Source organism: Anoplopoma fimbria, chromosome 8, assembly GCF_027596085.1.
Source record: "Anoplopoma fimbria isolate UVic2021 breed Golden Eagle Sablefish chromosome 8, Afim_UVic_2022, whole genome shotgun sequence".
NCBI lineage: Eukaryota > Metazoa > Chordata > Actinopteri > Perciformes > Anoplopomatidae > Anoplopoma > Anoplopoma fimbria.
This window is the reverse complement of record NC_072456.1, coordinates 27,149,718-27,221,806: the sequence shown is the minus strand read 5'-3', so window position 1 is coordinate 27,221,806 and position 72,089 is coordinate 27,149,718. Positions and strand designations below refer to the sequence as shown.

The window sequence follows — 72,089 nt, the reverse complement described above, 5'->3', positions numbered from 1 at the left end:
CCTTTGAAATCTTTAATATCACTTAACTAACGATAAAACACAATCCAAATTAAGGTTTTGTATTCTTAGGTTTATTTAGTTCATAAGTAAAATGCTTATCCCTATTGAAGTCTTTCACAGTCTTTAATGAATGGGGACAAAGTGCTCTTTTTAAAACAACACAAGCCCACCTGTCTTTAACTATGACCACTAAGTGCAGACACTAGCAGCATTAATGCTAAGAAGAGGGGTTACAATAGACACGAACTGGAAGAAGAATGTGAAGCATGTTCTCTTAAGTTATTGCCTTTTAACTTTAAGAGCGTATGGAAGTTTAGCTAGCGACGACAGGAGCTGTGTTTGTGTATCTTACTCTGCCTCGGGGCCACACAGCGGGGGGGCACGGGACCACCTCGTGACATGAATGAGAGGTGACTGGATGACAGACGCTAACGGCGGGGCCTTGTGTAAACACGGCCATCGAAGACGGCGTCAGTCAACACCCCAGATTAGCGCTCGGGCTGTTAGTCCAGTCAGGAATCCTTCAGCTCTCCTTCAGCACTGATTGAAGCGCCGGCGGACTGAATTGACACGAAGACAGCCGAAGCGATGACTCTGAATTATGACAGATTATCAGACACGCTGGGTGATGTAAAAGCTGAAATAGCTCTGAGATAAAAGTTTAAGGAGGAAGCATTCAGAGACCAAGGTCAAACAGTTGGCCGGTACTTCACAGACTTTATTGCAAAGACGCTGGGACATTTCTTTCCTCCATTTTTTCCTCTCAGTAGACCACAAAATACCAAAAAAAGACAATATAAATCTGTGCAATATAAAAAGTTTGTACAATACTAAAAATATATAATATTTTAGTTATTGTTGATTTTTAACTGTTTTTACTTATTTATTATTCTTTACTGTTATTACTTATTTATAATACTTGTTTTGATCTTGTTTTTTTTTTTTTACTATGTCTCTTGTTTGCACTATCCTCTCTGCTGCTGTAATCCTGCAAAATTTCCCCGCTGTGGGATTAATAAAGGATTATCTCATTTTATTTTATCTTATTTGTTGGTCACAGTAAAATAACAGTGTGGATTATCAGATGTATGTCCAAACAAAACTAGTCTACGTCAGCTTCAGCAGGTCAGTAAAGCCGAACTAAAGCTGCAATCCATTGCAAAATCTAAAATTAATATTTCAGAGTTGGTATTCCAGAATTCAGATCTAAATGTATCCCAGTGCCCAGTTTTCAGACTTGGGATTCGGACTTGAAAGACCGTTACATTGCACTCTTCTCATCTTGGCATCTAGCGTCATCATTAGGTCAACATATTTCATTTGTCTAATACTTTAAATTGGGACCAAATACCTGTGAAACAAACTAAGCTTTTTTCCTTTTTTCCTTAGTGACAAATGGTACATTGAGACAGAAAGGTCTCGGCTATGGTTAAATATGCACTACTGCCATGATGTCAAAAACTATTGAATGTACAAACATAATCCTCTGACTTTTCATCTGTAGTTTTTCCAATATTTTGATTTTGGACAAAAAAGCAATATTATTGTAGTACAAAGCACACGTTTTTATATACTATACTATAATTTTTCCATGTTTTTATATTGTTTTATTCCTAAAATTGAAGTTAACGCTGTTAACTCGAGGGCTGGGAGGCAGGGCTAAAGAAAAACCCCAGTGAAGTTGCTTTTTGGGCCCAATAATGAGGAAATGTCCATGAAGATCCAGGTAATCCTATACTTGGAAGTCAAACTTTTTTTGTTGTATCAAGTTCTTCTTCATTCAGCCATGATTCAGTTCCTTTGTAGAGCACTCATGGTTGTCTTTAAACACTAAAAGGAGATGAAGCCTGCAGCTTGGAACCTATGCGTCATCTTATTACTGAATCAGATGAGTGAGAAAGACATCTCGTCATCGATAAATCCAACCTTTTTTAAAACCGCCATGCTTTTGTTTTTTTGGGTAATTCCCCTCTATGAGTGTAACGCTGTACTTAAGCCCTCATTCTAGTTCCATCCATCTGACTGCTGGATCGGACGGTTTTGAATGCTGTGCTTTAAAATCATGCTGGTGGTTGCAGATCTTTTTGGCGTTCATAACCTCTGTTGTTTGTTAGGACGTTGGGATTCAAAAACATTCACGTTCAGCCGGGTGGATGATGTCATTGCAGCAACCGCGACCACAAACCATAACTGTGTCCACACAAACTAAATGAGATGATATGAAGAGGGTTGGCGTAGGCAGACTATTTAGACTTTCATTGACAGATGGTTTGGGAGCATAAACTAACAGGTATGTCAGATGGACATAAATACAGTGTGGTGGAGGCTAAAAGAGCACATGTGATTTCTATTGTCGGACTGCACAGTTCTGTCTCGCAGATCCTTTTTTTCACTTATGGAGCTATACAGCTGGTGCTTCAGTGCAGTTTTGCAGAAAGTGAAATCACCCATTTCATGTATTTATAGGTATCACTCCTGCAGCTCCAGTGAAGGAAACTTCTCTCTGCAGAGGATTTTATTGGGTTACTTGATGATTTTGCCGAAGGAGCCAAATACCGATTTGAGATCTTTTTTAACAGCTTCATCTGAGACAGTTGTCTTATATTTCGTGTGATTAACACTCAACTGAAGGCTGTACGGTTTGGTATTTATTGCTGCTTTAAAAGATTTTTCTAGCCTGTATTAAAATAATAACATCACCATTGGAACACAAAGTTATTGGGCGCTGTAATCATTCCTCCTGTCCATACTGGCTGTAAAGAGATCCCTTAAATGTTCTGTTTCTGTGTGGCAACCTCCAGTTCAGCCAATGAGGACGTTTCTTTAAACTGCATTCTCTCTCCTGTCCATCAGGGGGCGACTCCTCTGGTTGTATAGAAGTCTATGAGAAAATGACTCTACTTCTCTCTTGATTTATTCCCTCAGTAAACATTGTAAACATGAGTTTATGGTCTCAATCTCTAGTTTCAAGTCTTCTTCAATACAGCATGATGTTCATTTAGTAAATGATGCTCCATTTAGAGTCAAACAGACCATAAAGCAGGGGATGCTTTAGGGCGGGGCTACACACTGATTGACAGGTCGACACCAGAGACGTATACGGCGTCTCTATGTCACTCCTCCTCAGTCCAAATATGGTCACTTCCTGTTCATTGGCTGCAAAAAAACCAAATGGCAACGGCTGTAATCCAAGATGGCTAAATCAAGGCTTCAAAGCTGCAGTCCACAGACCAATGGGTGAGCTCTAAATGAGTTTGTCACTGCTCAATCTCAAAAAAGAGAGACGAGGTGTATGGTAATAAAAGTAAAAACACCCTCCATCCTCATTCAGGGTTTCCGGCCAATCTGTTCCCACAAATGGGCATTTCAATTATTAAATCATTGTCATGATAGTGTGTGTCCAAAACACAGAGCTCACAATAGACAGACAGGCCAAAACTATTTTCTCCTCCATTTATTACACTGACCTCACAGCGCTTTTCTGAAAAATGTAGAGATTTTGAACTTGAAGCACTTGGAGCAGCTGGCTGTCAGATCACAGCGGTGTGTGAGGACACCTTTCGGAGCACAGACTCTTCTTCTTGTCCTAAAATGTTTTCATCCAGGCAAAGTTAACGCCTTTCTTTCATTTCATTATAGCAACGCTGCGCTTCTCTTTCTCAAAGGTCCACACATTCCTGTCTGCTGCGTCGGCCGGGGCGAGGGTTAAGTGCCTTGCCCCAGAGCACCTCATCAGCAGTCGTCGAGTGGGAAGGGAGAGAGTTACTCATTCGCCTTCCCTCAGCCAAAATGTTCCCCCCGTTAGCCAGAGTCGATTACGGTGCCAGCCTGAAACAGCCTCCTCAGTGCAGCGCTGCTGGCATGCGACCGCGCACATTCAAACACAAACACTGACATTCCTGAGCCTCTGGAGGCTCGCCGCTCCTCCGCCGCACGCTCAGCTGAGATATACGATCCAGTGCTTATTAAACAGGGCTTACTTGTAATTAAGCCTCCCAGATGGGTTTTGCTTGAGGTTCACTTTAAGCCTCTCTCTCTCTCTTTCTCTCTCTGTTTCTTTCTGCGTCTGTCGCCCTAAAAAAGTGACGAGAGAAGAGAAATAGGCTTCATAGTGTTCCACAGAAATATGTTTAAAAAGAAGGAGAAGTGGTCGTGAGAGCGTGTGCTCAAAAACAAACACCAAACGCATCAGTAATCATGTGCTCAACAGTGTAATTAAAGCACCGTCTGCACAATAAAGACTGAAAGGGAAAGCTACAACACTGAGGCTAGAAATAACTTCCCCCCTGCTGCGTCAAAGTGCAGACAGGATCTCTGAAGTCATTATGTAATCGAACAGAATGAGATCAAACGTTTCATTCCTTCTCATCGCGTCCTTCTTCTCTTTGACTCCGCACGTCATTCCTGTTTAACAGCAAACAGAGTCTTTGACAACGTGCAACACCAAGAGCCGAGCAGAGCAGCCTGGACGTGATGTAGCATGCGGAGGTGCACAGCTGTGCGGGGGGGATGGGGGGGGGGGCAGGAAGCCAGGTGTGCGTGCTCCCTCTGATGCACGTCGAAGGCCTCCCGAACACCTCGCCACGGACCTGCACCGCGCTAACGGCTTCTTTTACGGAAACATCTGGCGGGCGACAGGTCCTATTCTACTCTTTCTGGCCAATTAGTGTTCCACTGTGCGCTCACACACACACACACACACACACACACACACACACACACACACACACACACACACACACACACACACACACACACACACACACACTCTCTCAGTCTCTGTTCTCAACCTGCCGGATCTCGCCAGGTTGGACACACAGGGAACGCACAAAAAAACATGAAAAGAAACCAATTTAAAAAAGGGGCTAATCTACCGGTTTTTAAACATGAAGTTTATTTTTACAGTCTCCAGCTGGACGTGCTTCCAGTGTGTGGAAGCAATCAGGAAACACAGAGAGAGAGAGAGAGAGAGAGAGAGAGAGAGAGAGAGAGAGAGAAATTATGTTCACCGATTCAGAATGTCACTAAGCCTGGAGGATAAACTGCAGATTTGTATAAAGGCCTCCATTGAAGCCAGTACTGATCAGACTGCTTGGGCAATTGCCTCCAAATGGATGTGGCATTTTGTTTTTATTTGCTAAAGAGGAGGTCACTTTGCTGAAAAAAAAATAAGACCTATTTGGTTTGTGCCCGGGCAGCTTGCCGATCATTAGTCACATCAAAGGACGCTGGTCTGTCGGGCCACGAACGGAGAGAAACTGAAGAAAAGCTCTGCTGGTCCGTTTGCTTTCATTTATCAGGACTATGAGAGCCGTCTCAGTGCCATGTGACGGGCTTTATCTGGCTTGTTGTACGCTTTCATGATTTTTAATAATGTTGCAGCGCAGTAATGTTTTTATTGTGTTTCTTTAGCTGTAATTAAAGGACAGAAAGAGAGGGGTTTTTTTCAGACGTTTTACACAAGAGAGAAGCCAAACTCTCCGTGCTCTGTCTGCTGCGTACAGGGTTGTCTGGTAAAGGGTCCAATGGGCCGTTGGGTGAAGGTCGGACCAAGTCATAATGCACCAAATGTAATTCCAAATGTATCTTTGGTATCATTTTTACTTCTGTCGCTCAGTAGCGGAACGTTATTTTTTCATGATTCTCTACAGCAACTCGATTAAATGCTGTCGGATCGGTTCAAACGAAGTGGATCTGGGGAATTAAGCCTTGGGCTTTTTAAACATCATACTTTTTCATTATTAAAAATGATGGGAAAAGTGTCAAGTATTTTTGAGTCAAAAGGTTAACAGTCTAAGTGAAGTCACGAGTCAATGTTGTTGAAGTCGAGTTGTATTTATTTTATTTTGTCTAAAGTCTGACTCCAGTCCAAGTCATGTGACACCTCTGCATATCAGTACTTTTTTAACCGCTCCATTCAAGGAGGTTAATAAACAATACTGTGACAGTAGTATGCTCAGTGCTACATAATAATACAATAATTATTTTAACAGAGTAGAAGAAGAAGAAGCAGAGGTTGTTTCCTGGTTGATGCAACCATCTACGAAAGAAACAGAGAGATACATCTTCAGGAATTTGACAAAGATAATAAAAATATAGATCTTAGAAGTCGGCGACAGCAGAAAAAGCTCATCTGATGTGAGTTAGATGTTCGCAAAGTCAGAATTCCGAAAGTCCAGAAAAAGGACAACAAGGACGAAAAATAACTCAACAGTCTGTAGAAAATTACTAGAATATTGCCGTTTCCAGACAGCTTATATGTGAAAGGAAACACGACTACTGTGATGTTGCCTTTTTTGGGGTCAAGTGGACAGAATTAGTGTGATTTCACTGGAAAAAGGAAAATAACTTCTGTAAAAACAGGATTAATCTATCGTGTAACAGAGTAAAGAGAGTGGATTTAGTGTTAAGTAACTCACAAAATAAATGTTGATACGGCTTATGGAATCCTGCCCTTGGGTTTATGGCAGACAGTTGGGTTCTTAGAGGTTTCAATGATGGGACATTTCCTGTTTTATGTCATATTATCACAATGGAAATCATCTGTCTGCTAATAACCTAAAAAAAAGTGACTGCTTCCTTCCAAACATCTCCACCACCAGCACCACGTCCGAGGTGTTTGTCAGGCTTAAACCCTGTGTGACCGGGCCGATACCCTTCTCTTCGCCTCCTATGACTCTCCTCTGCCCTCGCCGTTTGACGTGCCGCTCCTCTGATGGATGTCGGCCATCTGGACGAGGTGGCCCTCTGCTTTCATCAGGCCCTCAGCAGGCAGGCAGATAGGCCGAAGGGAGAGCGGGAGGAGCATCCCGAGGCCTCGGCGCCGGAGATAAAACAACCGTCCCATGTCACCACGCCGGGAAGATAAAACAGGGCTCCTCTTCACAGGTCGTACATCAACATTATACCTTCTGACGCCAGGAAGCAGCAAAGCATGCTGGGTAGATGACACACCTAGGAAGATGGATCTGTCTAATCTGAGGAGTAAACACATAAATTATCCCGTAAGCTTGTTTCCCTGGAAGTTGGTTCCAATTTAGCAGCTTTTTATTTAGAATTTATTTCAGCAGGTTGCAGATATTTTAAACAATATATGTCAGAACATCTGTTAACCTTGGTTACATTCTTTAAGTGTGCGTGACATGTCACTATCCTGCTGGGACAGCTAACCTCATCGGTGATTCTTCAGGAGACCTCGACAAACTGAGCAGAGGAGACGCAGAGGAGAAGGAAGGTGAAGGCACATAACCTGACACATACCGGCCATTTATAACAAATGTATTGTAAATACAAATATGAGTGGAATTGAATAAGAAATGTAAGAAAATAGTCTAACATAGACTATGATTCAATAATAAGCCTCCCTAGAACTGTCTGGGTTTGTTGTTTTTAAATGTTTGAAGATAACTTTTCCTTTCTGACCATTCTCCCGTGCAAAAGGTTCTGATGTCACATTGGCATCATGTGACACGGGTCAGTTAAATATGTCAGGGCTGTTTTGGCTTCAGGCGGCAACCTCCATTTATGCCGAATGAAGCCGATGTGGAAGTGTCTTAAACCTGCATTCTCTCTCCTGTCCACCAGGGGGCGACTCCTCTGGTTGTATAGAAGTCTATGAGAAAATGACTCTACTTCTCTCTTGATTTATTCCCTCAGTAAACATTGTAAACATGAGTTTATGGTCTCAATCTCTAGTTTCAAGTCTTCTTCAATACAGCATGATGTTCATTTAGTAAATGATGCTCCATTTAGAGTCAAACAGACCATAAAGCAGGGGATGCTTTAGGGCGGGGCTACACACTGATTGACAGGTCGTCACCAGAGACGTATACGCCGTCTCTACGTCTTCTTACAGTCTGTGTTTGGCACAAACATTTGGAAGTGATGCAGCCACCCATGTTTGCATTGATATAATTTCATTATCAATACTTAGAAGAATCAATAGTATTTGAGGTCTCTTGTGAGTGTTTCACTGAGTTTGACGCAGTTTGATCCTTCGCCGAGCAGAGTCGTTTTCAGTGGGCGGCGTGACAAACACTTGAGATGAGAATCTCGCTGCATCACTGCGCTCTCAACCTTTCCAACCCCAACAACGAGATTGTTCTGTTATCTTCTGGAACAAGCTGGAGCCATCCATCATCTTTCCTGCCACGAAACTACAATGTGGTTCTCATCATCTCAAACATGTTTTTTTTATTTCTCCTCTGAGCTGCATGGTGTTGTGTTCAGATGCCCCGTTGGCTTACAGGAGGGGGGGGGGCCGTCTGTTTATTTGCAGAACTGGCACTCGACACTGTCTCAACAAGCTCCCAGTCAAGTGCACCGCAAGCTTTAATTACTAGAGTCTGAAATGAGGCTCCATTAAAATGAATGACCTTCATTAAAGCGGTATTAAGGGACAGATGCCTTCGCTGGTGGGGTGAACATGTAGCGAGTGGGGGTGGGAGGGGTGGGGGGAGCACTTGACCAGACGTACAAGTGCCTGAATAAACAGGTTTTTCTTTCCCTCTTTGAGCCGAAGCCCCACTGCGACCGCCATCCAGATTACAACCACCTGGCGTTGCGTCCCGCTGGCCCCAAACATTTTAATCGTGGATAAAATTCATTTATATGTTGCGATAATTGTGCCTAATTGTTTCTTTGAAGGGGGACTGAGGCCGGCGGCATCTGGCCGACACATGGCTGGATGCTTGAGAGAGTGACTTTGTGCCCCAGCAGGGGAAACCGCCGGCCTGATCGCCTCTCTAAGCATCCATTTAGCCCCGAACGAGCATGAATCCAAGCCGCTACTTTGCGGTAATGAAGCCGACCCGGTGACTGAGTTGGACGAGGGTAGCTAAAAGCACTCAGCTCTCCTCCACATGTGTGTGAACCTCACTGAAGGTGTGTCGTCGCCAAGGTTGGCTGGAACATGTTCTTCTCTTTAGGAAATTCAGCAGCTGGGCTTCCCATTGCTGGTTGTGCTGTACGTTCCATATGGCCCACAGACCTAGTGATGGTATGCACAAACACACATGCAGCACTTTGGTGTGTCAACGCAGCAATGGACACACAACCATGCATGGCTTCCACCAGAAATGAGCTCACACAGGCCAGACTCCCAGGAATCACCTCCACAATGGACGATTCGGCACCTTGTGATTTTACATCCATTGCCAACGTTCAGCGCCAGAGCAGGAAGTGGTGCGTTCGTAGCTACACCTACCAAAAATAATGAGCTGTAATTTAGAGACACTAAATCAAATCATACTTAATCCATGTTATCATAAAACTGAATGCAAAGCCCACAAACGCTGTCCGTGAGTGGTGGTTGATGGTTAAAAAAAAATTGATCTTTCACACAGGAGACCGATGTTCGTTCCCCGTGTGAAACGTGAAGTTTGTCAAGTAACTTGCGTTTGTCAGTAACGGCACTTCTGTCGTAATTTTAACCCAAATAACAATCTTTTTCTAAACCTAACTAAGTAGTTTTGTTGTCTAAACCTAACAAGAACCGTCAAGACGGAAGTTTATTTTGAAAAGACCGTATGTATGTAACGGACGGAAATTGACATTTGCTGCTGGCTTTGGTAGGAAAATGCATTAAAAAATGTAAGATATCACACGAACCATAGTATGAGGAAGCGTTTCATACCCAGTATAACACAAAATTCGTTGTGTGACTCTTAGTTTTAATTTGTTCATGTAAGACTCATTTTCAAAATGAATAGCTTATAGCTAGAAATGCTGATCATTAATAGTATCACTAAAGGGGGTTTGATTTTAGGAAAATTCTCTTTTTATAACAGTCTTAAACCATAATAAAGTGTTTTTGTTGGCTAACAACCATATTTTATTTACATCACCATGCTGGCCTAGCGTTCATCACACACACACACACACACACACACACACACACACACACACATATGGACATAGAAAAACATTTAACATAATCCGAGGTTTGCAGGACCAACGTTTAGCGTTCTTGGCTGGCGATTCATCGTGTACAGCCAGGCTCAGAAATGCACAGCTCCACTGTGATTAAAGGATGCATATGTATACGTGTGTGTGTGTGTGTGTGTGTGTGTGTGTCTCTCATGTCGACTACAAGGCCCACGTTGTCACTGAAACATGCACACACAAACCCGTGAGCAGTCATTCACCATGTAAACACAACCTTCCCCCCAGAAAAAGCGTCCGGAGATACAAACACAGGTCGCCATTGAAGAGATGATTATTTTTCTCTTTCTCTCCTTGAGCGATATTCTCATTCACGCTGAGAGCCTGTCAGTCAGCCCCCCCCCCCACACCCCCCACCTCATCATTGAGCGTCGTTGATGCTGACATGTCACATCTGGAAGCTCTTCCCTACATGTGCTGCATAGACATTTCTCTGCTCACTTTCCCTTTCCCAGGAGGCCTGAATGTGAAGCTCCTGTAATGATGTGAAAAAGGAGCCTGAGATCTCCACACAACAGCTCTGGGCGAACCAACGCTCCTCTGGACACACATTCCTCCCCCCGATGTTACGGGATCGGTTTCCTCAATAGGTGGGAGAATAAAGGGAGATCAAAATGGAAGCAATTTGCTGCGAGTCCCGGAGTCTTTAGCACCTCGTTTGTTTCGAGGGGCTCTTTGTGTAAGGTCAGAGGAGTGAAACCTATTTTGAGTTGACAGGGATGAGACGCTTTGTGGCATGTGTGATAGCATGGCATCCATAATCTCATGACACATGACACTTGTTGGCCTAGCAGCCGGCAATGGAGAAAAATGAAGCCTGTATTTTCTGTGGAAAATTAAACCCAGTTGCCAGAAACATTTTTGGCATTGCATGTTTCTGCAAACCACAGGATAAGTTAAATGTCATCACTTCTGAAATATAAATACATAAATATACATTTCGTTTCACCGTCGTATCGCTCTTGAAGAACCACAACGTAACGACACAACGTAACGACACAACGTAACGACACAACGTAACGACACAACGTAACGACACAACGTAACGACACAACGTAACGACACAACGTAACACACAACGTAACGACACAACGACACAACGTAACGACACAACGTAACGACACAACGTAACGACACAACGTGACACGACACAACGTAACGACACAACGTAACGACACAACGTAACGACACAACGTAACGACACAACGTAACGACACAACGTAACAACATAACACTACGTGACGACACAACGTAACGACACAACGTAACGACACAACGTGACGACACAACGTAACAACACAACACTACGTGACGACACAACGTAACGACACAACGTAACGACACAACGTAACGACACAACGTAACGACACAACATAACGACACAACATAAGGACACAACGAGACGACACGAGACGACACAACATGACGACACAAACACGACACAATAACACTACGACGACATAACACAACGTAACGACACAACAACGTAACAACGTACACAACATAACGACACAACGTAACAACGTAACGACACAACACTACGTAACGACAACAACACTACGTAACGACACTACGTAACGACATAACACTACGTAACGACACAACGTAACGACACAACGTAACGACACAACGTAACGACACAACGTAAAGAAAAAAACCCCGCAAAGAAACAACAAAGGAACTAAGCCAGTGTAAATAAAAAAAATATTTCTTCCATAACACTATGTAACAAGCGCATCAACGTTGCATAACAAGCATAAAGATAAAGTTTAATTTTGGTTTCACACGGGACACAAACCGGTGTCTCCTGAGTTAAAGTCCTGTGTTTGTTTCACCCATCCAGCATCCTTCCACCAGCCGTTTTCACCCTTTATACGCGTTATAGTGAAAAATAACAAAAACAAACATCCACATTCAACGTCATCGGGTTTTGCAGAAACCTACAATGCCCCCAAAAATTTCCTGGCAACCTGGTTGGGAAAATATATGCTAAGTGTGCTACTGAGCTCGGTTACAGGCGAGGGTGTTCCCTTGGCAGGAGGAGAGAATGAAATAAGCATTTATACGTCTGAAGGGTAAATGATGTCATGCACGGTGAATAAACGTCAGGCCAGATGAGATGTTCGCAGAGAGAGTGACACTTTGGGCGATAATGTTTCACAAGCACAGATACGCTACACACCGTACTGTAGCGTACACGGCACATAACAGCATAGGTGTGCGCACACACACACACACACACACACACATAGCCCAGCCCATTGATGAAGGGAAGGATGATCTGCTTCCAGTTAAGGTTGCACACTGTTCCTGTTCGGCTCGCTGTACAAAGAGACGGATCCAATTTCAGGACATGCTTTTAATGAAACTCAAACTGAAACACGTTTCTGATTGGAGAACAAAGACGGAGAAATCAAAAGCTGTTGCAGAGGTGACCCGGGCTAAAGCGTGCTCACAGCTCTAAACACCAGCTCTTCACAAAAGGCCAACTCTAAACAAGGCCCCTCCAGAGCAGACGTTCTACCTCTGCTATCTAGGATTACAGTTTGTTTTGAAAACTCTGTGGCATATGGATAAACTACAACGCAGGTTGCTTATGACTTCCAGAGATGTAAAGGCCAAAAGCTGAGGCTACTGAAACATCAGAGAGCTTTGAAGACCAGAAACATTTCAAAAAATCAGTTGAATGAACGGCAATCTCAAACATATGTCGTCTGATTCAGCATCCTCGTGAAAAGTAAACATTGTGAATAAAAGGAAACGTTCTTTGTTTGATGAGAAATTGTTTGACCAGAAAAAAAAAGAATAAATGTGTTAGTGGGTTGAAATGGCTAATGTCTAAAGCGATTGTTCAACGTTTTTGTCAATTGTTTTATTTGCTTTGTTGTAAAGCGTTAGATGAGAGGAGTGATACCTCTCTCATGTCTACAGCCAGCATAAATAGCTCATCTTAGCATATAGACTGGTACCAATCCTTGCATACCAGCACCTCTAAAATTCACAAATTACCACACGATCTCACTGAGAACGTCATTCACCAGCAAAACGATTCATTAGCGGTATTTAATCACCACGAACGATCTGATTCAAGGATACCGTGACTATTTGTCTTCTTGAATCCAATTCTTCTAGTTATTCACATTAGATCACCTGGTTGGGCGTGCAGCCGCTCCACAGGAGCAACACGCTGTTTTCACAGACTTTCCCGAGACAGTTTTGAAGCCGCGAAGTGGCCTTGGATAGGTTTAGTCACTTTTTCAAATAGCCAGGCGAGCTTCCTCACTGATTTCCCTCTCTATGCTCAGCTGGCTGCTGGCTTTAGATTTGTATGAATCTCATCATCTAACTCTCAAGAAGACAATGTATTTTCCCAAAATGTCAAAACTTTTTTCTTCTAACTTTTAAATCATAAATATATGATTTGGATGATCATCCTGAAAAAGCAAAACCAGACCCAAACAGACCCTCCTTCCAACATTCTAGTGCTGCTATCTATGGGAATAAAATGATGTCTGAAAATTGCTCCATCTATTGCAACCACAGCTCAACACACTAGACCACATGAGGAGCACAAATCACATTTAAACGTTCCGTATCAACGTCCCAGAGGTGATCTGCAGCCCATTCTCCCAGTCAGAGCAGGAGGAAGGGTCATTACTTCCCCCACAGAGAGCGCTGTGTTTGGTGGTCTTCCAGCTCAGCCTGCACCTGTGGACGGAGAGAAGAAAAACAAATACAGTAAATAACAGCCCCCCCGTTTAATGGAGCTTAAGAGTGGCCTTGCTCACTCGCCGTGAAGAACAGAGGCTTTAAAATGACTTACAGCACGGCGGCTCTCAGATAGCGCTTCAGAGTGTGAGCGCTCTCTGGTTCTGGTGTGCATGAGTAACCTTGTGATGGTATCAGTTTAAACTGTGTGCTGGATGAAAAAGAGATGTGAGAGCGACGACTGAAAAGCTTTGGTGCAGAGGTTAAATATACGGGTTGCCCACATTCGCCAGGAGAAACAGGCGGAAAGTCCAACACAAACATCATGGTGTGCTACTGAGGCACAGACTGAGGGTTTACTTCATCAAAGACTCGTTCAAGGACATGGAGGTAAACTGTCTCAGACCCAACGGCAGCTGAAACCAGAGAATGTAAATGAGGTCTCTCTGCATTCGCTATCTGGTTATTTTCATTTCAAAGAAAGAAAAGCAGCTGCTTTTTGTGGGGACTTTATTACATAATGTTACATAAAACGTACAATGTATCAAATCAACTTAACAAAACTAAAAAGATCACAACAAACGATCGCAACGAAACAATGTTACTATTATACATAACAGCACCTAGTGGACTTTCTTACATGTTACGTTGAACATTAATAACAGCGTAACAAGTCAACTCAACAAATCACAAACCACTGTAACAAAACAATGTAACAAAACAACGCAACTATACAAACACCGATACAATGTTACTATACAATGTTACTATACAATGTTACTATACAATGTTACTATACAACGTAACGATACAACGTAACGATACAACGTAACGATACAACGTAACGATACAACGTAACGATACAACGTAACGATACAACGTAAAGATACAACGTAACGATACAACGTAACGATACAACGTAAAGATACAACGTAACACTACAACGTAAAGATACAACGTAAAGATACAACGTTCAAATGTTCCACTTTTCTTTGTGCAGGTATTGTATTGAAAAGCCAGTACAACTCTACTGTACCTGCAGACAAAAGCAGTTTTTTTCTGAAGGATGTTCTGCCTTGAAATCCACCACTGAACATTTATTTATAACAAGGCTGTAATTTATGAGAATCTGAAGGCCCTGACTATTCCATAACCCAGGTCAGACTCACTCGTTCTTCAGCATGACAGGGCTGCGCTCCTGGAGTTATGGGATCAAGGCTGATGTCTAACAGAGCGCGGCTCGGGGGGGACGGGGATCTGTAGTTCCTTATTTTATCAGCTCTCCAACAAGTGAACATGAACACGGGCCCCTATAAATCATTTGCTTCTGACGACAGCCCCGAGGCGGCCAGGCAGAACGTCGTCTGATGTCCTACATGTGTGCCACCTTTTTTTTTTTTTGCTTAGAGGAAATGTAGCATGACAGACGGAGCTCTCCTCCAGCATCTGTGTGGGTGGAGTACACCTGCAGAGTGCGACGACTAAATGGTAGCTGTGTTACAATTAGTGGCCATTTTAGCTTTTGAATCTGCTTACACTGTATCAGCAGAAGGGCCTCCCTTTCTGGGGAGTCCTGGTCTAAAAGCCAATGGGAAGAGACCGTAGGGTCCCCATCAGGGTCCAGTCCAACACCCCATCCCCCTCTTCTAGTTGCTGCTGGTATCCAAGAAGAGGAGACACAATGTCCTGCTTTAATCCAGATTAAAATTGTCATAAGGGTCTAATTAAGTCCACAAACAGAAGAGACTTGAGGAAAGGCATATAAGTTTGACCAAATGAAAACTGCTTGGCATTTGTAACCCTTCAAAAAACATTTAAGTGATAAAAGAAAGTGACAAATAATTGTCTTGTGATTTTAGGACTAGAACTACCCCATTTGAAATCTGTTAGCAGTTTTGCAGACGCCTGTTTTATAAGGGTGGTCAATAGGGTGTATGCGACGTAACGCTGTATTTTTCAAATAATACTTGTCCGGTCAGCATGGATGTACAGTAAACATATCAAAGCAAACCTCTAAAAACTGGACATTTTCAGAGGCAGGAGACAACCTACGCCGAGCACTGCTGTGTCCCCCACTGTACAGCGTCAGCAAAATTCAACGGGGTAAAGTTTTATGGCTTTCCGAGCCAAACTGACGTGAGGAGTCGATGGATTTGCATTTGATATTTGAATGTGAGCGCATCAATAGTTCAGAAAAAAACATTTATAATACAGATTTGTGTAAAGACTTACAGAGACATTGCCAGTTAAAGTCTACAAAAGTTTATTTTTAAATAATTGGAAAAAGTCATTAGTTATTCTATGAGAGGAAAATGGGAGCACTGAAGCGACAGCGAATGTGACAGCCACACAGGAGCAGCGGTGGTGACTTAGCATCACTGGGGATGAATCCAAAGCTTGATCTAAGAGAAAAAGGTAAATCATTAGAAATTATAACCTCAGCATCATGGGTGTAAAAAAACAATTGGTTCTTATGAAGGTAAGCACTTGAACTGTGCTAGAAAAAGCCTACCATCCTGAATGCTTACTGTTATATTCTCTCCCTCTTAAAATAAAGATGTGTTTGTTTTTAAAGCGGACTCCAAGAATCACACAATTATTCCACTGTACCTGTACTTCTGCTTTGCAAACGACAATAAATATCTTGAATATTGAAAAGTTGTAGTCTTGTACTCATTACCTTGACTAAATTAAATTGTGTTCGGAAAAAAGGGAGGCATGAAAAACATTCAAGTTGGTGGCCCTTGAGGACTACACTTAGCTACTGCTCAACCGAACAAACTCCACTGAACAGGGATGAACACAGCATCCTGCCTACACTCAAACTGTGTGGTGCCTCGCTCTTCCTTCGACCTGTAGCACAAGGCTCTCACGCTGACCTGCCCTGTCAGCTTGTCTTTATTGGACACTGAATGAAATAACATACAAATTCATTGAGCTTCAATTGTACTTACGCATCATCACTATCTATAACAAGTGACTACATGGAAATAAGGTTAGGTAGCTTATAACGTTAGTATACGCAAAACTGTGGCTATAAATTAAACAAATATTACTCAACACAACAGGCAAAAACATCAAGGCTGATATAAAACACTGGTTAAGAAATCTTGCAGAATTTGAACTGCATGTAATACACGTTAGAAAGTGACAGTTAACTGACAGACTAGCCTTTGACAGTAGCTACTAGCTAGCGTCTGAGTAGTTTTCTTACCTTCGTAGCTGTGAATGTAGGTCGCAGCATACAACCTAAACCCCTTCTCCAATTTGCTCGTCGGAGTTTTTGTTTCCCGACATAAACGATGCACATCTGTGATATTTATTGCCGGCAGCTCCTGTAAACACCGGGTGTAGAACGTTGCCATCTTGGAACCGGAAGCTGATGAGCTGTATTGGTGCAAGTAGCCTATTGGTAAAATGCTTTTTTTGGGCCACCATTGCAATACCGTGAGTCGCCACTTGGATAAACTGGTACCATATTCAGATCTATTAAACCAAGATCACACTATTCACCTTATTCTGCATGGCATCAGTTTGTCATTACTTTGTTTAACGTCTGCAGCTTCATCCTTGCCAAAAAAATAAGTTTTTAAGCTTTTAAAAAAGCTGTTATTAAGTTTTAATAATTTTGCAGGTGAAAAATGTTTGTAACTGACATTTCTACATTAACACTGTGTCTCCTTATTTCACTTAAAACCAAAATGGGCGTGGGAGTGAAGCAGCTGTCTTTTATGTCCATGACCTTGATTCTCTTTCCACTCGGCTGTTTCTGTTAACGGGAGTGAGGAAGAGAAAGTGAACACAAACATGAGAGCTCGTTTTTCAGTGTATGCATATCGTGTGGTTGTGTGTGATGGGAGGATGGATGGGGGGGGGGGGCAGATATGGTCACAGTCAACAAGACAAGAACAACAGATTCATTACATTTGTTTGACCAATAACTTCCTGTGGAAGATAGATGTGTTTTGGCACAGCAGCTGTTCACTCTGACAACAGTCACTCCCCTCGCATGATGTCCCTGTATGGCAGCGGAATTATAATTCAGTGCACGTACGTGTGTGTGTGTGTGTGTGTGTGTGTGTGTGTGTGTGTGTGTGTGTGTGTGTGTGTGTGGTCTGGGTTAACAGGTTCAGCGTGGCTAATTCACAGGACCCAGACGGAAACGCTGGTCCCCACATCACACTTTTTAGAAGGGCCACAGACACTGGAGGCCTTTTTCAGTGAAGTTAGCCTCCTGATGTGTGTGTGCATCTCTATACGTGTGTGTGTGTGTGTGTGTGTGTGTGTGTGTGTGTGTGTGTGTGTGTGTGTGTGTGTGTGTGCAGGTGTGTTTTACCCATCTTGTGGGGACGCAAATCTGATATCTCACAATTTTTTAGGACAAAATGGAGACAATTGCAGGTCCTTATAATGTAAATCGTTACATTTTTAAGTTAAATACTTAGTTAAAGGTTATGGTAATGGTTATGTTTAGGTTTAGTCTCCAGGAAGTGAATGTAAGTCAATGTAATGCCCCCAAAATTCATGAAAACAAGACTGTGTGTTAGTGGGTGGGCATGTTTTACGTATCTTCTGGGGACACATCTGAAAACACATTGTGGGGACTCACCTTTTTTTAGGACCAAGTTTTGTCACAGCACGTCTTCATCATGTAACTCATTCCATTATAAGGTGAAGACTTGGTTAAAGGTAGTAGTTAGGTTTAGGTTTAGTCTCCAGGAAGTAAATGTAAGTCCATGAATTCCCCACTCAATTCATGAAAACAGGACTGTGTGTGTTTGCCGGCATGTTTAACTTATCTTGTGGGGACACACATCTGAAAACACATTGTGGGGACTCACAAAATGGTGACAATTGCACGTCCTCATAATGTAAGTCATTACATTTAAAGGTGAAGTTTTGGTTTGAGTTAATGGTAATGGTTCAGGTTAAGCTTTCAGGAAATGAATGTAAGTCAGTGCAATGCCCCCAAAAGTCATGAAAACAGGACTGTGTGTGTGTGTGTGTTTGACTGTTTGTTGGACCGAAACCTAAATCTGCACATGAAAGGTGTGTATCTCAGAGTTGCTTCCCTGACAGGAAACAGACCCTCGGCGTGGTGTTTGGTTTCTCCAAACTGGTTTCAAACATGGTGCAAAATTCAAAACAGAAATGCAGCATGAGTGGGGGCAATAAGGCCAATGTTATGTCACTGGTTACATTTAATTCCACAGATCGCTCACTGCTGTTTCAAATGTATCATCGAAAAAAAGAAAATATATTTTGCATCCATCGAAGTTTGCTTTTCATGTCATCCAACACACTGATGTTTCATATTTACTTGAAAAGCCTTTAAGCAGAGTTTAATCATTTAAAGTGAGAGTGAATCCTGCTCTCCGTGTTGACTCTGTGTGTGTTCTCGCAGCGGAACATGCAGTCATTACCAGCGCTTCTCCAGCCCAGCAGGGGTTTGGTGTTATTTGTGTTGGGGCCGTGTGTTAACACGGGTCTCGCAAAGCGCCAAGATTATGGGGGCTGACACAATAACAGCACGGGGGAGGGGGGGAGGATGAGTGTGACCAAAGAGAAAAGAGAGGAATTATGGCCCATCTATCAGCACATTTGCACAAATGTTTTGGCTAGACCGGTTGAGTCTTCTCTGTCATCACTCATCACCGAACAAGAAATCCCTGAGCGGCTCTCTGTGGGAAAAGAAGAGTCAGAAAGAAGTTCCTAGATATTTGCGCCCTGTCCACACATATACGGATACTTTCTATAGGTTTTAAAACAAAATTCTGTCCACACCAACTTTGTTTTAGAGAGTATCTCTGTCCACACTAGAACGTAAAACCGACTTTATACTTTTGCCGGGCAAGTATACGTCAAATAGCAGAGAAGAAGATGCTGAGCATGCTCAGTGAGCTTATTCTCCTTTTACGCTGTTACCAAATAGTCAACAATAGTAAAGCATACCTGAGGTAGAGCTAGTGACATTGGGCGCATGAGACGCCTCAGTACGGATGTAAAGTGATGCAATGTTGAAGGTAAATTGTTCATCAGATCAAGCAGTGCAGACAAAATGAAAACAATCCGGTAGTCCACCATCTTTGTTGTCATTAGAAAAACAGCTATGGGCGTGGGCAAATTGGGAAGAAGACGTCATTGTTTCACGAACGATCCGTTTTACACGTGTACACAGATACAAAGAACAAACCTACACTTCAATTCAAAATAACTAAAATCCGTTTTTGTGATCTTAAACTCTGCGTGTTGACAAAAGTTAAAATGTAGAGGAAAATATCTGTTTTTAAAAGTATCTGTATATGAGTAGACAGGGCCTCAGACTCACAAAAAGAATGGGTTGAATTTGGTTCTTGGCAGCTCATTGCATGTTACCCAACATGAGTCACATTGAACTTTGGCAAAGGTCAAAAATCTGTTATTTATTTGTCATTTAATTTCTCTGATTTCTCCTTCTACAGCTGAGCATCATTTATTTTGCTTCTGAACGTTTCTGCTGTTGCTGTACATTTTGTTAGTTCACACATCGTGAATAACCAAACTTGTCTGACTTGTGTATCTGTGCCGTTGCTACGACTCGTGGCCACAGAGAGAGACACGAGACGTCGGCCGACTGCACATGAAGCGAGGACAGCCCTGTAGTTTCCTAATGAGGCTGAGGAGTGATGGCACCCAGCAACAAGGTGCTGACAGAAGTGACCAACACTAAAGCTCCAGTGGTGGACCGGGACACTGACGGATGTCTTTAGCCCTCAGACGTTCAGAATGAGCCTCTATGTCCCGTAACTCAACACAGAGACTTTCATCTGCCGTATTTCTCCACTGTTAGAAAAAGTCAACACTGTTGTTTATTGCAGTTAGCAGCTATACTTGGCTCATTCTTACAGTGTTTAACCTCCAAAAGAGGACAAAACTGGGAAAAAGGAGACAATTCTCCATCATTCTTCTGGAGCGTTTCCTGGCCAGCTTGTAGGTTCTCGTCTTTGTGTCCGAGGCACCATTGTGCTCCAGAGCTTCAAATGTGGTTCCATTTCCTGCAGGCACTTTGAACATAAACAATCGGGGCGCGCCGTTTCCTCCTCAATACACTCTATTTTGTTTTTACAGGGTCTTTTCACATGAGTGACATGGTCCCGTTTGGTCTGTTTTTGGCAGGTGAAACAACTTTTAGTTTGGGACATGATATTGATATTCAAACCAGCCACTTCAGTGGAGAACCAGCTGTGAACACAACATTGACATATTCGCCTTATGAAGTTGAATTGGCAAATTTATTAGCAATCAGGTGGCTTTTTACACACCTAGCAGCCACGGTGCAACGCTAGCCTTTATTTGTTGCTGCATTTCTGGCCCCTGGTCGATGTAAGACCAGTATCCAGTCTGCTTCTCGTCTGTTCTCCACCAGGAGATGAATATCTGGCTCTTTGGCTGCTAACTGCTCCATTATGTTCAACAGAAAGTCCCTAACTGTTGCCATGTTTCAATTCACATATTTGTATGCCTATTTTGAAGTACTGCATTAGAAAACTTGTATGGGAACGGGAAAAAATCCAATAAACTTTAATTACGCAAAGAAATACCGTATTTAACAGTTTTTGATGTTCTTTTCTATTTGAAAAAGAGTTGATGCGCTATAAATAGGTTATGGATGTGCTTTTGCAAAATAAAATCTGGTTTCTGTCTGCTGTTTGGTAACATCCATCAAATCTTTATGAGCAATTTTTGTGAAAACATGCTTCCTTCTCTGAAATGATTGTGGGCTTTGTGTAGGTTGGGGGGTAGGGGAGTAGCTTTGTTCAGTTTAATGATAGTTCCTCTTCAAATTTCCTCCTTATGAAATAATCCCTGTGTACCTGACCTGATGCTGGCCTGGAGTGGAGTCTGGAGATTCAATTAGAACCATCTTGTAAATCAGCAAGCGAGACAGAAATATGGTGTGTGTGTGTGTGTGTGTGTATGTGTGTGGGTGTTTGTATGTGTGTGTGTGTGTGTGTGTGTGTATGTGTGTGTGTGTGTTTGGGTTTAAGAACCATGGCCTTGTGTCAAGCATTTGACCCTTTTCTGGTTTTCTAGGTACCAAAGTGCCACAGTGTGTTTCCATGGAAATGTGGCTTTAAAGGAACATCCATCAGCGCTGAAGGGGCCGACCCAGAATACCAAACACACCCTGCCCGCTCGCTTTCAACTCCCTCGGCATGGCATTCTTCGCCCGGGCACGCACATTCCACATTACTCCGGTCAAGCCAAGTGGAATGGAAAGGCTACCCCGTTGCCAAGGCAACGCCGTCCCAAACACACGAGAGGTCAGACGAGCGTGTCCGAGTCATTCCTAACGTGAAAGCGGTCTCTCCATAAAAACCTCCGATCCCGGCGCGGTAATGATACTTCCCCGCGCGGTGGGCGGGGCTCTCTGCGGACGCCCGGTCGCGGGCCCGAAGTCTGGCCACACTCACAAACTGGGAGGCGACACAGGAAACGGGAGGCTTCCAGTAAAAAACATGTAATTAGAAACACATTGACTGGGGAGCGTTTGGCGTGATACACCCAGCAGGAAGGGAGAGGGAGACACTGCAGGCCGGGAGGACTGAGGGGGGGCACGATCACTGGCTCACCGGGAAAGTCCCAGGAGGGAAGTCAAAAAGGTTGGGAGACGAAAATGGTAAAAACAAACGAGAGACATGGACGGTGACAGACGGGACACAATCTAATGCAGATATCTCAGCACTCAGTTTAGGACATGTGGCAGACAATAATACTCCACCGCTGGACATCCCTCCTACTACTACTGTTTACAAGACGCAGCATAAATGCCACTGAATCTGAGAGTGCGTCAGGTTTGTCCGGAGGCTTCACCACTAACAAGAGGTCGACCACGCCCTGCATGGCCACGCGGTCAACCGAGCTCCACAGATTGAAGCAGGTCACATGCAAATCGAGAGCCACTGCTAACCCCCCCAAACTCCGTTCTAACGGACGGAAACCGGTTCTAAAATAGTGTTGATGCGGTCCGGAGTTAATGGTTCTGCTATCGGTACTTTAGAAGTTCTGGAGTGATATATCTTCGTCTCAAACGTCCTCTCTGTCTCTTTGTCTTTACTCTGACACACACACACACACACACACACACACACACACACACACACACACACACACACACACACACACACTCCGGATCAGTACAGTGAGACACACATCATGTCAGAGAGAACACAAAGATCCAAAGTGGTTCTACACGTTCCTCCAGTAGACTCTGAGAACTCTTGTTGTCTCAAACTCAGTAAAACCCTCACAAGTTAGGGAGGAAACAGCAGCAGTTTATCTCAACATCTGGACAACAAGCAGAACATCAGTCTGCAGTAATGATCAGTGTTCTACTGATTGGAGATCAGCCGTCCATCCTCGTCCACTGCAGGTAACGTTAGCGATCAAAGGAAGCTAATCACTGAGCTAACTGTTTAGCTTTCAATGTATTTTAAAAATGTTGGAACTTCTTGTATTGCTGCTCGAGAAAGACTATTTGTTTACAAACGAGAATAATAAAGAAATGAAAAAATATCTTAATTAATTGTCTTTTTTCTCTCAATATAATCAAAAAGAACCAATAAGAGTATCGATAAGGAACCGAACTGATATAGGTATAAGTATGGATAAAATACTAGTGATACATGTCACTACCTGAGACGTCGTACAGGTTCTGAGTTCAACGCCCCGAGCATCGCAGCTGAAACCTAATCTAACACGAACACCAGTAACTAGTTAAAGGTTAAACAAACAGCACCCATCAGAGAGGTGAAGACAGAAATACTGAAGGAGCTCCATGTTTTTCTAAGAAGCCACAACCACAGAACACTTCACAGAATGACTCGCCGCTCCGCTCCGCCGCTCGCAAGATTCTCACAGAGTTGAATCCTCTGAAAAAAAAAGGACGGACGTGAGAAAAGAGTCCCAACGTCCACAGAGAGAAACCATCAGAGAGCGTGGCTTTACAGATCAGCAGAGTGGAGGCTGTGGCCTCAGAAAAGCTTTAATTAGCCCGACTGACGACCCAGGAATAGGGCTGAGATTAACAACGAGAACCCAAACACTTCTAATCAACTCTCAAAGCGTCCCCCCCTTACATCAACAGTTCACAAACACATAATTAGAACGGGCGGAGGAAATGGATGTTTGGTAGATGATGAGGTTTTATGCATTTCAAAATGCAAAAGTGTGAAGTGACAATTCACAGTGTGCAGACGCTGAATAAACAGCTGGAGCACGTCCATTAATCACATGAGCAGAGGGGCGGGTCGGAAAGGAGGACAGAACTCTGAAATACAGGAGATGATGTATTGAACATTATCAACAAAGAACAACTTTAACACATACTGTAAGCCACAGTATCTCTGGGCCATTAAAACAAAATCACAATCAACAAATACATCACAGAAGTCAACAAACAGTACTTTGGAATTCTCTTTGTCCCTAAGACAACTTGGGACGCAGAAACAGTAAAACAGTTTAAGCACCAGACGGCTGAGAGAAAGGAAGGATCTCATTCATCTTAATGAATAATGTAAAGCTGTCGACCAGATTAAAGCCTAGAAACAGAAATCTGGTTTTACAGGCACTTCAAATCAGCCTTCCCGTAGCACCACAGAAAAACATGCAACTCCTTCTCTGCAGGTTTTCTTGAAGCCGTTCATAACTTTTTGGAAAAAAATAAAGCACATCTGAAAACAGGCATTCCAGTATCCAGAAAAACTCGGACATGTTGAATGTCAGGCAACAAAACTATTTGGTTAAGGTGAAAAACAAAAGACATAATTTGTGTTAAAATAATAATGTAATAACTAGTGTAAATAAATAACAACCACCTTAATGTAACATAACAAGCACAAATCATGTAAACCTTCACATGAACAGCGGTCTCCTTGGTGAAAGTCTTGTGTTTGTCCAGATCCAATGTATCTGTTTTCCAGAAAGGACAATGCCATTCAGAACTTTTTAATAAAAAGCAGAGCCCGAGTAGTGTGGAAAACGAACCCCAGTGACAGAAAGATTTCGGGATTGTACATTTCTGCTAGCATACAATACATTACATGTCTACATTAAATGAAAGAGGTTTCATTTGTGGTTCTTGTGGTTAACGTTGTTAAATGATTACGTTTGGACACCAGAACTACTCGGTTAAGGTTAGATAAAGACCATGGCTTGTGGGACAACACAAAGGATTGTAGCTAGCTAGCATACATCATAATAACTGCTCTTAACAGCCTTTCTTGGGTCAAGCGGAATTTTCGTGAGGTTCAGGCAACAAAACTATTTGGTATTGTTAAACAAAAATATAGGTTTGTGTTCAAATGATAACGTAACAACTTAACCGAACAACGTAACTGAACAAAGTTACCGAACAACGTAACTGAACAAAGTTACCGAACAACGTAACTGGCGTTAGTAAATACCAACCGCTCTTGGCAGACTTTCTTGTGTTTTTACCCAACAAGTGTAAAGTCATCATTAACAAACAGTGGTCACCTTGGTGAAAGTCCTGTGTTTGTTTGGCAACCCAGTCACCAGAAAAAGAAACTGTGGATTGTACGTTTCTGCAAATCACAGTATTTGTTGAAATTGGACCATTCTGAAAAACAAACTATATCAGAATGTCTCGTTGTTAACGTTGTGAAACGATTGGTTAGGTTTAGGAAACAACACTACTTTGTTAATGTTAGAAAAAACATAAAATAATAATGCAACAACATAACGTAACCTAGCATAAATAAATAATTCTGCCTTTAGCGGACTTTCCAACTCTTAATATTCGTTATTCGTTTTCCGTTATCGCTAATCTGTCACTCTAACTGAATGAAAAATCGTCCAAATTCAACGTATCTTTGGTTTGCAGTAACGTATAATTAACACTTTTTCCTGGCGACTGAGCTGGAAAAAGGAGCACGAAAGACTGAGTACAGTATGTTTATACTCTCTGACTATCAAATAAATAAAACCTTTTACTTGTGAGCTGTTTCAGATTTTGTAGCTGGATAGGATTACAGTTTTCAGGGCTCTGCGTCTCCCATTTGACCATCCTGTTTTAATACTTTTATTTTTTAAACATGGATTTGAAGTTTGCTCTTAGGGCAAAACAGAGTCTAAATATTAAACATGTCTGAGCGCCAGGTGTAAACATGTAGACGGCGTCCAGGTTAAACTAAGTAAAGTAGGTCTTTGGTCGTAGGCGTTCTTTGACACAGATGTACAGTAACATGTTCAGGCAGTAGATGCTACAGTGGAGGAGGTCTGTCTGGAACAGTAACACTGGTTAGAAGTCACCGAGACGTTTCTGTGAGACGACACAGCGGCTCAAACAATAACAGTACGACAAAAGATTTACAAAAAGCACAGCCCATGTTTCTAATATTAAATACTCGCCCAAATGTTTCCCATATCCTACATGTATGTTTCTTTAATAACAACATATCTGTTATCTATACATCTGTGTATACAGTACATAAAGGCCTCTCTGGTTCTGAGGCATGAGGCTGGACCTTATCGGAGGAATCAGATATCGTCTCCATCCAGCGGTCTCCATAATTGGCTGTAGCTACTCCGTCTCCCCGTGGACGTTCTCCATGTGCACTTTGAGGTAGTCGTTCCTGGTGAACTTCTTGTGGCACAGCTGGCACTCTGCCATGGGCCGGTTAGGGTTGTGTGTGAGCTTGTGCCTGCTGAGCATCTTCTTCAAGCTGAACGACAGGTCGCACACCTGGAAACCACACAAACATACAGGAAGTTTAAAAGTAGAAATGAAGGCAAAAAAAAAACTCAATTTTAGGATTTTTTTGTTCTATTTTTCTTCCATAACATTTCTTCTTTCTGACTAGTGGAAAGAAAACATTTATTTTACTCCTTTCTCTGTTTGCGTCTGTAGATTTCTCCTAAATTCACCAAAAGTCACCATTAGATAATGCCTCATTTGCATATTTAAACATAACATTTCAGAAAACTTGTAATACAAAAAATAATCATCTTAATGTCAGTAATCAACTGGTGAAGTTTCATGTTGATATCTATTAGTTATTTTTTTACCCTATTCACCTGTAGTGTCTTCAACATGTATGTAATTTAACTAAACATATCTTTAAAGGACGTTTTCTCTAAATGAGTTTTTTCTCAGACTCTGATCCAGAAATCTCCACTTCAGTAGCTCTTACATACACCAAACTTTACAGCTTCATTCCTCTCTATATTCTGAAGGTTAACACAGAGGGGTTTGTTCAGATATCATTCATAGCCTGATTTATACAACATTTAGTAATTAAAAACATGGAGAAAACAGATTTTTTTATGTCTGTTGACAGTATTTTCTGATCTATGGAGTAAAACAAAGAGATATCCAACATTCACTCTGTAAAAACCTTTGACTCTAATATGTCAACAAAATGAAACAAGAATTTTGAACCTGGCTTTATCCAATGTTCACATTTCTGTTCTGGAAATGTATGAAAATTAGCACATATTTATACAGAAAATTCCTCATTTGCGTACTTAAATTTAACATTTCAGAAGATTTTCAATGAAATAATTGTCTTAATGTAACTGGGGAAGTTTCACAATGATTTCTATTACTGTTGTTTTGTACTGGAGTCACCTGTGGTGTTTCCTCTTTCAGCTAATAAACCTAAATGTATCGTCTGCTCTTGCTTCTCAGATTCTCTCTGTAGAGTCCGGGCTTTTCAGAGGAACATCCGGAGACACAGAATGATTTTGTAAATCACAGGCGTTGGACCGTGGTGACAGATATCATTTTTTATTTTTTTATTCTCCTCCCCACCAGCAGCGAGAGGGAATGCATGCAACTTAACATCCATCATAAATGAGCCATTTTACACTGAACAAATGACTCCATCGTCCTCCATCAATCACAGTAATCCGCCTGCTGGCTGCTGTTCAGCTGCAGTTTAACACGCTGCTGCAGGAGACACAGCATGAGGCCTCCTCTCTCCATCTGTGAGGAGCTTCACAGCCATGAATTACATTCAGACTGAATCCCACAGACGCTTTACATCTGAGGCGGAAGAAATAGATGTGAACGAAATCATCTTCGGTTTGAACGCAGATATAAGAAAAAATCCTCTTTTATTTTGATGTGATCGGTCTTGTTGTCTTGTCTTGGTCCAGAGAGTTTTATATCGTAAAACTCACGGGTTGGACGTAACGTAAGTAGAATTAAAGATGGAGCGAATATATATTTTAGAGATCCATGATCACACTTTTTTGCTGCCGATTCCATTTCACGGTAATCAGTGATCAATCTTGTCCTTACTTTTTATTTTGCCACGTCCCAAAAATCATTTCAACGCCTCTGAAGTCACAGTGAACCATCAAACATTCTAAATGTTTTCCTTTGTTATAGTCATGTATAGTGGTTTTTACCAGATTACATGTAAACACATCATGATAACGTTATAATTTACCTTCACCCAATACTCATTCTTACTGAACAGAGCCTGAACGCACCATAATGTAACTGAACTGAACCTCCGTTCGTTACTAGCTCTCCTGCTGATTTCAACACATATGTTCTTAACATTATTAGGGATTGACGAATGAAAAGCATTAATGTCGATGTCCTAAACGCATATTTTTACTGAATATTGGATGATAATGATCATCAGTCGAACTTTATTTCACACTGTGATGGTTAACGTTAAACTGTTATTATTCCAAGGTGGGATCCGTACAGATCAACAATGGTCTGTTATACAACTAGTTCTGTATTAACAACTGTATAGTTTATCATTCGTATTTTAGTTCATTTAGACACTCGTATTGACGTTCTAGCTTTATTATACAAATATCTTTCAAACAATAGACAAATGCTGCTCCAGCATCAGTAAAATATGAGACGTTCACAGAGTAAACCAGTGACGGAGCTGATGAGAGAAGAACCTCCTCGTCTCCTCGTCTCCCAGATGTTACTGGATCCTTATACAACATTTGTAATGCTGTTGTGAAGGAATCTGCTCATAGAGCCCCTCTAGCTTTGTCTGGAAAACGTTCCTGGAACCGTTGGACCCTTTTTGTCTCACTCAAAATCAAATCCACATGTTATTTCTATTATCTTCAGAATTATTAACATGAGAATGTGTCTGAGGAATAAAAGTAATCCAGATGAACGTTGGGAGACACTCTCTGCTGATGCTCCACTGGCGATGAATGGGATCCTGAGTCTGAGGTCTTAGACAACAACGCCGTGCCCGTCTTCTGGTTTGGAACTTGAGGCGATGCCACGGATTAAAGGCTTATCGGGGTGTTTAAGCTCAAACGAGAATCTGAGAATCCGGAGTTGGCTGATGGATTAGATTGTTGTTTTCGATGTTCTTCAAAGAACTGAGAGATATTTGGATTCCAGAGTTACGATCTGAAAGTATTGTGCATGACTGAGCTTCGCTGTGGACCCTCTTCGGACGAAAAACTGTCCCTCCCCAATATATATAATAGTTTGAGGTTTTTTTTATCTAAATGATCTCAGGTTTTCAACAAAGCAAATATCTGAACTTTAGTAATCTAAAATGTAACTGATATACTTATATTTATGGAGTTATGGAGCCGCACGCAGTTCCCATGATGCTTTGGATGTGCTTCTTGATATTTTTATACACTCTGGGCAAGACATTATGACCTTCTTCGCCAGGAGATAATGAGAGCGGTAGTGTGAGTGAGTGTGCATCTCTGTGTCTGTCCACGACAAATCTTGCATGCTGCTGCTGCAAACTGCATCAATATTTTTTGAGTGCTCATTTATAAGCTGTTTGCTCAGCACTTTCTATAAATCTTTCTATTTTTTATTGCCCTTTATGTACTGCCATTGATTAACTGCTGACTCCTCTTTCATGACTCTAAACCGACCTCCAGCTGGTAGAGGCGGCTAGTGAGATACGATGAGGGGAAATAGTTTCCTCAGTTTTATTGTGTTGGAGGATTTGTTTGGCTAATAGCTAAAAGCTAACGGAACACGCAGTACACACGCAGTTATTCCGTGTACTTTTTATTGAGAATCATCCTCATGATTACACGCATGATGTGAAACACTTCTGATACACTTGCGGTCTGGATTGGGGGATAGCCAATTGTTGGTTGTGTTCATTCAATCAAACAAAAGTGGTCGTTGCAGACACACCTGGCCTGAAATCTGAACCCTACTGAGTTTTAAGCCTGTATTTGTTTCCATTTTGGCAAAGTGGCACCATTAAAAGTTTGTTAAAGTAGTTGTTAGCAGTTCCTGCTTACAGTATTTTCATGGATGAACTATCACTACATGACTTTGATACTGAAGAAACCTTAAAAACATGATGATTCGTCGACAGTGATACAGTTTGTCCAAGTAGATTTATGGACACTGATTTGCAATAAACATAATGATATCTACAACACAAGTTCATCATGTGTATGTGATCAGATCTGACTGAGTTATGACCCCAAGAAGAAGTATCTTAAGTACTTTAATTGGCCGTGCTGGTGAGCGAGCCAGACTACATTGACATTCTTGTTGTTTTTAGAGCACCAGTTTGCACCTGACCCTTTAAACTCACACAGCACGAGTTTAAAAACCTCTGGTCTCAAAAAAACATAATCTCATCTCTGTTTCAAAGGTTTGTTTTGCGTCAGTCCATTTATCAGATTTATCCTTTTTTCACCTTCAGAAAATAGCGATAAAACGCATTCAAAAAAAAGTTTCTTTCCAACATCCTCTGTTCCCTCCCCCCCGGTCTCTGAGAATAATTATTACTGCTGCAGTATTATAAGCAGAGGGTAATTTCTCCCTCTGATCCTCTCAATGTGTTTACGTGAGATCAGCCCACTCGCCCCTCCAGAGGAGCGAGATCACTATCTGCCTCCCCCCTCCTCCCCTAAACTCTTCCCCACATCTGGCCTTGTGCCATCACATAAACACACACACACACACACACAGTCAGACGAACACGTGCGGCTGGATACTCACATCACACTGGAAAGGTTTCTCTCCGGTGTGGGTCCTCATGTGTTCGTCCAGTCCTCTCTTCTGGCTGAAGGCTTTGTTGCATTCGCTGCATTTATACGGCTTCTCCTGCAACACAAACACAGCCATGTTTTAAAAGAGGCAGCAGGACAATACGTAAAAAAACAATACCCCCTAAGTTAGCTTCACATATGGACAAAACCCTGCAGGAGGATTTGTGTCCATTATGGCGAACGGCAGCCGGGTAATGACACACACATGTTCACGGGGAAAAAAACATGCACAGCACCGGAGGAAGATGTGGAAATATATATATATAAATATATATATATATATATACACATATATCGCACGCCCTCTCAGTTTCACACTCCCTGTGAGCTTATGAGGATATGAAATGCCCCTGCAGAAGGGAGGAAATGACCGGCACAGGGGCCATCAGAAACACATGCAGTCCTCAAAAGAGTTGGGAAAACACGGCGCAGAAAAAGTTCCCTTTGAACTTGTATCGGAGCGCCGGCACTCTGGGGCTGTAGAGTATCACTCCTCCTGAGTATCACTCCTCCTGTCTCCACACCTCATCAGTTCACTAAAGAACGTTTCCTCTGCGCCTCTCGCCCGCCTGTCTCAGCGTCAGTCAAAGCAGCTATCTCACCCTGGGTGTGTTTTCACACAAAATAACAAGTATGTATGTGTGTGTGTGTGTGTGTGTGGACGGCCTTGACGAGGAGGCGTGTCCGTGCGGTCTGAGGGGTGGGGGGGGGGGGAAACAGTGGTGACACCTAGAAGAGTTGAGGAGAAGACGTGGAGATAGCGAGAACCGGTTCCCACTGCCACTCTCTGGGAGGGCCTGCTGATAGCAACAGGCTAGGCCCAATTTGAAGCTTAGTTGTCATGGGAACGGGGTGAATGCAGGAAGTGAGGGGTCCTGGGAAAAAGGCGCTATCAGGGTGGGCGGGGCGCCCAGTGACACAAAAGGAGGTAAAGATCAGGTTCACTGCGCGTGAGGCTTTAAGGACGCAACTGTTTACGTGTGACTGAATGGAATGGGAGTGTGTGTGTGTGTGTGTGTGTGTGTGTGTGTGTGTGTGTGTGTGTGTGTGTGTGTGTGTGTGTGTGTGTGTCAAATTTCCACTTCAATCTTTTTCCATGAGTGGTTCTTGTATGATAAAAAAAAGAAAGGAAAAAAAAACTACCAGGGGTCAAAGTTCAAAAGGTCAGAAAACACATGGACGGACTTAGGTGATGTGGTGTACCCAGAATGCATCACTCTGACCCCCGGTAACATCGAACATCTGTACCTGGCGACCTTCACTCTCCAGCAGCTGTTCAGCCGCTGACCTTTGACCCGACCTTTCCTTTCAATCTGACCAGATCCATAAACGCAAAGATGGGACTGTTGTTTTTCTGCTCACGTCTTGTGTGTCATTCGGCTTCAGGGTGAAATCAACAAAGAACACCAAGCTTTTCTGTATCATACATTTTTTCGTTTTCAGATTCTTTGTGAACGGGTCATTTTGAAAAATAGTATAGACGAAAAAAAGGTTTGTCATGTGACAAGGAACAACCAATCACAGCTTGAGGATATCTTTTTCTTTCTTCCGTAAATACCATTTTAAATATATGGTGGAGAAACTTTAAATTAAAGCATTTGACTGGTGAAAAGATATATTTTATTATAAGAAGTCACAGGAAAAGCGATGTGTTTGTCAATGAGCTTCACACTGAACGTTATTGTCAAAAATGCGTCTACAAATCATGAAAACGTTTGAAATAAGTACGGGGGTATTGACTAGTCAGAAGCATATATATATATATATATATATATATATATATATATATACTCCTGTCTCCAAACAACATCTACTGTAGTGTTACACTGACTAAGGAGAAGTACCTCAAACATCACAGCTATCCCTTTAACCAACATATGTTGTAAACATTCTGATCAATTTAAGGACATTTTTAAAGCCTCTTAGTCCCCCAAAAAATAAAGAGCCTTCGTGCGAAACAACAAAATGGAGCCTTTTTTTAATAAAATGTGCGTTTAAAATCATACGACATTCAGCCATCACCAGAGATCAAAACAATACTATCAAAAAAACCTCTTAATGTCCAAACTGTCACAGTTCATATCGTCATTAAGTGTGTTCCATTGAGGTCTGCCGACGCAGCAGTTTTGTGTTAAAAAACAAATTGTGCGTCCGTTAACGGCGATCTGCGTCTCTTCCAGCCAAACGACATTCGTTTTGCTCCACAGTGACTTCATCTGGCTCTGCTGTTTGTAACTGTTCAGCCCATATTTCAGAGCGCCGTGAGCAAAGGCAGAACCGAGGAACCATTAGGAACCAGAAACATCAGTCAGTTTAATCAAGCGGCTCGCTACAAAATTATACCTGCCTGTTTCTACTGAGGCCGGCGAGGAGCCGGGCAGGATACGACCATTATCAACACGCTGCTCTGGACAGCGTTAACGGAGGACGGATCTTTGGAACCAACAGAGACGACAGGAACGGACTGATGATGGGAGTCTACGGTGAAACAAGTGGCGTGCAGCAAAAGAGCTGGTGGAAAGGGTTGGGTGGAGAGGGGACGCTGGGAAATGACCTCAAAGTATCCAGTTAGAAACCTATGTTCTTACTTTTATCCATCTAGAGCCCTGACTCACTCTATATTCACATGTTCAGGACATCAATAATATGTTTTCATATGTTTGCAGAGTTCCCACAGATTTCTCGAGCAAATATATCCAAACCAAGATGCATCGGATCAAGATTAAGGAATACCAATCTGATTGAGCTCATGATTCCATATGCTTTAAAATAAGTAGAATACATAATCGTCAATAAACAAACGTTCTTCTGAACCGGAGGACAGAAAGGAGGGAACTCACCCGAGTGTGTGTGCGGATGTGCATCTTCAGGCCGTCGTTCTTGCTGAAGGCTTTGTCACAGTAGGGACACTGATACGGACGCTCACCTGGAGGACGGAAACCAAACAACACTCACATATGAAATAAATACTGTAACAAACAGGTTTAAAGGAACACTTCACCCTTAAAATGACCGTCTGTAGACCAGTTACACTCCACCTGTTTCCTTGAATTCTTGAAGAAAACATAGTTTTTTTTCTCAAGCCTCCATGGTGAACAAAGAATGAAGAAACACAGTAAGGTCTAGATGAATTGAAGTAGATGGAGGGCAGCATTAAACAAAACACAACTGTTGCAGAAAATGACGTTTTATTTATCTAACTGTAAGCTCACTTCCTCACAAACACATGCATCTGTGTGTTTTCTTTTCTGCCCAGGGTCATTATGGAAAATTGCATCTACAACTTATCTGACCTCCTGGATATTAAAATGCCATATTGTCATAAACTGCTCCTATTGACCTCCTTTTAAGAGTCTTTATTGGAAATAGCACATCTGGAGAAATTATAATGCCAAACAATGGACCATCAGTGGCTGGACTTTGTTGCCTCTATTGACTAAATGTTGTTATTATAATACCATACAGCTATCTCTCCGTATTAATAGACTTGTCATTTAATCATCCATACATGTGTATATATTTGTATTTGTGTACATAATGTCTTTCCCTTTTTATGTAAGGACGATTGTAATGTCTCCTAGTTTTCCCCATAGAGTGGGGGGTGGTAACTTAATGTTGTGTATATCTTTGTGTATGTTTTGTGGTAACCTTGTTGGACAAAAAATGAATGCTGATAACAAACTGTAGGGTTTTAGCGAAGATGCTCTTGCTTGTGATATAGAGGTGGAACAGTACATGTATTCTGCTCGGTTCATCCAGTAACCCAAACTGTCCAAAAAATGGATTAATGTCTACTACTCAGAGTTTCACGCGGAAAGTTCTTGCAGCGAACCACGCCGTTGTCATTGGTAGCGTGCTAGTTATCTTCGAGTCGAGCTCACTTGACAACAATTTGTGTCAAACTGTGTGCCGACGTACCTCAAGTCAAGTCAAGTAAATCTCTGGAAAAAACTTCAAACATTGAAGTTGCGACCGAACGTGTCGATGAGAGGAACAAGATAAAAACAGACTGGAGGGCGAGTTTCTCCGCGCTGCAGCTTCAGACCCAACCAAAGTAAATAATGCTCAAAGTACAGCTTCAAATATGTGTCCACACTCGATCACAGACGATACAGAATGAAAGCATATGGTCAAAGCATATGTTTTCATATAGTTTTGCTGCTGTTAAACATGCCCTCCATTTACTTTACTTCTTCCAGACTATTCCATGTTTTTTGTTTCTCTGTTCACCGTGGCGGAGCGGGAGAAAAACAAAGATTCCAAGAATTCAAGGAAACTAGAGGTGAGTAACTGATACACAGATGGTCATTTTGGGGTGAAATGCTCCTTTAAGGTGAAAGGTGATGGTTCAGGTGTGTGTGTTGCCGCCATTTCCTGAACCTCTCTAACACACATTTGACCCCAAAGCACCGCTCCACCAGATATCTTTCACTCAGAGCAGCTCGTTCCTGATGCAAAAAGAAAAGGAAAAGCTCCCATCGGCTCTGCTTCATGGCTCGCTATCGGAGCTACGACCGTTTTTAAAGGGGAGCACATCAGAGGACATATGTGGCGCACTCCGGGTCGGATCAAAAGCAGTCGGGGCCAAAACTCCTCCAGATCCTATCTGAGCGCCACGGCGATGACGACGAAGAGGAAGTGACAGGCCGTCAGTCAAACGGGCCGCTGACACATGGACCTGTTTACCGTGTGCCGATCCACCGGCCCGATAGGAGCGCCAGAGCTGATTACTGATCTGTAGGAGGGATGTGAGGTAACATGTGGAACCGCACTGAAATTAAAGTCCCAGACTGGAGAGTACAGTCCAAACTCTGGAAGCAATAATTGCTTCATTTATTTCATAGACGGAGCGTTGAACAGGAAGCTACAGCAAACTGAACAAACCTCTTTATTTTCTTAAATTCCCTTCCTCATGATCTAAGAATTATATTTATTTTTAATCCATAAATATGCCTGCAAGTGTGCACGCTACAATCTAATGAAAATACCTACAGATACATTCCTTCATTCTTAATCTGCCTCATCTCTCTTTTAATGACTAAGTGCTGAACAGGCAAACACGTGGTTTTATTGATGGGGGAGATGATCTGCCCCTTTAAATAATAAGGTTAATTAGCTGTGTTTCCTTGGGATTCAACGTGCAAAGATGCTCATTAAAGCAGAAAATCCGTCCGGGGAGTTTACGAGGAGAGTAATATCGTCTCCCACTGCTGCAAACACACAACTATGAGCCGAAGGGATATTTGTCTTCAGTCAGTCAGGAAGGTACGCAGCCAGTACTTTATATCATCAAAGACAGATTACTATGTGTATCCAATTGTGGATCTGACTTTGTCCCGATCCTAATCTACAAACTCTGGGACTGTGAGGCGCGTTGGGTCGGCGAGGGTTTAGTTCTGTTCATGTATTGTACATAAGAAGTGGACGTAGTCGTTGTGACGTCACCCATTGGTTTGTGGACTGACGTTATGAAGCTTTGAGTTCGGCGATTTCCTTTTGAAGACTTGAAACTAGAGATTGAGACCATAAACTCATGTTTACAATGTTTACTGAGGGAATAAATCAAGAGAGAAGTAGAGCCTTCTATACAATCTGCCTTCATTTTGCTTTCTTTTAGTTTTTAAATCTTCTGGTTAAGATAAACCGTTAAGTTTTGGGGATTGTTTAAAGAAAACATGCTTTTCAATCAGAGGGTTCGAGCTGTTTTGATCCTGAAATTCTGTCTGTGTTATTGCATTGTGTTTGTTATTAACTGTACGCACTAATTAATAACCTAGCCCCTATTCCTTGTGTGTGTAACGTACTCGGCACAGTAACAGCTTCTGATTCTGATTCTGAAGAGCCTGGAAGATGTTCAAATCAGGGAGTCAAAAATATTAAATAAATACCCAGAATTGCACTTTGTCATGCTAACATGATATGTCACAGTAAAGTGGTGTCCCATTTGTATTTACACCATTTCAAACCCTTTCAGACTTTCACACTCAAACACTTAACAGGTCAGTTGAGTCTCTGACGGATCAGGGTTTTAGACGTTAGGGGGATCTTTGGGATTGGGCCTTCAACTTTTTTGAAATTGTGTTGTTCCAATTTTGAATGTCACAGAACCAAATGGTTATATTTAGTTAAATCATCTCCTGAAAGAGAAGCTAGGACAGCTGTCACGTAGGAGACATACAAGCTGGGGTCTAAACCCACTGGAACCCCCCACAACAGGGCTTCAGAGTGATAAAATGTGTAACCTCCTGTCGCCGTGGTAAAGGGTTAACTCTGACATGTGGACGGATGACTCCAAACACTGAGACGTGTGCAGAGGACAGCTCCAATGAGAAACCCTTCAGGAGGTCTTCTGTTGACAAACAGGAAGAATCTGAATCCCAGATGTGTTTTAGAAAGAGGAGAGCGATTCCTCCGTCTGGTGTAGCGTGTGTGGTGTCGGGTGGAGGGCCCGGCAGAGGCCCCGGGGAGTCCTGGGAAACGCATTAGTGTGCTAATTGCACCGGTAACGGTAATGTAGTGTTCCTCTGTGGATCTCATGGCTCTCTGAGGAGCCTTCTATTGTCAGATAAAACACAGCAGAGAGAACCGCGCCCCGATGACAGGAAAACACCACCTCACCTACTTAATACACCTTCTCCTCCTCTGGAAACGGTTCATTCAAGCGACGCTTCTGTCTGTAATTGATTATGGTGATGTTTTTATGAAAGTGCATCCTCTTTGAAGAGGTTAGATTCAGTGTATCACGGTGCGTTAAGCTTTGTTTGTTCTCCCGAATGGCGCGTAGCACGAGCCTCTGCAGACGGCGTGCGAGCTCAAAGTATGAGCTGTGGCGTTTATGCTCAATGATCTGTGGCGTTTATGCTCAATGATCTGTGCGCTGCATTATTCTCCGAAACACCAGAGGACGTACAAACAAAATGAACTGTTAAGGATAAAAGACAACAAGTGTAACTCATAGACTGGAGGTGTAACCAGCAAAACTCCATCGACCAACCTCCACACTGGTGAGGGGTTGTAATTATCTATAAACTCATATCTCATATTCATGGAGTGCTTTATTAAGTAGTTTATTAAACAGGAGGGTGATTAAGACCTCCTGTTTCTAAAGCATCTATAAACGAATCCGTGCTGTAAATGTTTTTGTTATCAGTGAACTATTTGTGAGCTTTCTGCACATCATCGCAGAGAGTTGGTCTGTTTTCTTTTATACAAATTCGTAATGGAAAATGTGTGTGTTGTCCATAAAGACAAACTATGTTCTTCATCTCTACAACCTGCACTGGTGAAGGTGCTTTTAAAGGTTTTGGAAGCTAGAGAGACACTTCAAACTAAACTATTTCATACTTATGAAAGATTGTAAGGTTCACTTGAGCATTGAATGTACTTGCCCCGACACTGTATAACCTCTTTCTGCTGTTTTTAAATCCATGTACTTGTCTTCAATTGTTCTTTAATGACATTATTAAAAGGTCTCTTTTATGTGCAATATTTAATGTTTTTTGTTTTGCTTTTTTGTTTTTAATCTTTCATTTGTGTTTTAATGTTGAGCTTTTTTACGCTCTTGCCATCTTGGCCAAGACCTACTTGTAAAAGAGATCCTTAATCTAAATGGGGTTATGCCGGGTAAATAGAGGTTTAAAAGAAAATTACCCTATTCGAACACTACTTTTGATCAGAGCAGCAACAATAAGTCAACCACCAGAAAAATAATTTACCTCGCAAATATAGAGATGTCCTGCTTTTCTCTGTTCTATATCATATAACAATGAATATCTTTGTGTTTTGGACAAAACAAGACATTCAAAGATATCACTTTGGACATTTTTCACCACTTTCTGACATTTTAAAAAACAATTCATTGATTACTCTAGGAAATAATCAGCAGATTGATTATCCGTGATGAAAAGTTAATTGCAGCCCTACTTTCATCCAACAGCTTTTCTGGTTCAACCTGCCTTAAACAAAACAAGAGCCACTCCATCCTTTATCGAAACAGGAAATAAACAAACGCCATTGGAGCCCTCTGTAGTAACATTCTTTAGCGTGGGTCTGCTGTTGGTGTGAGAGCGATACTGTAACCAGAAACCCTCCACTTATTCTCCAGATTGAGCCAGATTGTTTGGGGATTATGAGTGGTGGCTGCAGCGCTGAGCCGGGGCTTTATGGTAACTGATTTAGCATGTGCCGAAACGGGACACCGTCTCTTTGACCCTGGGTGTCCCCCCCCCCCACCACCCCACGTCCCCCCCACTGTGGCCCTCACACTCCTCGTCTGCTAATCGATCCGTTTGGCACCCCTCGTGTGTCGTGTGTGTGTGCGTACGGCGGTGCGTCTGGTTAGCAGATGGTCGGGTCTTTTGTCGTTTTTTCGCTGCCCGGTCGTTCGTGTTATGGAGAGCGCTTTGTAGCTTCAGGGCTCCGGTCTGAAACACATTAGCGCTGTCCGTCACAAATTAATTCCCGGCTTCCTCCAGGTTCAGTGGCCCTCCACCGGTCCTGCTCCGTCGCATGCCGACGTAGAGGGGCCCCGCCCGGGGGAAAGGCGATATCGGTGTGTTGGAGATGATAAGAGATCCGTCTTTGATGAGCCGCGGGAACGCCCGACAACTCTTACACTTGACCTCTTCCATTACCGCCGGGGGCTCGGCAGAGTTCTCCACTTCCTCAAACAATCGTCCACGCGAGAAGGTATCCGACGGGACTCGACTTACCGCACATGAAGCGGATCCCAACTCCTGACACGCGACTCAATCCAAACGAAAGGAGTTCAAGCTGCGATAGAGAGGCACTATTCAGTACTATATAATGATTACAGTAATGACGGTAACCATGACAGCACTCGGGACAAACAAAGTCCTCAGAGCGTAAACAGGTTCAGTGGTTCCAGAGTCCGACCAGATGTCCATTTGAGGGACTCGTTCTGACCAATTAAAGCTGCAATGAGCTGCTTTTTATAACAAACATCCAAATACGACTGTAACCAAAACAAAAGAAACCACGATGGAGACAAATGATTGTCCTCCGTTCAGCAACCAGGGGGTACAGCAAGTTTATTAAATGAAGAGTTGCTTCATGCGTGTTCTCTTTTCCATGAGACGAAATATTGTAAAAGAAGTCTGCCTTTTCTTTTCTTGTGAAATATCTTGTTTTTATGTTGTTTTTAATCTCAATGGGATTATGCTGCATACATATAAATATATACAATAAATGATTTTCTTTAAGTGGTAATTTCTCTCTGCCTTCGTTAACAGTAATGCACTGTAGAACAAATGCGTGTTTCCTCCTTTGTTTTTATAGAAAGAGAAATACAATTCAATGATTTTTAGATTACTAGCGAAGCGCCAGTTAGCGCCGCGTCCATTTGAGGCTGTTTAGGAACGGCCCAATTGTTTTGCTCCAATGAATTGCTGCCTACAGCATCGTTAGGGGGGCGTGCCATTTCGTTGCAGGTGGCCAATCAGACTGTGTGCCCCTTTAAGAGCGGCCTGATGCTTGGCTTTTGGTCCCAGACGCTCTGTAGGGAAGTAAAGACGAGTTTGTCTGAACATTAGTATATCCCCCTGTTGCACAGAGCGCTGTTTACTAATTTATTCAAAGTTTATTAATATTGAAGATCACATGTTCAAATTGGACCAAATTCCACAAAGCACTTCATTGGGTCCCTAATGAAACACTGATGAAGTGTGGATAAGATCTGATGAGCGGCTCTCAAGATACAAGAAGGACACACAGACTGAGATGCCTAGCTGTATAGTTAGATTTTCAAAATAGTGCCTGGTTTTTAAAGACGTTTTAGATGGTTTGGCCCTCCTCCACTGCTTGACTTTGTCTTTACTCACTCGGTAAATTCAGTAAAAGCGAGTTTATACGCGTTGAGGTCGGAAACCGTGATGGAAGATTCTAGACTTCACTTTGAAAAAGACAATCGAACAAGCCCCCATGATGTTTTTAGGTACATATGTATAGTTAGCATTACAATAAGAGCTTGTAAGAGCTGACTTCAAAATAAAAGCAACCAAGATCTGATTTCAAAATAAAAGTGACCTTCCGGTGAAACGTAATAATGAAGAATTTATATTACCAGAGACCAATCTAACTTCAAAATAAAAGCAGACCACTTCAGAGTGTCACTCAAACAATATCAGATGCGGAATTTCAAAATGAAAGCCCTCTAAAGTGTAATTTACGAGCTGTGTTCTCTCTTAATTCAGATAAGTTCACTAGAATGATCATACTGGTATGATTGTCGACATTTAAGGGTTAAATCAAACACTTTTTTTTTTTTTTTAGAGAAAATATCTTCATATATAAATATTGTATATTGCAGCATAGCATAAAAATATTGAGATATTTTCATCAATAAGTCACTTGACCCAGCCCTATCCTCAAGCGTATCTTTTATATTTACCGTACCATTTCACCTTTGTGCATCCAGACAATCAGCTTTTTCCGTGAAAAGAAACAATGTTTTTTATGATGTTTTTATACACTGTTAAATGTTTGTCTCACTTTCTGAGACTTTTGCTGACACTTAATCCAACTTAAAAAGCGTGTTTTACTGTTCTATTCATCTCTGTTCTCTCTGACCTTTTATTCTACCTCATGGTCAGCTTCCTTTGCTTTTATCTGCCATGCACACATTTGTGATGCATTATTGCGTGTTGCTTTGTATCGTGAGTTCTTTCATGTATAACTGTTTCTCATGTTTTTACTCTGAACTGTTTGTTCTCATGTTCCCTTTGTTTTGACCTAATGAGGGACTACAGATGTTAAATTAGCTTGAAGCTATGATCTGGTACGGTGACATTTATGTTTTTATCTGTACACGGTCGCTTTTAAATCAAATAAATAAATACAAATACTAACCTTTTTGGCACGTCCATTTATTTAATTATACAAATGTTTAACAAATATAGACGGCAATGATTTCCTGATGTTAAAATGCTTCAGGTTGTGCACAAGCTTTTAATTGAGTGAGTCAGATCTACTTTAGTTGTCATCTGTAGTCCAGAATTTAAACAGATCTCTCCTCTAAATAAGTCTGTGAGGAAAACCAGACATTATGAGTTTTATATATAAACGGATAATAACCGCATAAATGGTTTGACAATATTGCCTGGCCTAGTGATAACTTTTCTCTGACATGGCTACAGATGCTGTGGCACAAGTGGTATTGTTTAAAAAATGGCGATGCCAGTACCAATACCAGCACCCTTAAGGGGATACTATGACTATTACAGATCTTTTGATCTCTGTTTAAGAAACGCATGTGAACCACCGCTGATTAATTCCACAGTTTAACGTTAACCATCACTGTGTGAAATAAAGTTTTACTGACGATCGTTATCCTCCAATACTCAGTAAAATATGAGATCAGGACTTCATTTATGCTTTTCTAGTCTCTGATCTCTGATAACGTTACATTATAAACAACCAATCTGTGTTTAAACCAACAGGAGAGCTAGTAACGTTAGCAGCACCGCTAACAGGAGGAGAGCTAGTAACGTTAGCAGCACCGTTAACGGCCAACAGGAGGAGAGCTAGTAACGTTAGCAGCACCGTTAACGGCTAACAGGAGGAGAGCTAGTAACGTTAGCAGCACCGCTAACGGCCAACAGGAGGAGAGCTAGTAACGTTAGCAGCACCGCTAACGGCCAACAGGAGGAGAGCTAGTAACGTTAGCAGCACCGTTAACAGCTAACAGGAGGAGAGCTAGTAACGTTAGCAGCACCGTTAACGGCCAACAGGAGGAGAGCTAGTAACGTTAGCAGCACCGCTAACGTACGTAGGTTCAGTTCAGTTACAACAGTGGGGGATAAACTAGAAGTAAAGCAGCGCCGTTTGAAGATGTTTTCAGGATATTAGAGATGAATTATGATGTTTAACTTCCTAACACTAGCTCTAAGATTATAATACATCATTAAAACTACTAATGACTAGATTTGTTTTAATCAATCAAACTGTTATTTCCTTATCATTTGAATTGTTTGTTTTTATGAATTAAAAAACACTATTAATAACTGTAACATTTAGTATTTTTGATGGTTTACTGACTTTAGAGTGATGAAATTATTTTTTGGGGACGGTGGGAAATAAAACAAATAATCTGGATCCTTGTAGACCAGCTGCTATAATCAAACAATAAATCAAACAACAAATGAATCTGTATGGATCATTAATGATCGGCGGCAAAATAAAGTTATATTTGCCCCCTTTTTTTCTTTTGTGCTGATCTGATCTGTGATACGATCTGAACAGTGAGCTTTATGATCCGTTGCACCACTAGTTACAACCCAGTGAAATATGCTGCATACTTTTGTTTGTTCACACTTAATTCAACACATGTCGGCTTTTTTAAATCTCAGACAGCTGTGTTAGCTTTTTGCTTTTACTTGTTAAAACTACACATCTTTTGATTGTTGGTTATGACGATGATGATGTGTTCTCTACTACTGAACATGTGCAAACACACTGGAGACCTTGGTGGAAAAAAGCCCAAACATTGAAGCTGGAATCCTAACACAACATAAACACTAAATCAGCATTTTTTAAGGGCTTTAAACGGCAACACACCAATGTTTTTGAAACACATCTCATGGGTTTACACCGTGCCCACACATGACATGTCCAATGATGTCAAGTATGACACCGAGGTTCTGGGTTCTGTCAACGTTTCCCTTGGCACAAATAATTTTCATGACCTCCACTACGGTTATTTACCACATCATGGCACACATGGTGGGAAAATCTACTCTCACTGAGCCGTGATGCGTTGAGGGACACACAACGGGGCCAAAAAAACAAGAAACATCCATCATGACGACGGCGTTCCACGACGTCTTCTACATCCCCGTCCAAGTTTCTTGCGGATCGTATTTTACGGCTTGTGTGTGATCTCACGACGGCTGCTCTCTGAGGAGACGCCTGCCTCTGTTTCACTACGACTAATTAGCTTGAGCTCAACACAAAGTTCTAACAAAACTACACTGAAACAAGAGCCAAGCTAAATATACAGCACAAGTATTACCAGCTACTTAACACTCTCAAGCGTTTTTAAAGTTTCTCTTTGATCCATGTCTCAGTTTACCCAATTATCCCATAATGTTTGATGGTAGGGCTGCTGCAATAAGCACAATATTATAAAACAGCCCTATTGACAATTCTTTCCAAACGGGCCACAGCATATTTATAAGCCCGCAACCTCTGGTTCTGCAAAGTGAAGCTGATGTCTTTAACCTGCATTCTCTCTAGTGTCCATCAGGGGGCGACTCCTCTGGTTGTATAGAAGTCTATGAGAAAATGACTCTACTTCTCTCTTGATTTATTCCCTCAGTAAACATTGTAAACATGAGTTTATGGTCTCAATCTCTAGTTTCAAGTCTTCTTCAATACAGCATGATGTTCATTTAGTAAATGATGCTCCATTTAGAGTCAAACAGACCATAAAGCAGGGGATGCTTTAGGGCGGGCTTACTCTTACTGAACTAAACCTTTCACAGTATGTTTTTTTACTTTATGGAAGTTAACTATAAGATTTTTGGTCAACTAACAATGTCTTATTCAGCGTTCAGTTGCTCCACCCTCTTGTGTCACTTCTGGTTTTGTTTTCTTGGGTTGCCGAAATTGAAAAACGTTAAATTCTGGGACAAAAATAACTCAAAACAACAGTCACTTCCTTCATGTCATCTACAAGTGCTGAACGACAAATAGAAATGGGAAAATGATTACATATAAACAGGCGGGTTTGTCTTGTATCCCTACGTTCCAAAGCAAGAACTCAGAATTTTTACTTTACTTTACTTGCGGATATTCTGTATCATAGCAGCCAAATCTTCCCAGCAAAATAGAAACAAATCTTGCTTATCTGTGTTCTTCATTTAACAAACTAGTATTTAAGTATTTAGTATTTTTGCCCTTTAAAATAAACGATATACCTACTAATAGCCTAACAATAAAGCGTATTAATAAAGCCCTATAATCAGGATAAATTAAGTAATTTGCATTTAAAAAATAAATAAATCATCATCACAGCAGGGGAAGTTCCAGCCCTATGGTAAAATGATAGGGGAAGGAAATCTCCAAGGAATCCGTACAAAGTCCTCTGTGTTTAGCAGGTAAATAATCAATGCTGACTTGTTCCTGTGAAGCAGGAAGACAAACAACATCAAGCTTTCCTGTCTGCCGCTCGGATTTAAAGAGCTCTACCTCGGCTGGTGGCGTCCTTTAAGAGAAACTAGCCGTCTTTAAACTTTAACTTACATTAACAGGGTTGTTTTATGATTTTACACTTTCTACATATAACACACCAAATATACTCTCCACTGTCGCTCCGGGAACGTCTCACCAAACCTGATTTTTTTTGTTTCACACACACACACACACACAAAAACGCAACAAACAAAAAAGCCTCCCAGCCTATAGAACGAGGGGACAGATTTACAGCCAGTCAGGGTCAAGGGTCGTCCGGCTGGATGCTTTCTTGGAGTGGTCTTTTCTCTCTTTCCTCCTTTCTTTCTTTGAGGTGTCCCCTCGGCTCCCACCCCTCCCCCAGCATTCCTCCCTTTTGTTTATTCTATATAAATACAATCAGACTGGGCTAACTGGGCCACACTGGAATACATTCTCCCTCTCTGCTGGTTTGTCCTTCACACATACACATGTACGAAAACACACACAGATACAAAGGAGGCTGTTGACAGAGTGTGGTAGGACCACCGTCCTCCTGCCGACACACACACACACACACACACACACACACACACACACACACACACACACACACACACACACACACACACACACACACACACACACACACACACACACACACACACACACACACACACAATCTAATCTTGTCGACACCTGACAGGAAGCACAAATGACTTAAGTGTCGCATGGAATCAGATCAAGAAATGGAGTGAAGCGTGACTAAAACACTCACTATCAATCTTTCCAAATCTCAATCAATCCTTCATTCAGAACAGAAGGATGCTAACTTCAAGATCTAATCCAGGCTGCTGTGCGCTGAGACAGGCGGAAATTATGACATGAAAGCAGAGTAAATGTGTTTTAGATTATAGAGTTTTTATGTTTGAAAAATGAATATCAACTGGCACAGGACCACTTTGTAAAACTTTTTTTTTTTTTTTTTTTTTTGGGGGGGGGGGGGGGGTAATTATTTTATCCTCTGGGATTTTTTATGTCACGATACTCTTCTACAACCAGCTCTGCTCCCAGCAGACCACATGACACTAATACACTAATACACTGTGCAATACAATATTTATAATAGTTTCTGTCTGTATATATAATATTACTGTGGATTCTCTACTGTTCTTACTGTTTTTTATTGCTCATTTGCTTATTTATAATACTTATTTTGATCTTGTGTTTTTTTTATTTACTATGTCTCTTTCTGTTTTGCATTATCCTCTTTGCTGCTGTAATCCTGTAAATTTCCCCGCTGCGGGACTAATAAAGGATTATCTTATCTTATCTTAATATGTTGGGGTTTTAAATTCCAAATCAAAAAATTGAATAAAACTGATACGGATAATAATGTGAACTCACAAAGGCAAAAGGAAACATCTATTCATGCTCAACTTTCATAAATAAACGCTTTTTATTCAAATTTTCTTTTTGTATTTCTCCATTCTCAGTGTATTTTAAGAATAACAAGTTTAAGTTATACAAAATATTGAAATGCTGCCTGTTAAAAAAGTGTTTTCTATTCATCAGAAACTTAAATAAATTATACACAAAATAACATTTCTATTTTATTTCAGTATTTTATGTGGTTCTTCAACAAATCACACAATAATCTTTGACAGAACTTTGACTTGGTCTGAAACGGAAGGCCTTTTTTTTGGCAATATTTTTTAACTGTTAATAGTTATCAAGTACTTTCACACAGAAAGCGATTGTTACGCAGCAAAAGGTGTCGTCAATTTGTTTCAGAACAAGGGCGATTTCTTTACTGACCATCAGTAGAAATATTTAGGTTCTTTTGAAGAAGAAAAATATTTTTTAAAATTGATTTCTTTGGAAGTTGTGAATCGATTCAGAATCTGAGAAGATAAGATTCTTTTTACTTTTTACCCCTCCTGCTGACAATATGAGGTAACTGATTCACTAGTTAGGGGGTCTTTGTGGGCCAATTAATGATGACCTCTCTCTCCTCTGGATTCAATGAGAAGATCAGAATACAAGACACGTTGGGAAGATTGGTACGTTTCATTTCTGGATAAATGTTCTGAGCTTAAGAGAATCGTGAAGAGATGTATTTAATCATTAAAAACAGGACATTGAGGAGTAAACATGAGATTGAAAGAGATGAAGTTCAGCAGGAGAGAGGAATCGAGGGAGAGTGAGGGAGTTTAGAGGCCAAGAAGTGTGTGTGTGTGTGTGTGTGTGTGTGTGTGTGTGTGTGTGTGTGTGTGTGTGTGTGTGTGTGTGTGTGTGTGTGTGTGTGTGTGTGTGGCCGTGCCAGGTCTCTGCACCAGTCTGTTGGTAAGGAAACACACAGGAATGTGTCTCTTTCCAGTTTAAGGCAGTTTAATGAACATCCAGGGCTCTATTTTCTGTGGCAGAGCAAAGAGTGGAGCGAGCAGCGCTGCAGCCCGCTGGAACTTTTTAATAAAACCGTAAAACTGCAATAAATAGTTCACTTTTATGTGCTTCAATCACTGAAATCAGCTGGCGTCTGTGATGTGTAAACTTTTATCCTTTCGCATAAAAACTCATACTCAGCAAAGATGGGAAATACTTTTAGTAACTGCTTATTTAAACCAGTAATAAAATTATTTGTATTAAAAGCTAAGCTTTGGAATAAAATATAAATTAGTTGTCATTCATTTGATCAGAGCTCTATCTGGCATCTCGAAGCACAGAATGGTGGGGAGGCTTTTATTTTGTAGCCAGCGAGTTAACAAAAACAAGCATACCCAACACAACGGTGCAGAGAGAAGAAAAACTTTTTTTTGTAGTCTTCACATGACAATATTCACAACTTGAATTCATCTTTATGATAAAAAGTTTAGATTCTTTGGATCGGTGGATGCTATTAAAGCATAAAAGAATATAATTCATCAAATTGGACTCATATTTATAATTTGATGACTCTGTCTCTCTTATTTAACATGCCGGTAAATTTGAATGAATCAAACTCTGGTTCTCATTGTTTCTGTAAAATTAACTAAACGTCTGAATTGTGGAGAATCTAACCGATCTAACGGTGTGTATCTTGGTCATGAAAAAAAACAAACGTGGAGCCACTCTGGGCTTTTAATAGAAGATTTACGGTAATAAATGGTTCCTTGGTAGGTTGTTAGGATGGATGTCGTTGTTTTCCTTGTGTGTTTGTTTGTAGCTTCTTTCTTGTTTCATTTTGTAAGCCACTCTTCTCATGTGTCATGTTCTTTTTAACTTCCTGTGTTTCTGTCTTCCCGCCCTGATTGGTTTCACCTGTCCATCGTTGTATTTAGTCGGAGTGTGTCTGAGCCAGTTTGTCAGTCAGATTTCACCTGGTGTTTTTTAGATGAATTTGTTCGTAAAGACTTTTTGTTCACTACCTCTCAGTGTGTTGAGTTTGACTCAGATATCGTGGTCTGAAGGTGGTAAAAGCAGAACATCAAAATGCACAAAACATACAAGTCAAGCTGTCTAATCGCCACCCTCATCTTCAGGATGCAATGTGTGACCTTAATGCCCCTAAACACCATAACAAACAATGTCAACGCAAAATTAGGCAACTATGCACAATCTGCCTAATCGATTCATTTCTCAGTAAACATTGTAAACATGAGTTTATGGTCTCAATCTCTAGTTTCAAGTCTTCTTCAATACAGCATGATGTTCATTTAGTAAATGATGCTCCATTTAGAGTCAAACAGACCATAAAGCAGGGGATGCTTTAGGGCGGGGCTACACACTGATTGACAGGTCGACACCAGAGACGTATACGCCGTCTCTACGTCACTCCTCCTCACTCCATATATGGTCACTTCCTGTTCACTGGTTGCAAAAACAACAACATGGCTACAGAAAAATCGTTGATCCTGAGGCTTCATAACATCAGTCCACAAACCAATGTGTGACATCACCATGACTACGTCCACTTCTTATACACACTCTATGGTATTAACGCTACAATGTTAGCAAAGCCCAGAGCCAATCGATCCAAACGCCATTCAGAAAACAAGCATTTTAAAAGTTGTTTGCTTCTTGTCTGGCTGAGAGAACTAACACAGCATGAATTCAGACCTTTTCTAAATCAGCATCATTATGTAGTTATTTCAGCGTTCCTTTTATCCGTTCATTGGAATTAAATCACAGTTAAACCTGTTTGTTTTGGGTTCAAACAGCTGCAGTAAACAAGCCAACATGTGGCTTGCTAGATACAGAGAATACAGCTCAGTGAAAATTCAAAGAGCTCCTCCAGATGATGTTATGTTTAGTTTCCCAGGATATCGCAAAGGGAGAATTTGCATTAAACGTCTTTAACAGCTCTATGCAGATGTTTTATGATGTGACTCCACATCTGTCTCTGCAGCAGCTGACTGACGGTGGATCTAACATTGACCTCTGGATGAACACTGACCTGTGTGGCTCCGGATGTGGACCCTCAGAGTGCCGTTGCTGGCAAACTTTTGTCCGCAGTACGGGCAGATCTTCTCTTTTTCTCCTGTGTGTGTCTATAAGGGGGGAAACAATGATACGAATAAGAAAAACAATCCTCATGTCCTTCCTATATTAAGAAGTAAAATGTGATCTACTGTGAAAGTGGGAATTCAATGTCAAAACATCTTCAAAAGTAGATAATAGAACTCTTTTATATGGCTCATCAATAAGATGATTTATCGTCAGAATCATATCGATATCGTGATACAGAATTATGTCGTCTTAATTAATCATAACAGCACAAAGGAACTCAATAATATCTCAGAAAATCTGAACATTTTGCACTAAAGTTCTTAATTAAATGGGAAATACTTTTCATTTGTCAAGAATTCAATCACACAAAGGTAAACAAATATATATATATATCTATATATATATATATATATATATATATATATATATATATATATATATATATATATATATATATATATATATATATTACCTTTATTGGGATTTAATATTTTGGCCTCGTCGTGTGGCCATATGAAGAAATTATGAAATATGTGATAAAATTGTTGAAAATTGCAATAAGAATGTTTTGCAGTACATAAACAGATATCAAAGTGTTCTCAGTTCTGCCTTTCTGCTGCTAAAATACAACAAATTGCTTGTTGAATGAAATAAAAAATGAAGGAAATTATCTCCAACATTCTTTTATTTACAAACTGAACTTATATTTTACTATAAAGCATATAAAGAGAGCATTTTATTATATATAATACAGAGAACGCTCAGAGAACGCTCAGAGAACAGAGAACGCTCAGAGAACGCTCAGAGAACGCTCAGAGAACGCTGAGAGAACGCTCAGAGAACGCTCAGAGAACGCTCAGAGAACGCTCAGAGAACGGAGATCCTCGTGTTCACGTGACGGACGATCCTCTGAAGCCGGATCAAAGAACTCAGACCGTACAGGGTCCAAAGCCCGGGGAGTAAAGGCCAGGGAGCATGTATGCATTCACCTCCTCTCTATCCTCCCTCCTCCTCCTCCTCCTCCTCTCCTCTTCCTCACCCTCCTCTCCTCCTCCTCCTCCTCCCTCTGCCTCAGCCTCCACAGTATGGAGCTCATACGGACCGCACATGCAAAAACAAGGAGGAAGAGCATGTGGGGAGCATGCACCAGTACATCCTCTACCTCCTCCCTCCCCCTCTGAATTCCTCCTCCTCCTCCTGTTATAGATTCCCCTACAGAATAATCTTCAGAGTATGAGAGGCTCCAACTGGGAGCGACAGTTTCAACAGCAGTACAACAATACAGGAACACCTCCTCTCTCCGTCCTCCGTCACCCCACTGTGTCCCTCTGACACCTCGGGTGTTTCCTTACAAAGCCCCCACACACACAACAGCACACACACACACACACACACACACACACACACACACACACACACACACACACACACACACACACACACACACACACACACACACACACGCACACGCACACGCTCTGGAGCACATGTGTCCCAGATGGAGATGGAGGTGGTGTTATTCGGTGAGCTGTTGGTGCAGCAGAGGGAACATCTCCGCTGTTCCACCTTCGCACGCCGACAGCCGGCGGTGTCACATGGGATGGTCGACCATCGGGAGTTATTCAGAGTTTTTATTATAGATAATTGATCTGTGAGTCTGTAACTGCTCAAGAAAAGGAGCCCTGTAATTTTCACTCACGGGTGAATTCTTCCAGAGTAGCAGGCTGACGGAGGTGAGATTTATCTGGTACAAAACATACAATACATGCACAAACACGCCGACACACACACACACACACACACACACACACACACACACACACACGCCCTCTCATATAACACGGAGGGAGAAAGCATTGACGGCAACACAAGAGCTCCATGAATAACTCAGGTCTGGACAGACAGCTCTACTGTTCATTCACACACAGACCACAAGGTTCTACATCCGTTCAGAAAATACTTTGATTATCGTATAAAACAAGTCCCCAAATGTTTGATATTCTTGTTTTTGTTTGGGTAAAACCAGGCGGGCGGTGACCTCCGGTTCTGTTGAGTGAAACCAATGCGGAAGTGTCTTTAAGCTGCATTCTCTCTCCTGTCCATCAGGGGGCGACTCCTCTGGTTGTATAGAAGTCTATGAGAAAATGACTCTACTTCTCTCTTGATTTATTCCCTCAGTAAACATTGTAAACATGAGTTTATGGTCTCAATCTCTAGTTTCAAGTCTTCTTCAATACAGCATGATGTTCATTTAGTAAATGATGCTCCATTTAGAGTCAAACAGACCATAAAGCAGGGGATGCTTTAGGGCGGGGCTACACACTGATTGACAGGTCGACACCAGAGACGTATACGGCGTCTCTACGTCACTCCTCCTCAGTCCATATATGGTCACTTCCTGTTCACTGGTTGCAGGAAAAACACATGGCAACGGCCGTAATAAAAGGACGACGATGCAATTGCAGAACTCAAGGCTTCAAAACATCAGTCCACAAACCGATGGGTGATGTCACGATGACTACGTCCACTTCTTATATACGGTCTATTGGTAAAACAAACAAAATTTTATAACGTCATCTTTTTCATTTTCTCACTAAATTACAAATATTTTTTACGATTTTATGAGGGCAAATGCAGGTTAAAATAAAATGTTGAAGCTTGGTGAGGAGGTAATATTCAAAGTAAAAAAACAAGGATTTCTGAAGTAAAATTTGTACAAAAACTCACAAAATGATAATATGAATATTCTCTGAGATTGTAAAGTCATAAATTTGCAAGAAAAATCATCTCTGAAATTAAAAAGTTAATTTTGACGCCGTCTGAATTTGTTGCTTGTAAAGTCGAGTTCTTATAGAGGACGGAGGCGTAAGTCCTTAAAGATACATGAACGCGTTATGCTTTCATGTTCTTTCTTTCTTATGGAAATAATTATTTTATCAGTGCGCATTGTACTTGTTGTCCCTTTTTATTTTGACAGAGTATCAGATAAATCTTAAAGATTACTGTTTCTGATGGACGGCCTCTGAGCGTGGTAAAGGTCCCGAAAGGTGCATATACACATTTTTCTTATTGTTCTTTCTGTACTTTTTTATGGAGATAAATAAATACTAATAAAATAAATATAATTTGCACGTCTGGCATCAGTGTGTGATGAATTTGGTACAAAAAAAATTAAAATTAGGTTTTTTTGCTCTTAATTGTTTTGAGTTTTGTCTCAGAATATTCACTCCTTCCACAACTCTTTATTTAATTTTTACTTTTTTTGTTTTTTACCTAAAATGGCCTCCAATAGTCGTATGATTTGATTGATTAATTGGATAATTGAATAAATAAATGTCAGATCTATCTACAAAGAAAGTTAATTGCAGCTCGACTCAGAAGCGTCACAACTGTCAGAATAACGACAATAAACTCGGCCTGTGATCCACAGAAACCTTCATCAGATGTTAAAACCAGTTCCTTATCTGCCTACCTGGCATTCTGACTATCAAGGTGAACCTGAATAAGACCTCAACTTTGGCACAGCCAAACACCGGGTTACTCTGCTCATGTAAACACGGCCAGCGAGCTGTCGTCTCCTCGGCAACCTGGCTTTGATCAGGTCCAGATCTCCCAGCGGCCCTCCGGACCCCGTGAGCAGCGAGGCGGTTGGGCATGCCTGTCTTCAGCCCTACTGTTCGGAGACATTTTCCTTTTTGCCCCGTGCCAAGAAGCTGCTTGGTTTCAATCTGGATCATAACCACACCGGACGTTGTCAGATTCAGGGCTCATAATCTGCAGCGAGATCTGTTCGAGGGCTTTGAAACCCTGCGGAGCTAATGGACTAACTGCCATTTCTAATCAACATAGAATTGATTTCTCGAAGCCTTCACAGGGCGGCAGCGGTCGGGATGGATGTCACCGCCAGGTCTGACAGTCTGAGATGTTACAACAGCGGCACGAGGAGAGAGAGGAGAGAGAGGAGAGAGAGAGAGAGAGAGAGGAGAGAGAGAGGAGAGAGAGAGGAGAGAGACGGCTTCACACTCCGGGGGGAGTTTTGTTTGTGTGATTAATCCACAGTTTTTGTCATGAAAACTTTCACGTGTTTTTTTCCAGAACAAGCTTGTTTTTTCCTGAGATGTTGCTGTGTCTATAAATGCATCAACCAGTCACGTTGTGCAGAACTGACATATTCAAAACGACACTACACTGTAAGACAACACGGAGGCTAAGTAGTCTGAACAAAGACGATAAACTTAATTACTCCTTTCAAACTTGATAAAGGCAGCACAGACCAGATCCACTCCTCCAGTTATTGCCTTTCACAATAAAAGCCCTACTCATATAACCGTTTACCAGAGTGTTTGAATTCAGTCAGAGCATTTCACTAAAAGGAAACTCAATAAAATATCTGCATGTGATCAATAGTGTTGAAAAAGTGTTGCAGCTGTCGTGAATATGCATCTCTGCCGGTATGAATAGTTATGATGTGAAATTGTAATAATTTGTAAACTGATATCTCATATTCATGGACTACGACTTTATTAACTTTATACAAGCCCTGTAAAGAAAGAAGTCAAGTCTTAAATGTATTATAAAGAAACAAAGGTTGAATATCCTGTAAATGATTTGATAGCTGCTAAATATTCACTCAAATGTAGATTTTTAAGACGTCTTAAGCATCTAGAAGCTAATTGACCTTCTTTGTAAAGTCACCAGACACATAAATGATGTTTTTATCAGTGAATTATTTGTGAGAGTGATATTTTCTATCCACTTCAGCGAGTATAAACTAAACTAAAGACTGGATGTGAAACAAAGGAAACATTTTGCTTCAGTAGATGGTCTAATTGTCATTTCCTCCAATTTGAAATTTATCCTGAAGTTTTTTCTTACAACTTTCTGCAGTTACGTGCAAAAGAACTGCTTCAACCGACTTCATTCTGCAAGGTTTCATAAGTTATTTTCTATCTGTTGTGTTTGAACTGTGTGTGCGTTTCAAATAGACATAATAAAAAAAAGATCTGGGACAAAGCGTCGCCGTGGCAGACATTCAATCAGCGCCTGAGATTGAGGTCGTCTGGCTGCGGCTCTTTTTTTTTTTATATTCACCTTCTTGTGGCTTTTGAGGACGGACGGCGTGACGAAGGCCTTCTCACAGAGGTCGCACTTGTACTTCTTGTGTCCGTCGTGCACCACCTGGATGTGGACGTTGAGCGTGTCCTTCCTCTTGAAGGTGGCGTCGCACTGGTCGCACTTGAACGTCCTCTCACCTGTGGCAACAAGGACAGAGGGACAGATGATGTTTTTCTAGTCGTCTATTGTTGTGTCTCTGAACACACAGTCATCACGCACAGCAAGAGGGAGACCCAATTTCACCAGGAGATTGTGCGGTTAAGAGAAAAAACACAAAGAGGGGTGTTTCATTGGGCCAGACAAACCCGAACAATGGTCTTTAGAAAGGTCTGGTTCTGTTTCCTTTTCTACAGAAGTCGTCCTTTATTGTGCATCTGTAGCTCAACACATCCCAGGGGAAGCAGTAAAACAAACCGCTCGGCCATATGTTTCATCTGAACGTCAAAATGGCTCTTTTTTTCACAGTGCAACAAAAAAAACATGCCATATTGTATTAATCAATCCACTGACAAGCAGTAAAAACGCCAGACAGACACAATCTCAGCTGTTCACAGAGCGCAGCCCGATGTTTCCCTTCACGCCTCCGCTCTCTGTCTCCGCACAACGGCCTCCATTGTTGAAGAGTGGTTGTTTCCATTATATGGAGATCATTCAATTTCCACACAGCAGTTTGGTTAATGTGTGTGTGTGTGTGTGTGTGTGTGTGTGTGTTTGGCTATTACAAGCCTGTGCTCATTCTCCTGTTTCCGAGGCCCGATGATGGTCAGCTCAATAAACTGGAACACTGTCGAAGGCTGATTGTGAATTGTGTTTTTAATCAAATCCAAACATTCACTTGATGATAATTAATGTCAACGACGCCCTGGCGCAAAGATTTCATTAATACTTACGGCAGGGCTTCGACGATGCATGAGAAGATTAATTTATACACTCAAGAGTTGTTCTCAAGGTCTCAAAACGCCAAGAAATCCACATATATGTGCTGTGGATTTGTTTCATTTGGGAAAGAACCGCACAGAAAAACACATTTGTTCTAAAGTGGCGTTTATGAGTAATTTAACAGGACCCTTTTTCTTGCAGGGCTGAACAATAAGGATTCCCAGCATGCCGTGGTGCTAGTAAAACTTGCACCACGGCGGTTAGGATTCGTCCAATTTCACGACTCGATAACGATATAAATCACGATTATGAGCGTTTGCTGGTAATTTAATAAATAAAAAGTACAAATGATAAAGCCGTTTTTGTTTTTACTCCAATGTGATTTAAATTATTGACAAATAAAATGTATTTTCTCATTTAATTAAGAATTTAACTGCAAAATGTACAAACAAACAAGTGAAATTATAGAGAAAAAAATGACTCAATATTTCCTGCTCTGCAGTGACTATGTTTACATGCATGCACACAAATACATGGTAATCAGATTATGACGAGAGTTTAACTATACGTTCCCAGAATTATCATTATTTAAAATTTCCTGAAATATTTAGGATAGCATGTGCTTATTATTACCAGTCTAGCAACTTACTGGTCCGATCAGCAAAAAAGAATCAAACACATCATTTCATCAAAACAAGATTTAGGTTGTGGGCAAAACTCCAGATTATTCATGACACCTATCTTGGTAACCACTGAGAAATAAAAAAGATTGTATAGGGGCTATACAATCGATAAGTAAATCGACAATTTTCAGGCAAGTTTTTGATACTAAAGTTAATCAAATTATTTGAAAAAAATAATAAAATTTGGAAATAACCTAGATTAGGAGTTGGGTTTTTTTTCTTCTGGGAGGTAAATGTATTGTTTTTGTCAATAGAGTCGTGTGTTTTTGAGAGAGAGCGATATAATGGCTCCAGTTCCCCGTCAGAAAACGCTTTATTTATAAAAAATGTATTTTTCAACACTAAAAGCGATTATAAATTTATTTATTTTTTAATGGTAATTTGATGGTACAGATTATGCAAATAATCAAAACTCACAGCCATGCAACTCCTCCTGAACAGGTGGCATTTGATAATTGAAACAAGCAATTTACAGCAAGTTTGTCCAGTTCATTTTTTGTGTTTGTTGAACACTCGTACTACCAAACTTCACAGAAAAAAAGTTGGAGACAATTATGACTGCATTAGGAAATGTTCTCCCATGAGGCTCATTGAGTTTGTAAAAAAAACTGATTTCAGCTGAAAATGCTTCAACATCTTTTCCTCATTGTGAGTGGATCTTCCTGACACCGCCTCACAAAGACGGACACATTTATTCAGCGTCTTTTCTCTCACCTGCAGTGAAATCCAAACGCTGGATCCGGCCGCCCCACATACTGTCTAGAACCTGATACGGGTCTCGGTGTTACACGACCGGCCTCTTGAGACAGCGGCAGGAAATGCCTTCAGCTTTACAATCTCTTTGTTATCCGGCTCAGAACGAGGAGCAGAGCTGCATCTGCCAAAGCTTCCACGGAAAGTCTCTTTATTTGGGCCAAAGCGGCGACCTGAACGCTCTCCAGTGAGATGTTTGATAAAGTTATGACGTCTAATATTAATGGAGATATCCACAGGGGTACGGAGGAGTTGGCCGGTTTTACCTTTTAGCATTATGCTCCTATGAGATATGAGGAGGGATGTAACTCTAGATATTATGATCAAACTACAGGAGGGATGAAATAATATCTCCCAAGGTAGTTTCTCCTCGAAAAACACTTTCGAGGTTTAAAACATCATAATAACATAAGTTGATCTGGCATTCCCTTTGAAATACATTTGTAGTGCTGCAACAGCAAGACACAAAACATCGTTGTAGATCTACAAGGGTTTATGTATTCATCAGAGAGTACTCTACTTCAGTAATAGTACTGTTACTTTGCAAAAAAGAAGCCACGACTAGTTAGAAGCACATAACTTCCGGTTCTGCCCAAAACGGAAGTGCCTTAAAAGCTGCATTCTCTCTACTGTCCATCAGGGGGCGACTCCTCTGGTTGTATAGAAGTCTATGAGAAAATGACTCTACTTCTCTCTTGATTTATTCCCTCAGTAAACATTGTAAACATGAGTTTATGGTCTCAATCTCTAGTTTCAAGTCTTCTTCAATACAGCATGATGTTCATTTAGTAAATGATGCTCCATTTAGAGTCAAACAGACCATAAAGCAGGGGATGCTTTAGGGCGGGGCTACACACTGATTGACAGGTCGACACCAGAGACGTATACGGCGTCTCTACGTCACTCCTCCTCAGTCCATATATGGTCACTTCCTGTTCACTGGTTGCAAAAAAGCCAAGATGGCGACAGCAAAATCACTAAACTCAAGTCCACAAACCAATGGGTGACTTCACAATGACTACGTCACTACATGGACGCACAAAGTAGCTGTCCTCTGAAAATACTTTGACAAATCCCACCTCTGCTCTTCATTGTGGGCGTGGTCATACTTACTGTTGTGGATGAGTAGGTGCCGCTGCAGAGAGAAGGGCGTTCTGAACAGAGCCTTGCACTCCTCACACTGGAAGGGTCTCTCCTCGGAGTGGGTCTGCAGAGAGAGGAGGCGTGTTTATGATGAGTCAGCGGTGAATGTTGATGAAGCTTCTTAAATGGATGTGAGGGGATCACGACGGAGGCTTTGGGTTTGTTGACTCGATGAAGACGAGCAGCTTAAGAGGCTTTGAGTTCAAAGTGCTTCTGGTTTTTCTTTCTCCCCCCCACTTCTCTGTGCCCGACTTGTCTATCTGAGTGACACCTCAATCCCAAAAGTAAACATGGGGGACCTGGGGGGGGTAAGGCCAGAGACCCCACAGAAACCAGCCACCAACGAGACCCTGATTGATTACAGCGATGAAAAGCCTTTCAATCGATATCTCCTACATATTCAATTGTATGTAGTCCAAATCTCAACAATTTTGGGCCATTCATTTCTTTCACTCCCGTCACATATTTCTCTCTGTGCCCTTGATTTTAACTGTAATATAAAAGTCCTTTACTTCTATGGAAACATAACAGTCATGACTAGAAGTAGAGAGAACTCAAACATTGTTATAATGACTTGTATCATTAAAAGGAAAAAAAAGGCAATTTATTTTAGAAAAACAGTGGAATCTATATAACATTTCTCCAAGTGTTCACAAGTGCTACCAGTGTTGGAAACAAAAATGAAGGCTCTACATGTTATATATGTTGAACTATTTACATTTTACAACCTCTTCTTACAGCCTCTCCTCTCCGCTCTGTGTTCAGAAGCAGTTCAGTTGAAGTTTCACGGAATTTCTGTCACATGACTGTTGGTCTCAGAAGAATCAATCATGGCTTCATAGTTGGTCTGAGGAGCTCAGAATTTAATGTTTTTTACAGAAGGCGGTTAAAGAAAACCGTTTAATCGGGGCAACATTTTAATGAGACTTTAGAATAAAGCGTTTCTGATGAAATATCACAATTTTAAGTTTTGTTCGTCTCACATGATTTGTTCAAAGACCGTCGAAGAGATAAAAATCTGACAATAATGTCGTTTTTTAAAGGTTCTAGCTGTGATTTAGGGCGTAGTTTTGGCGATCATTTAAAGTAGCATGCTTTTCATGCCCTGCCGGATGGTTTTAGGGTTCAGAGGGTCAACGTGTGACATCTGCTCACCTTCTTGTGATTCTTGTAGACGTTGCGGTGGGCGAACTCTTTCCCGCACAGCTTACATTTGTACGGTTTGTCCTCGCTGTGGATGATCTTGTGAGCCGTCACCTGGTCCAGGCGTTTAAAGGAGCGGCTGCAGATCTCACAGGTGTACGGCCGCTTCTCTGCATCAAAAAACAGACGCATTGGGGTTCAGGAGAGAGGACGGTTAAAGAGGCGATGCGTTCAATGAACCTTCAGCTTACCCGAGTGTGTGATCATGTGACGTTTCAGCTGGTTTGTGGATATGAACTTCTTGTCACAGGCGTGGCAGTCGAGTATTTCATGAACCTAAAAGAGAAAAGTAAAAGTTAAAGTTTCTACTTGCTGATCTTCTTTTTTTATTTTAACTTAGGGGCAAAGATCACGTGAAAGTTGACGGTCAACAGAAACTAAATCTTGTCCGTTTTCATTAGACTGATGTCTTCTGACAGAAAAGCAATTAAAGTGATGAAAAGTTCCAATCCTCTCTCTGCTTCAGAGCAACGCTCCGATAATTGCACATTAAATTGCTCCCCTCCGTGCGGCTACAAGAGCGTATGCTAATGCCGAGCAGCTCCTCTCGTCACAGCCGCCACTGCAAACGCTTGTTCAGCTAAACAATGATGATAATGGCAGATTTAAGCTGCTTCAGAGCCAACGAGTCATTACGGGAAGTTTTGATTGCTCCTCATCGAGAAAAGTCTTCAATGGGAGCTGTAAGAATACAATATGTGACATATTTATTATAACAATGTGTTTAAGTAGGACTCCGGTATTCTGAGCAACTTTATTAAATGTGCTACTGGAATTAAAATAAGATGTAATGCCAATCTAAATGTGCAAATCACTTCTGGCATCATGAGCTACATAATGAAGAGGTCACATGGGAATATGACATAGGACTATTTTTAAAAAATGCCCCCCCGAGGTCTGAAGCTGGAGAACACTGACTCATAGACGGGTGAAGTGGGTTAAACGATGCGCTGCAGAACTAAGTCACATGTTCCACGTGACTTTACACAGTTTGGAGGAGGTTTGGTGATGAATAAGGGTGTGTTGGTTAATCTGGATGATAGATGATGATGAGAGAAAATTAAAGGTTCACGATCATAAGCAGGAATAATTAATGCGTTAAGGAATGACAACCAATAAGATGATTCGTTTAAGAAAACATCGTCGACCTGACCTTAACCAGAAAACGACAACATGTGATTAATCCACAACGGGAAAAAAACAGCTCTCTATAGATATACACGTTTATCTGAATCACAATAAAAACCAGCACATCTTGGACCTTTCTACACCAGATTTCATATATTTCTATCTATTCTTTTGCAAATTATATTAATTGCACGTAAATTTAATGCACGTTACTTTAAGGGTTCCTATACCTTCTTAAAAATCTGATTTAAGGACTTTTCAAAGATTTTCAAGGTCAAATTCCCTCAAATTAAAGGAGCAAACATGCCATAATTTAAGACAAATTAAACGCCAGACATTGGAGTTTCTAAAATACGATGTAACAAATAAATACATGGATAAAAATTTACTGAATTGTTATTTATGATTAAAATAATGTATCGTACACCAGCAACTCTGTGTAAAAAAGTGTAAACCTTTTTAATGCAGCAACAAATAAGTCAAAACTTAAACAGGAATTAAAATTTCCAGTATATCATGTTTATAGTTTATAAACATAGAATTTAACTGAACAGACCAACCCCATTATGAACGATACCTGATCCAGCCATATGGTTCAGTATCAGTTCATCCCCAGTTTAACTTTTATCATTAGATGTAGAAGAATTTAAATTTTGTATTCTTGTACAAAATCAAATTCACAAACTTTAAAGGCTTTCAAGGTAGCATGTATTAGCCTATTTTGTGCACAAAATAGTGTAACCTGGAGAGCTCTATCCACTAAAGATAGATGTCTAAATGACTAAATATGAAACTGGAGATATGCAGCAGCGACTTAAACATCTATTTGTATGAATACGTGTTAGAATAATATTTAAACAGATCTGTGATCCGTCAATAACGCCGAGGTTAAGACCTTATTGTCTGCCAACACAGACTCTTGGATTTCACAAGATGAGCTAGTGAAAGAGAAACCACCTCTCTGCTCTGTGTCACCCCGAATGTATTCGCAACAACTTGATCATAAAGAAAGCGTCATGTGGAGAGGGAGTAACCGGGGAAAGTGACCTCAGACGCTCGGGAAGCAGAGACGAGAGGTTAGAGAGTGATGGATTTCATCGTACAGCAAGAAAAGAGACGTCATTTTGAAAATGGATCGGAGTGAATCCTCTGAGCTCGGATGCAAAGTGTCTGGTTGCTGTCGTACTGGTCTTTAATGCAACGCCTCACCTTTCTGTGTTCCTGTAGGTTCAGAGAGGAGGAACATTTTCTGTTGCATATGGTGCATGTGAGTTTCCGACGAGAACTCCCTATAAAGGAAAGAAAGAGAACTGGATGAGAAATGACCTGCAGGACTGATGGAAAAAATAACAAAGTGGGCAATCATGACAACAATTTCAACACAATCATCACACAGCAACAGGAAGAAAAGGAGTGGTAGCACCAGGTCTATAATGCATCAGAAACTTACTTATAATGTTCTATAATCTGATTTTAGCGTTGTATAATTCAGCCTGTTCTCATAAATAAACTTATTAAATTACATAACAATCATTTAGCGTCCAATAGGATTGCTCTTCTTGCTTTATGCGTGTCATTTGAACACCATGCAGTGCAATTTAAACAAATTTATGTGAATCTATATGCAGAAGTGATGTACAAAATGTGGAGGGCTGATCAAACAAACACAGGACTTTAAACCAGTATAATGCTGTCTGAGATCGTATACCAGAGTGTTTTGTTTTTTTATTTAGGTTATGTTAGTTACGTGTTTTCCAGTTACGTTGTTTCCTAATGTATTTTAATAAATTTAGGTAATTATTTTAAGCCCAACCATGATGTTTTTCATAAACCTAAGTATGTGGTTTTGTGCCTAAAGTTAAGTGCGACTGTTTCCTGGTAACGAAGTGGCGTAAAGTATTACGCAAAAAAAAGTTGGAAATGTCGGTGGTATAATTATATTATAATATTCGTAATGCTTTATAACAATAATAGTAACACATTTTGAAGCATTTTATAAAGAATTATAAGTTCAGTATCATAATACTTTATCATATATGGTCACTCAATGAAATGTTTTTGTTGCAAGTATCATAGTGCATTATATTCCCATGGTTGTAATACATTATATTTTTATAATGCATTATAAGTAAAGTAACAGTTAATTGTACAACATTTTGTTCTTGCATAAAATTAATAATATTCTTTTCACTTTAAAGCAAACACAACCCCTAAGTTAACAGTAAATATATTTTATTATAATAAAAGATCATGTGTGAATTATAATACAATATGATCATTGAAACAAAATAATTATGAGGTGTCATACTTGACCTTTAAATCATTTGAATTGCTTTATAATAATTCATTATTATGGATTTTTACGAGTTCTCATAACTATAATTTCAAAGTGCTGAAAGCAGATTATAAAATATAATAAATCATTAAACTCATAAAAGAGTTACCAAAAGTTTTTATTGGACACTCAACTCCTCTCATCATCCCACCATTTTGGTCCACTTATCTCAAAACTGAATCGCATGACCCACATCTGAGGAGTCTGATCCACTTCCTCCCTCGCCCACACACACACACACACACACACACACACACACACACACACACACACACACACACACACACACACACACACACACACACACACACACACACACACACACACTCACACACTCACACACTCACACACCCTCGTCCTGACCACATTGGTAGAACATAAAGGGCCGGATCATGAGCCTCTGAGATGAACAAGTCTCACTCTCGGGGTTGATTCTTGATTCTGGTGTGAGGCGTCGCTGCCCTACATCCCATAATAAATAGCTGTGAAAGTCCAATTATCTGAAGGAGTGAGCCGCCCCAGAACACGCAGGTCAGCAATTATGTAGCGCAAGTAATTAGAGATGCGTCTCGACATGGCGGAGATTCTAACTGATCCAGGTCAAGCACTGTGACTGCAGTTCCTTGAGTGCCGAGGCTGCTGATGGACGATTAACTTCATCACATGACGTTTGAGAAAAAGAGAAATAGAAAAGGGAGAATGCATGCGAGACAATCCCACACAGAGAGAGAGACGAACCTGTGTGAACGTTTCCTTTGTGCTTCTTCAGAGCGTCCTTGCTCTTGAATCTTTTTCCACAGCTCTCCGCTTTACAGATGAACCGGGCGTCTCCTCTACAGGCCTCCTTGTGCTGTTCATAGCTGCACACAAGCAGGACGCAGAAGAAGAAGAAGAAGAAGAAGAAGAAGAAGAAGAAGAAGAAGAAGAAGAAGAAGAAGCGTCATATAACATGTGCGTCAAAGGAAATAAATTGATAGTGTACATTGTTTTTGTTAGTTACCTGGATATTGAGCTGAAGGTGCTGTGGCAGAGGGAGCACTGGTGAGCTTTGGAGTCTCCTGATGGGTCCAGTGATTCAGAACAATGCAAAACACTGGAGGAGGATTCAAAATAAAAACATATGAGGCACATTAAAGGAAATTAAATTAATAAAGTAGGATAATTATCAGGTTTTACCCAAAAAATGTACCGACTAATGTTGAGGAAGTATTCATTCATCTTAATTCATTATAAATTAAATTAGCTAATTAAATCGAATTAAAAGGAACAGTTCAAATTGGGGGAAATAAATGTATTCTTGCGGAGAGTTAAATATAAAGCTACAGCCAGGAGACGGTTAGCCTAGCTTAGCATAATGACTGGAAACAGGTGGTAGGAGCTAGCTTTAATCTGTACAAAAGGTTATTTTAGTTTAGCATTAAGACTGCTAACAGGGGGAAACAGCTAGCTTTAATCTGTAAACAAAAAGGTTATCTTAGCTTAGCATGAAGATCGGAAACAGGAGGTAGTGTAAAAACTACAATTTGTAGGTTTTTGTAGGCGTTTTGTTTTTTACGAGCTGGGCTGTTTCTTGGTATAATGGTGACCACAAAAGTGCAGGGAGAATTAAACAAACAATATATAACATGGTAAAGCTAGGTTTCATAATCTTCTTAAAATATATATATTTTTTGTTATATTTGTGGATTTTTTTTAATCTTTCTCAAGATAACCAACCCTAGCTTTAATCAGTGAGCTGTAGATGTGCTTGTATATTCATTTTGTTACCATCTGACAGAGCCAGGCTAGCAGTTCCCCCCTGTTTCCAGTCTTTGTGCTAAGCTAAGATAACCAGCTGCTGGCTCCAGCTCCACATTGAACGGACAGACATGAGAGACGTTCTCATAAAAATGCTGTGGAACCAGCATAAAACTCACTCTAAATGAATTAAATTTAAGAAATGAAAACCTTTAAATAACCTAAATCGCTGCCGAACTGGCTTAATACTTTTTAAGATTTCTGCAGATTACCTGTTAGCACATTTCAACGTAAAGTAAAACTACATGAGAACCGGTTTAGTGACGGAACGGAGAACCCACTGGCGCTGCAGAGCCTGTTTGACGGGGAACTTCTTGCCACAGTTCTTGCATTTGAACTCCTTCTCCTCCGTGCTGGGCCTCTGGTGCAGACTCTGGAGGTGGGCGGCCAGGATCTCCTCACTGGGGAAGCTGCTCTCACACAGCAAGCAGGGGTGGTCCTCCTTCTTTATGACCAGTTCTGTAGGGATGTGGAGGAACCACACACACACACACACACAATAACACACACACACACACACACACAGTGAGTCTGTATTTCTTTGAAATGCAGAAGATGAATTAATTATCTAGTTTACATAATTCCACTGTACCCATTTCAACAAGGTGCTTAGCGTCTTTACTGTTTTCGTCGTCATCCCTGATGACCTCCTCCTCTTCCTCCTCCTCCTCTTCCTCCATGTCACTGTCCAGGTAGCCAATCAGGAGCTCTGTGTCCGTCTCGATGTCGTCCACGGCCAGATAAAAGATGTTCTCTCCATCCTAAGAGATGAAAATGTGGTTCAGGGATTGACAGTGAGTCAATTTGAGAAATTGAGATCACAGATCGGATCATCAAAAAGGAAAAAGGGATCAAATAGAACTATTAGATCCCTGATCACGGTTTTTGTCTGTCGATACTAATTGACAATCATTGATGATCCATATTGGCAGATACAGATCCCTTTGCTGTTTGATTATAGCAGCTGGTCTACAAGGATCCAGATCCTTTTTTTTTGCCACTGTCCCAAAAATCACTCTGAAGTCAGTAACCCACCAAAAATGATGAACGTTATCCTTTTGCTTTGTTATAGTAATGTATGTTTTCTTTCTTTATAAAAACACAGAATTCAAATGATAAGGAAATAAAATGTTGTATTTTTATGGATTAAAACAAATCTAGTCATTATTAGTTTTAATGATGTATTATAATCTTAGAGCTAGTGTTACACAGCTCATAATTCATCTCTAATATCAACTTTATATTAATGTGAAAACATCTCCTTCAAACTACGGCTCACAAACCTCCGTTTGTGAGCCGTTAGCGGTGCTGCTAACGTTACTAGCTCTCCTGTTGGTTTAAACACAGATTGGTTGTTTACAATGTAACATTATCAGAGATCAGAGACTAGAAAAGCATAAATGAAGTCCTGATCTCATATTTTACAGAATATAGTCAGATTACGATCGTCAGTAAAACTTTATTTCACACTGTGATGGTTAACCTTTAACTGTGGAATTACTGTGGAATGCACCTGAAAATTGTGAGGAGAACACAGCTGACAGGAAAATAGCGCTACAAGCGTTCATGGAGATGCACGCTGAAGAGCTGGAGGTTGAACTCGTTAAACCCAGACGACGGTCTGTTAAGCCTGACTGAGGCCGCAGGTCAAAAGCTAAAAACGCTTAAAAATGTTGCCATTAACTTCCTCGTCCTTAAAGGTCACGCTAATAAAATCAAATAGTCATTTTGTTTTAACTGTGGGATTCTACATATACATAAATAACGATTAAGAAGAGGAAAGCTGCACAATAAATGTCACTGTTGATGGAACGCAGAGCCTCAACACACATGATGACCTTTAAACAACCAATCACTTTAGGCACCGCAGTATTAATGGCAGGAACTTGGACCTTAGACCTGAAATGTTCATCTCCTCTTCATCCCCCTCAACAACAATCGGATTTATCTTTTGCACAAGAGAGCAGGAGGTGACATTTTCCAGATCCAGTCAGATGTTAATGTTCACTCCCTCGACACTGATCATCGTACTGTGACTGATTCAGATTTTATCTCATCTGTGAAGCTAAACTGTGACGTATTACAGAATGAAAACACAACAAAACGCTTCCATTTTTGACCTGTGCTACTGAAAGAAACTTTTCAAATCTTGCTATGAAGTTCTATAGGTCTCAAATACACATTATAGTTGTTTATTTTACTACTTTGTGTATTTGCGTCTGTATATTTCTCCTAAATTCACCAAAAGTTACCATTAGATAATGCCTCATTTGCATATTTAAACATAACATTTCTGAAAACTTATAATACAAAAAAACAATCATCTTAGTGTCAGTAATCAACTGGTGAAGTGAAACCTTTGACTCTAATATGTCAACAACATGAAACAAGAATTTTGAACCTGGCTTTATCCAATGTTCATGTTTATGTTCTGGAAATGTATGAAAATGTGCACATATTTAATAAGATACTGCCTAATTTGCATATTTAAGCATCAAAATTCTGAAAACTTGTAATACAAAAAGTAATTACCTTAATGTAAGCACTCATTTGGAAAGGTTTCATGGTGATATCTATAAGTTACCCTGTTCGACTGAAGAAAATGTAGCTAAATTCAAATATTTTCTACTAAAATATGTCTTTTAGAGGTCTCTTTACATCCACATTTAAAAGACGCCCGTCCTGACTGATGTGCATCGTCTGCAGAAGCTCTTTATGATTCATGGTCCACTGCGAGATAATCTACCTGTATGGCTGCCAGGTTCTTCTGCTCCTGTGAAGGCGCCTGGTGGACGAACCGCAGCCAGTTGGCGTAGCGCGGATTACTAGCATCCAGAATATACAGAACATCTCCTTTACTGCCACGGACCTGGAGGAGAAAAAGAAACAATAACAACTGAGTCTTCTTCTTCTTCTTCTTCTCTTGTCGGTTCGTCTTCAAAGAGTGCTGGTTTTACATACGAACACCTCCCAATGTGGCAGCTACAGATAAATACATCACAGCGTTGTATTTTCAGTGGTTTCCATCAATGGCTTCTCCCACAACACGAGATGAGAGTCCCTTTAAGTCAGCCGTGTGGTTAATTGATCTGCAGTTTAATTAAATGTTCTCTTTATTGCAGAAAGCAGATGTATCTTTCTCTCACAGCTGTCCTATGATAAAGGTAATGTGTGTTTTTTGGTGCCTGAATGCAACACGAGTATTTAATGTATTTAATACGGCTTTCACAGGTGTGTTGGAAGTGTTTAACTACAAACAACATAAAGTCTCCTACGAGGGACTAATTCCACATTTGGTTTCAAAGGTTAACCCTTTAAATGTGTAGAAATGTAACATAAACGTGTGTGTGTTTGTCTGTATTTACCTCCCACATGAGCCGGGTGTCCGAGCTTTCCTCCAGCTCACCTGGAAGCTTCTTCTCACCTGCGAACGGCCCGAACTTTTCTCCCTTTAAGACAAACAGAGGGATCATTAGTCAAACATGATGTGAAAACAAACATACATCCGAGATTAATTATATTAAAACATCATTCAACTCCACAATATTTAGATTATTAACACAAAATATAAATGACAAACACATCATGAAGTATAATTATGGGTTATGAGAAGACTTGACTGCAACACTAAAGTGATGAACACATTAATGCATCAATAATTCCAATCAGATAATATCAAATTCTAAAATCAAATTGGCTATTCTGCATTCTGACTACTTTTACTTGTAGTATATTTTGATTCTAATACTTTAGTAGTTTTATTTGAGTAAAGTTTTGGTTGCAGGACTTCATACAAGAGTATTTCTAAACTGTTGTATTACTGCACTGTGAATCATTTCCAGAGTTTCACGAGATTTAACTGTAATATTTCACAATAAATTACACTATTATCACTTTACAGGCTTTAACTGTGATATTTTCACAGTATTGTAATGATATTTTTGTGAAATCAATGTAGGGGGGAGCTAGTACAGTTTGTGTTTGAGCTTTGTAAAACTTTGTGGGATTACTATACTGTAGTTCTACAATTCTTTACTGTAAAATCACAGTTCAATGTAGTAATACTACAGCAAAATACTACTACATCACAGTGATTTGTCGGCAAACTGCCTGTGAAGTAACAGCTGTCACTTTACTACAATTTACAGTAAGAAAAACACAGTTCAACGCAGTAATATGACAGCAACATACTACTACATCAGTGATTTGTCTCAGTAACTGTGAAGTCACAGCTGTCATTTTACTACAACTTACTGTAAACTTACAGTCAAATGTTTTTTCAGTGTACTTTTACTAACATATTGAGTACATGTGAGTACACCACTACTCCACTACTGTACAGTACCAGTCAAAAGTTTGGACACACCTTCTCATTCAATGGTTTTTCTTTATTTTTATTCTTTTCTACATTGTAGATTAATATTGAAGACATCCAAACTATGAAGGAACACATATGGAATTATGTGGTAAACAAACAAATGCTCAACAAACCAGAATATGTTTTATATTTTACATTCTTCAAAGTAGTTGAATGAGAAGGTGTGAACAAACTTTTGACTGGTACTGTATATACTGTACAACAGTACGCCATGTTATTGTCTTTCAATCTAGCTCGCACATGCTAAACAATATTTTTTTGTTAGTGATATTAATTTGGGGACAATGACATTGACGGATAGCTAGCTAGTCCTGTTGTTAAACAGAATGTCTACTTTGAAGAATGTAAAATATAAAACATATTCTGGTTTGTTGATCATTTGTTTGTTTACCACATAATTCCATATGTGTTCCTTCATAGTTCTGATGTCTTCAATATTAATCTACAATGTAGAAAAAATAAAAATAAAAATAAAAAAACCATTGAATGAGAAGGTGTGTCCAAACTTTTGACTGGTACTGTATATATATATATATAATATAATATAAATAATATAATATATAATAAAACATATATAATAGTAAAACATATATAATAAAATAATAAATAATATAATATATATATAAACAGTACTAATATACAGTACCAGTCAAAAGTTTGGACACACCTTCTCATTCAACTACTTTGAAGAATGTAAAATATAAAACATATTCTGGTTTGTTGAGCATTTGTTTGTTTACCACATAATTCCATATGTTTCCATAGTTTGGATGTTTAAAAATAAAAATAAAGAAAAACCATTGAATGAGAAGGTGTGTCCAAACTTTTGACTGGTACTGTACAGTAGTGGAGTAGTGGTGTACTCACATGTCTCCCTCTATGGTGGAAGAAGTACTCAATATGTTAGTAAAAGTACACTGAAAAAACATTTGACTGTAAGTTTACAGTAAGTTGTAGTAAAATACTGTACAGTACTAGTCAAAAGTTTGGACACACCTTCTCATTCAATTCAATTCAATTTATATGTGGTAAACAAACAAAAGCTCAACAAACCAGAATATGTTTCATATTTTACATTCTTCAAACCATTGAATGAGAAGGCGTGTCCAAACTTCTGCCTGGTTCTGTACTTTTATACTCTTCACCTCCCTGAAGAGTGAGACATCCAGGGAGAGGAGGGCGTGGTCAAACCATGTCTCTCATGTTGCATTCATGTTCATCCTCAACCTGCATGTTTCCACATCCACATCCACAAACACAACAACAACAACAACAACACGTCACTGCTGATCCAGGACCAGCCATGCATCCTCCTGACACGTCCCCCACATGTCTGACAGCAGCAGGGAGGGAAAAGTCTGCAGCTTTGTGAAAAGAGGTTGAAATAAGAAAGCTTGGGATGCAACATTAGTCTGTGGGCTACATTGTTGCGTCGTGCAGCTGCATGTCTCTCTCTCTGGATACATTGTTGCATGTCTCTCTCTCTCTGGATACATTGTTGCATGTCTCTCTCTCTGGATACATTGTTGCATGTCTCTCTCTCTCTGGATACATTGTTGCATGTGGATACATTGTTGCTCTCTCTCTGGATACATTGTTTCTCTCTGGATACATTGTTGCATGTCTCTCTCTCTGGATACATTGTTGCATGTCTCTCTCTCTCTGGATACATTGTTGCATGTCTCTCTCTCTGGATACATTGTTGCATGTCTCTCTCTCTGGATACATTGTTGATACATTGTTGCTCTCTCTCTGGATACATTGTTGCATGTCTCTCTCTCTCTGGATACATTGTTGCATGTCTCTCTCTCTGGATACATTGTTGCATGTCTCTCTCTCTGGATACATTGTTGCATGTCTCTCTCTCTGGATACATTGTTGCATGTCTCCTCTGGATACATTGTTGCATGTTGCATGTCTCTCTCTCTGGATACATTGTTGCATGTCTCTCTCTCTGGATACATTGTTGCATGTCTCTCTCTCTGGATACATTGTTGCATGTCTCTCTCTCTGGATACATTGTTGCGTCGTGGAGGAAGCCTACGTGGCACATCACGTCACAGCAGCCCGGGGTCCAGGCTCTCTTCTCGGACACTTTGAGCAGAAACAACCTATCTACAAGCCATGAGAAGAGCTCAGGACAAAGACACAAGAGTTACACAGCAGCCCAGGCACAAAACACAAACCTTTTTCACGCGTCTCGCCGTGTACAGACCGATCCCATACTGGACCTTTGAGGCTTGCAGGGAGAATCTGTCTGGCACGTACATACCCAGCATTGTCATCACATTTAGAAATGTCTCTCCTAATGACAGCCTGGTCGTGTCAGAGCCAGGGAGTGAGCATAAAACTAAAAAAAGCAGATAATAAGTTTGGTTTTTCCTCGGGAAGCGGCTCCAGGTTGAACTTCTGTTGCTTCTGCTGCAGGAAAGAAAAGCGGCGCTCTGATTGGTCCAAAGTTTGTAACCAGAAGCTACCTTTACTGTCGTCTCATCCGGGTCTGTTTCCCTGTAGATACAGAGCTGCAGCAACACCACACACCATGCATCTCAGCTGCTTTGTAACTGACAAAAAGTGCCTTATGTGTGAGCACATAAAGAATAAAATAAAATATGCATACATTTAAACTTGTCAGAATCAGAAAGGGTTTATTGCCAAGTATAGTTGCACATAGAAGGAATCTGGCTTCCTGATTGATGCATGACAATAAACACATGATTTAAAATAAAACCAAAAGATCAATTCTACAAAATAAGATCCAATAATGAATAAAAGTCCTCCTCATAAAGGCACTTTTTGTCAGTTAAAAAAGTTACAAAGGCGATACAAATAAAAGCATACCATGTAAAAAAGTCACTGTAGATACAGTACTGTAGTAAACCACACACCATGCATCTTAGCTTCAACCTAAGGAGAAAACAAAACAAATGACAAAATAAATAATTATAATAATGTAAAATTAGGGACAATGGCATATCAGGTTATCAATAATATACAGGTTTACAAAGGCGATACAAATAAAAGCATACCATGTAAACAAAATATATAATTAGCTGCTTTATGACTACTTAAATAAATAAATAGAACTCAGTTGCTTTATAACTGACAAAAAGTGCCTTTATGAGGAGGACTTTTATTATTTATTGGATCTTATTTTGTAGAATTGATCTTCTGGTTTTATTTTAAATCATGTGTTTATTGTCATGCATCAATCAGGAAGCCAGATTCCTTCTATGTGCAACTATACTTGGCAATAAACCCTTTCTATATATGCATATTTTATTTCATTCTTTATGTGCACACTCATAAGGCTGCATGAAATCAGGTATTGTACTGG

The 72,089-nt window shown here is 40.7% G+C and overlaps 1 protein-coding gene across 1 annotated transcript; it reads right to left on the bottom strand.

The window, feature by feature from the left end:
* Window positions 1-26,177: 26,177 nt before the first annotated feature.
* prdm5 (PR domain containing 5) lies at window positions 26,178-71,178 on the bottom strand. The gene is made up of 16 exons (XM_054603378.1): window positions 70,939-71,178; window positions 67,740-67,823; window positions 67,121-67,243; window positions 64,967-65,135; window positions 64,656-64,833; window positions 63,578-63,670; window positions 63,316-63,437; window positions 61,452-61,531; window positions 59,306-59,390; window positions 59,067-59,224; window positions 57,882-57,975; window positions 54,430-54,590; window positions 49,286-49,379; window positions 33,525-33,610; window positions 30,635-30,739; window positions 26,178-26,395 (listed from the first exon to the last, which is right to left on the bottom strand). Exons 1-16 carry the CDS (start codon window positions 71,035-71,037, stop codon window positions 26,234-26,236), a joined length of 1,893 nt encoding a protein of 630 aa, XP_054459353.1. The 5' UTR covers window positions 71,038-71,178; the 3' UTR covers window positions 26,178-26,233.
* Between the last annotated feature and the right edge of the window lie 911 nt (window positions 71,179-72,089).

Coding starts and splice junctions, on each gene's coding strand:
- prdm5 (XM_054603378.1), bottom strand. CDS start 71,037: ATGACAATGCTGGGTATGTACGTGCCAGACAGATTCTCCCTGCAAGCC. Junction 67,824..70,938: donor CGGCGAGACGCGTGAAAAAG/GTTTGTGTTTTG, acceptor TTTGTCTTAAAG/GGAGAAAAGTTCGGGCCGTT. Junction 54,591..57,881: donor GCACCTACTCATCCACAACA/GTAAGTATGACC, acceptor TTGTTGCCACAG/GTGAGAGGACGTTCAAGTGC.